The sequence below is a fragment of the Ptychodera flava genome, chromosome 19, assembly GCF_041260155.1.
Source record: "Ptychodera flava strain L36383 chromosome 19, AS_Pfla_20210202, whole genome shotgun sequence".
Classification (NCBI taxonomy): domain Eukaryota; kingdom Metazoa; phylum Hemichordata; class Enteropneusta; family Ptychoderidae; genus Ptychodera; species Ptychodera flava.
This window is the reverse complement of record NC_091946.1, coordinates 32,052,833-32,116,178: the sequence shown is the minus strand read 5'-3', so window position 1 is coordinate 32,116,178 and position 63,346 is coordinate 32,052,833. Positions and strand designations below refer to the sequence as shown.

At 38.6% G+C, this 63,346-nt stretch overlaps 3 protein-coding genes and 1 long non-coding RNA gene across 7 annotated transcripts; 1 reads left to right on the top strand and 3 right to left on the bottom strand.

Annotated features, from left to right (window-relative positions):
• Window positions 1-3,647: 3,647 nt before the first annotated feature.
• On the bottom strand, window positions 3,648-14,853 carry LOC139118157 (trafficking regulator of GLUT4 1-like). Its single transcript, XM_070681451.1, has 4 exons — window positions 13,217-14,853; window positions 12,899-12,969; window positions 4,173-4,325; window positions 3,648-3,872 (listed from the first exon to the last, which is right to left on the bottom strand). The coding sequence occupies exons 1-4, from the start codon at window positions 13,359-13,361 to the stop codon at window positions 3,648-3,650; spliced, it is 594 nt and encodes a 197-aa protein (XP_070537552.1). The 5' UTR covers window positions 13,362-14,853.
• Window positions 14,854-18,295: 3,442 nt separating this feature from the next.
• On the bottom strand, window positions 18,296-48,161 carry LOC139119297 (uncharacterized). Of its 4 annotated transcripts, none has more exons than XM_070683042.1 (6): window positions 48,055-48,161; window positions 47,456-47,694; window positions 47,118-47,197; window positions 31,746-31,898; window positions 19,546-19,698; window positions 18,296-19,235 (listed from the first exon to the last, which is right to left on the bottom strand). In XM_070683042.1, the coding sequence occupies exons 2-6, from the start codon at window positions 47,469-47,471 to the stop codon at window positions 19,071-19,073; spliced, it is 567 nt and encodes a 188-aa protein (XP_070539143.1). In that variant the 5' UTR covers window positions 47,472-47,694; window positions 48,055-48,161; the 3' UTR covers window positions 18,296-19,070. The 4 variants fall into 4 exon arrangements, with proteins under 4 accessions (XP_070539143.1, XP_070539145.1, XP_070539144.1 ...); XM_070683044.1 differs by having other exon boundaries at window positions 47,118-47,194; XM_070683043.1 differs by having other exon boundaries at window positions 47,456-48,161.
• On the top strand, window positions 41,509-43,220 carry LOC139119298 (uncharacterized). The gene is made up of 2 exons (XR_011548896.1): window positions 41,509-41,667; window positions 42,900-43,220. It is a non-coding gene; the product is annotated as an uncharacterized lncRNA (long non-coding RNA).
• A 1,788-nt stretch (window positions 48,162-49,949) lies between the features above and the next one.
• LOC139119296 (proline-rich transmembrane protein 1-like) lies at window positions 49,950-56,607 on the bottom strand. Its single transcript, XM_070683041.1, has 4 exons — window positions 56,449-56,607; window positions 56,144-56,226; window positions 53,913-54,071; window positions 49,950-50,701 (listed from the first exon to the last, which is right to left on the bottom strand). The coding sequence occupies exons 1-4, from the start codon at window positions 56,462-56,464 to the stop codon at window positions 50,561-50,563; spliced, it is 399 nt and encodes a 132-aa protein (XP_070539142.1). The 5' UTR covers window positions 56,465-56,607; the 3' UTR covers window positions 49,950-50,560.
• Between the last annotated feature and the right edge of the window lie 6,739 nt (window positions 56,608-63,346).

Here is a 63,346-nt window from a genome sequence, read left to right as displayed (position 1 = left end):
ATGCATTTAAAAAGGGCAGCTCTACGTCTATATGATTATGGTTTTTAAAGCGCCACCACACGACTGTACGAGACCTGTAACTAGCCAATCAGCGATCGCTATCGTTGTTTACATTTCATTTTTAATTCTTCCCGTACGCATTCAAAGCGGAGGGTGTAAATTTATAACACTTCTTGCAGCTTAGGGACTGGTCAGTTTCTCGGCCTGGGGGGGGGGGCCGGTGGATTATTTTTTGCCGACGTCAAAAAGTGGCTGACCCCCCCTATTCCAAATTTTGAAAACAGGGTGACCCCCCCATTCCAAATTTCAAAAACAGGGTGACCCCCCCCCCCCGGCGCGCGACATAGGTAAAACAAAAGGTGGACATAAATTATATATATATATATATATATATATATAATATATATATATATATATATATATATATATAAATATATATATATATATATATATATATATATATATATATATTTTATATTTTACATATATATTTATATTTTAATAGTCATTCTATGTTTTAATGAAATTGTTACATGTCAGTTGTAAGATAGGAATTTCAAAGTGTCATCTTAAAGTTTGAATACAGTACATTTTGAATGAGCTGTATTTTGAATGAGCTGTGAATGTATTTCACACTTTCTATGCTTAACCAGATGTCCTGAACTGTTGTACAGAAATGGATGTCAATCATTAATATCAAGAGGAAAAAGCAGTGATTCAAAAACTTTGATGGGTGTTAAGACTTGCCAACCATCCAATTAAATCTCCTGAGGAGCCATAGAGAGCTTTTTTAGCCAATTCTGATGTGTACAGTGTCTGAGAGGACCTTTTCTTGTAACATTGAAACCATAGAAGCACAGCTAATAATGACAAAAACTGCCTTTTAACTGTTATTTTGTTCATAAAAAAGCATCTTTCTACAGAAAACCTGTGACACAAAGGAAAATAATTGCATCAATGAGAAGGAAAGATATCTTGTCATTTTTCTATCTCTAAAATAAGTCACTGTATCAAATATATATTGTGAAATATTTGTGCATGTTGCTTTCTCATACTGAATTCTCATAGAGAGAACAGAAAAGTATCAGGAATTTGTCATCCTTTTCATATGAAATGCAGATTTCATAATGGTACACTTTCACTTAGCAAACATCAAGATATCTCTGATTTATTAAAATATGGCGCCCGAAGGGCGCGCTGAAAAATATGAAACATCCTGATATCTCTGATATATATGCCTTGTATATTAAAGTCATGCACCTGAAGGGCATGCTGAAAAATGTCTGATATATTAAAGTAATGAGCTTGAAGAGCACGCTGAAAAATATTGAACATACAGATATCTCTGATGTATGTATGCTTGATATGTTAAAGTTGGGCGTGCTGAAAAATATGACTGATTATTAAAGTTACGCGCCCGAAGGGCGCGCCGAAAAATACAACTGAATGATGAAATTTGTGGCTGACACTAGCATTTTAGGCAATGATGAGCCTGTGTCAAAATTCAAAAACACACTGACCCCCCCTATTGGGTATTTCAAAAACATGGTGACCCCCCCCCTATCACCAAAGTCAAAAACAGGGTGACCCCCCCCAGGCTGAAGAAACTGACCAGTCCCTTAGCTAAAGTATTTACTTTGGGCGAAACATGGTTTACAAATGTACCTCGATCGAACACAATCGTCAAGTCGTCCACAAACTCGTTTACAATGTAAATGACTGGGAAACGTTGATGTGAAGATTGTTCGTCGATCTATGTCGCAGTTGCACACTCTGCACTTTGCCGGCGCCATACGCCATCTCGGATTTCTCTGTTTATGTAACGCGAGCTGTGATTGTTCCGCCTGATTTTCAAGTTCTACCAGATTTCCTTCGCATAGTATATCAGCATGATCACGCACGGCGTAGTTAGTGGAAGACTCCTGTCTGGCTAACGAGCCGTGCGAGCGGACGATGTCATCGAGTGTGTCCTTAGGCACAGGCGCTCGAACCTTGATCTGTGAAAATGGAAATCAATAAACTGATCACAAAAAAACTTTTGAAGTGTCTCCTGTCTTAGAACTGTGTATGTGATTGCCCATAGAGCGAAGCGCGACCAATTTTGTGTTTACGTAAGACGCTTTGCTCTATGGGCAATCACATACATGGTCCCTCAGACAGGAGACACTACAAAAGTTTTTGTGATCAGTTTATTGATTTCCATTTACACAGATCACTGTTCGAGCGCCTGTGCCTAAGGACACACTCGATGATGACTCTCGCACTTCCGTGTTGCCGACAAAGCGAGAAACATTTGGATGCGACCCAGACTTTGAATACGGACACATATGTGAGAGAGAAACAATTGAATGCGACCAGACTTTGAATGCGGACATATGTCAAAGAGAAACAATTGAATGCGACGCAGACTTTGAATGCGGACACATATGTCAAAGAGAAACAATTGAATGCGACGCTAACATTGAATGCTGACACACATATTTCGGAGAGAAACAATTAAATGCGAACATATGTCGGAGAGAAAAAAATGACTGTGACGCAGACATTGAATGCGAACACATATGTTGGAGAGAAACAATTGAATGCGACGCTAACATTGAATGCTGACACATAAGTCGGGGAGAAATTCTAAGCCGGGGAGAAATTACTACATACGAAGAACACGTAGTTTTGGGCCACCGTACAAACACAAAGAAAGTCCGGAGTGCAAGGAGGTAAAATCCTTTATTGCAACTTGTTTATGCAGAAAAGGCGATGTCAGCATTTTACATAACATGTTGAGTCTCTTTCAAAAAGGAAATGCAACAAGTACTTCGAATGACAACTTGTTGATCATTGCACCAAATACCTCTCTGCATTCAATTATTCAAGTAAGAAAAACTTCTCAATTATTCTGTAAATTAATTTGTCCAGTGTTTGGAGATAACCATTTATTGATCAAGAGACAGTCATGATGACTATCTTACCAATATATATATATATATATATATATATATATATATATATATATATATATATATATATATATATATATAATAGAAGAAGTGAATAATTGAACAGTAGCATACTATACAGTAATTATAGTTAAAAATCAATTTCTATCTAAAATTCAAGAAACCGAATTCTGTAGTTTGAACAAACTGAATACACTGTGTGTAAGTGTGTAGAGTAAGACAACGATGTAATGTATAAACAAATAATGGAAAACGGAAAAAAATCAGATAAAGGTAGTGCACACCTCAACAATGATATTCATAATTTTTGCTAAGTGTTTTCTCAAGTAAACTTTCAACCATTGTATTTAAACTCCAAATATGGAAATCTGGGGTCACCGTGCAAATGTTGGTATTAGAGTTACAAATTATCTTAAATGTAACAGTTTTGAAATTCAAAGCGGTGACTATCTCTGTGTTATTTCTACGGGGATAATAAACCGGTAAAAACTGTACTTGCTCCATAAGCTTCAAAATAAGCACTCACGAGGGATAGACCAAAAGGCCAAAGAATTTTGAAAGTTTGAGATTCTGATGTCCCAGAGGCGTGTTGCGTATGTTATATTATCATTCAAAGTAAAATATACTCAGTATTCTTAATGGTAGCCTCGTCATATTCGAGCACAAGCACATCCCTTTTTTGGTTTTGGTCCATCATGGAAAAAATTCAATCGGTTTGAATTCTTCAAAACTTGAGGAGTGTGGAATATGTGGAGTACTTAGGTCATCGTTAGAGAGTACCAGAATAAACGAGAAAAAGAGCAACGCACCGCCGATGATGTACATCCCACACATCAAGGCAGCTTTCGTTAACTTTCGAGCCATCGCTGACGAAGCCTCTGCTTGTTGTCGATTTCCAGCCCTAATAGCGTCACGAGCCTATTGATAAAATGGGTATATTGAAAAAGGGAAATATTTGAATACATTCGATATAGACTTTGCTACCGATATATGCTTGGATAAAATCTTTTACAACTCATATAATACTAGTACATGAATTGGAAGTAGTCTAGTTGCACGTTTAATATACATTATTACTTTGCTCGGGACCGATTTTCTAAAGTTTCTTCCAGGGCCGAAATTTGGTGTTGTCATTTTCGTGGCTCTTAAATCATTTTTTGTTCTGGATCTCATTGATAACGAGATCGAATCAAAATCGAAAACAACTGTTGTTCTTACTTGTGAGGCATTAACGATTGCAGCCAGTCCAAGGGGCCAAAGGCAGAACAGACACGTCAATACCGCAGGAATCATGTAAGTGTTGGGCGGGTTTTCCATCTGCTGAGCGCCATACGTAACTTGACCGTGGACGTCGTTTAGCTCTAGTGTTGTCTATGGGGAAAGAGATAAAGAGAAATCGTTGCGATAACACGAAAATTCAATATGATGCGCCCTCAAGTGAGTGCCGCCGAGTTTAACTATGATGTGTTATCCTACCATGATGATGGGAACTATATTTATCAGGCAAGTAAGTCGACTGAAAATATGACAGTGCAAACGTTCGACATTGATACACTGATCATTGAAAAAGTTGGTCAAACACAGTCAGCTGGACACTTTCCACGTTCAAAGCTGTCATAAACTGCTGCTAGCCTAATTCAAGTGCCAGAGGCGGCGTCCTGCATACCGTGTGCAACTATGATGTGCCACATGCTAAATTTCACGATTCACGTTCTGCAGTTTAAACTGGAAATGATACATTTTCACTCGAATTTACTTTGTCGGTTCATTTATACATAACTGATAAATCACCACTAGGTCTTCAACGGCGCCTTCTATATGCATAAAGTGCTGACCTGCGATATGCGTGTTTACAAATTCTACAAGTAGGGGCCTTGGTTATTGCAGTTAGGGACTGGACAGAAATCTCAGGGGGAGGGGCCAGTGATTCTGATAAACCATAGACTGTAGGGTTGTCTCCCACTCAATGGTCATACGCCAAAATTGATCACCTTCAAAAACACAAGTTGAGATAGACCAGCATTTAATTTAATGCAAAGGGTGTTCGTCATCATTTAGTATCACACTTTGAAACGGGAGGAAATATTTCACATCGTATACAGGGCTGCAGTTCCGAAGGGTCATTATAAAATAGTCCCCTAGGCTTCTGTTCTTTTCAAAATCACCTCACGAAATTCACATCAGCAGTCTAAATGCCAGCCCTTCAATTTTCGGAGAACGGATTGTTGGCTGCCAGCCCTTTGACGTATGTTATGAACTATGACAAGTTAAGGAAGTGATACTGATTATTTTTACTGGTGAATTATTGCGCGAAAATAAGCACATACTACAAATAATTGTCTTGCCACAGTCCCTCTATGGATAGAGGGACTGTGGTCTAGCTTATCCTCGATCAAACACAACGGAAGGGGTTACCTGAAGGGTATTTCCTAAGGGGATAGCCTAATATGTTTCCGTCCCCAGGGGTGGGTAGGTGTTTTGTTGTATTGCTAATAAAGGTTTATTCTACCAAACTTTGGTGTTTTGGTCTTGTACTGCCCTTGACAATCTTGCGTAAACGTTTTATCAGCATGCTGCATCTATTATCTGACCAGTTTGATTGCCTAATTTGCCAAAGCAAGCAAGGTAGTAATTTAGTCTATTATTTGATAAGTTTGAGTGCCTAATTTGCCAAAGTAAGCAAGGGTAAATTACTAATCTGTGGACGCTGTCACCAGATTAACACCGGATTAACTTTGACAAAGTCAACAACGAACGCACCAGCAAGGTATCAGTTATACCGCCTGCATGCGAAAAAAATAATTTGCTTGCCAAAAGCTTTGACCCCTTCATCAAAAAAATAGTTCGAGCATAATCCAAGACTTTTAACAGAAAAAAAAACAATATAAACAGTGCATTTTCTCAATTGTTGTTTCAAGCAGTATAGGATTTGTCTCGTTGTATTTATCGCGCTGAGACCGATGTATCAGCTTGCTTCTGTAATTATAAAAAGAGCAGCTTATCAGGAAAAAATCAGCGAATAACTAAATATCACCCTCACACAAAATACAACGATAAATCAAAATTGGGAAATCATTATGTACTTGCTCAATGAAAGCAAAAAAAAGAGAGTCGTGTACTTCAACATTACAAGACTTCAAGTAGGCATTTCCCAACATTTTCCTCATTAAGTAGAATTTCAATATCCTCTTTCAAATTAAAATGCAAATATCGGGGTCACCATGCGAATTTTGGTACTAAAGAAACAAATTACAAAATATTGAAAAATTTTGAATTTCAAAATTTCCTATGTTGTCTCTAGGGAGAAAATAACATTCCCGATTTTCACACGACAAAGCCTGTGGAAACTGAATTTAACACATAAGCTTCTAAATGAGTCCCCACAAGTGGAAGGCCATAATAAAAATATAATATAAATATTTGAGAGTCCCAATATCCGTCTTCGAGGCGCGCTCTACCGTGACTATAGCCACTCTTCATTAGCTGCCACTCCAGGAAATGGCTGATATGTACGCAACAAATGGCTGCCATGATACATCACCATAGAAGATGATTTAATCACGAATACATTAGACTATTGCTCGAAGAGAGAAAATTTGCCTGCCGTTAGATGAAGATATATATATATATATATATATATATATATATTATATATATATATATGTGTGTGTGTGTGTGTGTGTGTGTGTGTGTGTGTGTGTGTGTGTGTTCGGTTGTCAACATTGCAGAGCTTCCGCAGTGAAATACATGAATGAGCGATAACATCATTTTATATAAATATGAAAGTCGGTGCATTCCAGTTCCACCTCGTAAACTCCCCAACTTCTAAAAATATATTGTGCCACAAAGTAAATCCCACTTTTGTATGAAGTACTTCCTTGATTCCGTCAATCATCTCTTTGGCGGACAAGTAAGCTTACACTGCGGCGTTGGTGTTGAAATTGTCATTACTCGAATGAACAATCGAGCAACCACTGTAGAGTCTCATAGAGTATAGGGTAGAGACTACAGCTGTAAAGGTATAGGCCAATCACGGATGGCCTCACTTTGAAATTGTAACAGGTTGGTTAGAAACAAATGAAGACCCTTTGCAAGGCATCAGAAAATGAAGTATTTTTTTCAGCATTCACAAGCTAGATGTACTTTACTTGTAATTTTTGTGTTACTGTAAACTGGAATGTAAGTTTGAATAAAGTTCCTGGTCGAGGCAAATCTAGCCACAAAAGGATATAGTCCGTGGGCTGGAGGGGCCCACCGTGCACCCCCCCCCCCCCATAAACCTACTACATGGGTATTTTTTTGTTCTTTGGGATCTACTGAACTAGAAAAAAGATGTTAACATTGGATATTTTGGGATGCACTACCTGTCTGCACTGGTTTTTGATTTGTATGTACCGCAAAAAATGGCGAAAAATGGGTAGGGGTAGGGGGTACTATATCCTCCCCTAAATTGAGTAAACCAGCATCAAATAGCACAAACCTTACATTTTTGGAAAGCTCAGATACTGCTCTTTCTGAGGAATACCAACTTTAGCAAAATTGATTTGTGTACATAGAATAGGACGACTTTAAAATGAATTTTTTTGACAATTTTGAAATTTTTTACCCAAAATACCATGTAACAATTGTGATTTACTTTTTATTAAGCAAAATTTTCGCAACTTTTTGTGTTTAAATTATTCATTCCAACATATTAAACAAGAAAAAAAGTGTTAACATCAGATATTTAACTCTACACTACTTCTCTGGAGTCAATTTTGAATTGCATGTATCTGTATGGGATGTGCAAAAGCTAGGGATAGGGGTACAACATTCTTTCCTTGATGAAGTAAACTGGCTTGAAATGCCATATACCTTATAGTTTTAGAAAGCTGAGATACTGGTCTTTCAAAATGCATAGAGTTTTAGTAAAAAATATGACGTCATAGAATTGGATAACTTTAAATCAATTTTTCTGGTAATTCAGTATTTTTAACCGGAAGAAAATACGATAACTATTATTTCCTCCCAATGAAGCAAATCAAACAGATTTATGGATGTTATTTACTAATTGCAATGTGCTGAAGAAGAAAATAAATGTCAAAATTGGGTATTTACAATGCATTTATTGTCTCTACTCACTAAAATTGCAAGTTTTGCTACATTGGTTATAATGAAAGGGCATTTTATTGTTATGCAATGAACTAATGCACGGCCTTAAAAGGAAGACTTTAAAACGCGCACACATAGTCATATTGCCATTTTCTCCTTAAAGTTAATAGATTGTTGATGACTGTCTATTTTTATAATTTACTTTTTAAATATTTTTTTTATAAAATAATTTTGATAAGACGTATTTGGAAAATTGTCTATGCCTCCTTGTCTTACTTATACAGCAAGCATTACTAACAATCTATTAGGCCGTGGGCTAGAGGGGGCGTCTACGTGCACCTTCCCCCCCCCACCCCACAGGATAACAAACCTGTATTTTTCAGAAGCCTTGGGATCCCTAGAATAAGAAATAGGATTTTAACAGACAACATATAGGGACTGAATAGCTGTCATGGTCATGTTTTGAAGAGTACCGCAAAATCACGATTCTGTGACCAACATGGATTTTTGTCAAACCTGTCTTTTTTGTACGTCATCTGCTGAGCTTACTGTTTAACATAACCTAGCTTATGGGGTATCATTAGAAACGTGTTTTATTCTTCTTGAAAATGGTATATAGTAATATGCAATATCTTCTATAGTTTTCATGAAATATGGCCATAATTTACCCCATACCCCAAAGTTTATGTCGCAAATTACTGTCAAAACTAATCTAAATTCTACCAATTATTTACCTAGACATAATACAAAGGGCAATGCTGTGTATTAACTTTGTGTTATTTGCTACAGGTACATGCTAGAAACCTGAAATAAACTTTTGACAGAAAAAATATTGGGATCCTGTAGCTGTAACAGTCATATTTTGAAGGGTCCCGCAAAATCACAGTATTACTGAATCACATTCGTTTTTGTTAAACCTGTCTTCTTGTAAGTCTTCTGCTGAGCTTATTTTGAACATAACGAGGCATATGCGGTATCATTAGAAAGTTAATTTACTTTTCTTTAAAATGATATATTGCAATATGCAATATCTTCTATAGTTTTCATGAAATTAGACCAAAACTTACCCCATACCCCAAAGTTTTATGTCGCAAGTTACAGTCAAAACTAATCTCAAATTCTACCAATTATTTTCCTGGACACTTTACAAAAGGCAATGCTTTGTATAAAATATATTTTATTTGGTACAGGGACATGTCAAAAATATGAGTTAGACTTTTAACAGACAAAATCTTGGGATTGAAGACTGTTACTTGCATGTTTTGAAGGGTACCGTGAAGTCAGAGTATTACCGACTCGCATATGTTTTTGTTAAATGTGTCGTCTTGTAAGTCATCTGCTGAGCTTACTTTTTATCATAGCCTAGCTTATGGGCTGCCACTGAAAGACAATTTATTCGGCTTTAAAATGACATATTGTAATATACAATATCTTCTATATTTTCATGAAATGGGACCAAACCTTACCCCATACCCCAAAGTTTATGTCATAAATTACTATCAAAACTAGCATTTAATTTCGATACATTAAGACAGGTTTAACAAAAACGTATGCGAGTTGGCAATACCGTGATTTTGTGGTACCCTTCACAATATTACTGTTACAGCTACAGCATCACAATATTTTTTCTGTTAAAAGTTCGTTTCAAGATTCTAAAATGCAACCTGTAGCAAATAAACTAAATCTCATACAAATCGTTGCCTTTTGTATTATGTCCTGGTAAATAGTTGGCAGAATTGAGATTACTTTTGGCTGTAATTTGGAACATAAAACTTTGGGGTATGGGGTAAGTTGTTGTCCTATTTAATGAAAACTATAGAAGATATTGCATATTGCAATATAGTATTTTAAAGAAGAGTAAATTAACTGTCTAATGATGCCTAAACTTGCCACGTTATGTTAAAAAGTAAGCTCAGTAGGCGACTTACAAGAAGACAGGTTTAACGAAAATGTGTGCGAGTTGGCAATACTGTGATTTTGCAGTACCATTCAAAATATGATTGTCACAGCTACAGCATCCGGATATTTTTGTGTTACAAGTTTATTTCAAGTTTTTAACATGTACCTGTATCAAATAAAATAAATTTGATACAAAGCATTGCCTTTTGTATAATGTCTAGGTAAATAAGTGGTAGAATTTAAGATTAGTTGTGACAGTAATTTACGACATAAAACTTTGGGGTATGGGGTAAGGTTTGGTCCCATTTCATGAAAACTGTAGAAGATATTGTATATTACAATATGTCATTTTAAAGCCAAATAAATTGTCTTTCCAGTGGCAGCCCATAAGCTAGGTTATGATAAAAAGTAAGGTCAGCAGATGACTTACAAGAAGACAGATTTAACAAAATGAATGCGAGTCGCTAATACTGTGATTTTGCTGTACCATTCAAAACATGCCAGTAATAGTCTTTCAATCCCAATATTTTGTCTGTTAAAAGTCTAACTCATATTTTTGACATGTCCCTGTACCAAATCAAATATATTTTATACAAAGCATGTCTTTTGTAAAGTGTCCAGGAAATAATTGGTAGAATTTGAGATTAGTTTTGACTGTAACTAGCGACATAAAACTTTGGGGTATGGGGTAAGTTTTGGTCTAATTTCATGAAAACTATAGAAGATATTGCATATTGCAATATATCATTTTAAAGAAAAGTAAATTAACTTTCTAATGATACCGAATATGCCTCGTTATGTTCAAATAAGCTCAGCAGAAGACTTACAAGAAGACAGGTTTAACAAAAACGAATGTGATTCAGTAATACTGTGATTTTGCAGAACCCTTCAAAATATGACTGTTACAGATACAGGATCCCAATATTTTTTCTGTCAAAAGTTTATTTCAGGTTTCTAACATGTACCTGTAGCAAATAACACAAAGTTAATACACAGCATTGCCCTTTGTATTATGTCTAGGTAAATAATTGGTAGAATTTAGATTAGTTTTGACAGTAATTTGCGACATGAACTTTGGGGTATGGGGTAAATTATGGCCCTATTTCATGAAAACTATAGAAGATATTGCATATTACTATAAACCATTTTCAAGAAGAATAAACACCGTTTCTAATGATACCCCATAAGCTAGGTTATGTTAAACAGTAAGCTCAGCAGATGACGTACATAAAGACAGGTTTGACAAAAATCCATGTGGGTCACAGAATCGTGATTTTGCGGTACTCTTCAAAACATGACCATGACAGCTATTCAGTCCCTATATGTTGTCCGTTAAAATCCTGTTTCTTATTCCAGGGATCCCAAGGCTTCTGAAAAATACATGTTTGTTATCCTTTGGGGTTGGGGGGGGGGAGGTGCACCTAGACGCCCCTCTAGCGCACGGCCTAATAGATTGTTAGCAATGCTTGCTGTATAAGTAAGACAAGGAGGCATAGACAATTTCCAAATACGTCTTATCAAAATTATTTATAAAAAAAAATATTTAAAAAGTAAATTATAAAAATAGACAGTCATCAACAATCTATATTAACTTTAAGGAGAAAATGGCAATATGACTTTGTGTGCCCGTTTTTAAAGTCTTCTTTTTAAGGCTGTGCATTAGTTCATTGCATAACAATAAAATGCCCATTCACGATATACCAATGTAGCAAAACTTGCAATTTTAGTGAGTAGAGACAATAAAATGCATTGTAAATACCAATTTTGACATTTATTTTCTTCTTCAGCACATTGCAATTAGTAAATAACATCCATAAATCTGTTTGATTTGCTTCATTGGGAGGAAACAATAGTTATCGTATTTTCTTCCGGTTAAAAATACTGAATTACCAGAAAAAATCGATTTAAAGTTATCCAATTCTATGACGTCATATTTTTTTTACTAAAACCTTATGCATTTTAGAAAGACCAGTATCTCAGCTTTCTAAAACTATAAGGTATATGGCATTTCAAGCCAGTTTACTTCATCAAGGAAAGAATGTTGTACCCCTACCCCTAGCTTTTGCACACCCAATACAGATACACGCAATTCAAAATTGACTCCAGAGAAGTAGTGTATAGTTAAATATCTGATGTTAACACTTTTTTTCTTGTTTAATATATTGGAATAAATAATTTAAACACAAAAAGTAGTGAAAATTTTGCTTAATAAAAAGTAAATCACAATTGTTACATGGTATTTTGGGTAAAAAATTTCAAAATTGTCAAAAAAATTCATTTTAAAGTCGTCCTATTCTATGTACAGAAATCAATTTTGCTAAAGCTGGTATTCCTCAAAAAGAACAGCATCTGAGCTTTCCAAAAATGTAAGGTTTGTGCTATTTCATGCTGGTTTACTCAATTTAGGGGAGGATATAGTACCCCCTACCCCAACCCATTTTTCGCAATTTTTTGCGGTACATACAAATCAAAAACCAGTGCAGACAGGTAGTGCATCCCAAAATATCCAATGTTAACATCTTTTTTCTAGTTCAGTAGATCCCAAAGAACAAAAAAATACCCATGTAGTAGGTTTATGGGGGGGTGCACGGTGGGCCCCTCCAGCCCACGGATTAATATGGCCTCATCTGGTCTCAGCAACACGATTGGAACTAATTTGGGATAATTGGATGGTGAAGTAATGCCGATTTAATCTACAAATGTAATCTCATCTGCTGTTCTCTTTACATTGTACAATTGTATTTATAAGTAATTTGTATTATTGCAACATTCAACTAGTTGGCACCTAACACTTTTGAGAAATTTAAAAAATATGAAAATCCAATTATCCCAAATTAGTTCCAATCGTGTTCAGCCTAATTATCAACATTTTACCGGATTTAATAAGAGACACAGCCAGCTTCTCAAGACATTAATGAGAAAAACTCACAGACTGCTAGCTCAAAACTCATTACCTGAGTAGTGGGTGTCACGCTGCAGGGTGACGATTCTTCTGCCGCAGGCAGACCACCTCCTAACAAAGGCTCTGTTGGTGACAAAAACACAAAAAACTGGTTTCTACCTACAACATAATCAGGCAAGCGTTTACGTGGATGCAGTTGACACGTTCAATAATCGCATTGTTAGATGAGAAGTTGAAAGCAGTTATCCTAGTTCTAGGATGCGTTTGACGAAGTTAATTTTGCTCCGGAAAATGAGTAGACAAGAAAAGAGAGAAAAATATATCTGCCACCTCATTAGCCATGATCGATTTAAATCTCAGGCTTGCCTACCTTTGTCTTGAGACATGTTGAAGTCAAGCGGATCTGAATCAAATACGTCTGCCATCTTCGGCTGTGTGCATGTGTTTCCCTTTTCTATGTGTAATGGCTCTGCCAGTTTTGTGTTTCCTGACAAAATCAGGTGACGTCCGGTCATTTGTTAGCGTATGATAACAAAGCAGAAGTTCTTCACTGGGAAATGTTGGCCGTCTGTCCTATACTCCGACCCCTTCCCCGTTATGTATTTCCTCTGGCGACCTATCCAAGGGATGGTATAAAACCTGCCGACTGTCCCCTTCTCCACAATTAAAAACTTTCTATTGCCCTGTCTATGCAACAAATTTTGCCTTCTCCCTTTAAGTCGGTAAAGCCCATGAGCAACGAATAATACGACTCAAAACAAACAACAGAGCATTATACAACCTTATAAGAGAAACTTACGACACAAAACATGTTGACGAGAACATACATCTATATTTCAATATGGTAAACATAATACGAGCACTACCTTGAACACACACATTTGAACAAAATTAGCATTCCCAGTGAAGGAACAAACTTCAAGTGGGACAACGTAGGAATACAGACAATGTGAAGATGAATTTGAGGCGACTGATGAAGAAAGCATGGCAAGTTTTCGAAAAAGAGCGTTAAAGGGTCGTAGTATCGTGTCTTGAGGAAAGAAACTGGAACTGACGACAAGTGTTGACGTAGAACTGGAACTTATTTATTGAATACGGAGCTATGGCCAGGCTATACGGCCCAGCCGCTGTTACATGAATCTCAAGGCCCGACTTCACAGTGTTACCTGAGTCCTTTGAGTTAGTGTGTCCATTTATACAATATCTAGGCTATGTCGGATACCGACGCCATAAAGAATACAATAAGACAATACTTTGATTTACCGAAATTAGAAAAGATACAAAAGCACAAATTATCACTTGCCCTTGCTACAATTCTATTGTTTCAAACCCACGCTATGAATAAATTAAAATTGATAACATTGGCTCAATATTATGATTGGTTGAAATACAATAGAACACGGTGGTAGTGCGCAGAGTCTCCATGAGAAAAATAAGTCGGTGGGTGAATTTTAAATGTGCAAACGAGTGAGACCATGCTGTCGATACCGTGCTGGTATTTCGTGGCGCCAGTATTGTTAGAGTCAAAATCGAGAGGAATTGCGCAGGATTTATCGCGTCCATGGGCGCTATGTATCGAGAGCGCGAAATATTAATTTTCTTTGTGCCAATCTGGAAGATCATGACAGTTGTGTTATACAGTCTCTCCACTCTGGAGTAGAGACTGCACTGGCACGCAGATTCCAGCAGTGTCTTGCCGTGGTCAATCAATTCAATACACAAGACAGCGAAACGTAAAGTACGTTTTCAAAATACACAAAACACACTAAACACAAACAATTAAGATATGAACAATGTATGGAGTTACTTTCCTTTATTACCTAGATAAATATTTAGGGGCTAATTCTTCCGATTGTGATAACAATATAGATTTATTTCATTGATGGTTGACAAGTAATACACTTATGGGGTGATTTTTTAATACATTATATGGTTATTATTTAATACAATTATGGTTTGTGTTTTTATTACTTGTATGGGTGATTATGGTTGACGTTACATTTATGGAGATTATTACATTTACGGAGGTTAACATGGATCTGTTAAAGCAGCTCTGTATGCCGTGCAGTCAAAACACGATCCATTAATTTGATGCGTTTATTATAACAAATGGACTGGTATCTTGCACCATATTGACGACTATCAATATTAGAGAATATGGGCGTGATCTACTGAGATCACCTGAAGTCGCCTTTGAGTGACACAAACAGTGTAGGTGATCAGGCAATCTATGTGCGCAATACTGTGTCGAAAATGTATTGGGTCGACAAACATCGTGTACGATAGGGTCGACCGTTGTACAAATTTACGCTTATAAGCTATAGCAGCAATATTCCATGCTGGTTGGGTAGGAATACAAGGTGGTAGAACGCACAATGTATGCAGTCTCCTATTCGAGCGGGGCTGATGTCATGACTTAGATCTGCTTAATGTATACACATTAGAAGACAAACCCTGGAACGGATTTGCTGAAAAAAAATGCTTTTTTAATATTTTGTTTGGGACAGGAACTTTTCATCACGTTTTCTGAAAGAAATAGCTTTGTTCGTTTTGAAGACTTCCGTCGTTTTAGCAGAATTTTTCTTAACTTGCGTTTGGATAGAGTTTCATTAACTTTGCTACAGGAAGAGTGTTCGTCAGTTGTGCAAGAACAGATTTGTTGAATGTGCACGCTCTTTCGGAGAATCGAAGTTTACAGTCAAATGTAGCTTACTAGGCTTTCTTCATAAAGCATGCACTTAACAAGGGCAGCCGCGACTACGTCGCCAATACAGCAGAAATCATGCAAGTGTATGGCGGGTCTTCTACCTGCTGTTCCAGTCTAGGTTGGATGTAAGATCAACACCTAGAACATCTAGAGCCCCCACAAGTGCCGCAAGTGATAGAGCAGAAAAGAATTGTAGAAATGTGAGTCCGAATCTCTGTCCTCGAGTCGCATTCTACCCTACGATAAAAACATATAGAGTCGAAAAGCCGCCAATTTTTATTGTTCATTTGGCATGAAAATTACATAAAAATAAAACACAAGTCAGTGGATTTATTTATTTATTTATTGATTGATTGATAGATTTATTGATTGATAGATTTATTGATTGATTAATTGATTTGTTTATTTATTTATTTGTTTATTTATTTATTTATTCAAATCAAGGATAACCTATTTACAAACACCTACCAATCGTACTCTAATATTCCACGGGTCCAGCAACATTCATAAAAATATTCTACGAATCACACTTAACGAAAACTAAAATGGTACACTTTTTACCTGGACAGTACTATCCTCAGAAATAAAGGTGGTCAAAACCGGACTTTGAAGTTATAACTTGTTTAATTTTAAAAACGTCTTATACAAAACTTCTAACGCAAGGCCCGATTTTCACCGATTTTGACGACTTGTAGATTGTAAGAACAGTGCTTTAGAAGGTGAGAGTGTAGCTCTATATACTTTCCCCTAGCTACCATCATCATCATCATCATCACCATCACCATCATCATCATCGTCGTCATCATCATCATCATCATCATCATCATCATCATCATCATTAGACTATATTGATTTCATTCTCTAAAACATCCTGTCGTTTTACGTAACACTTCTCTTTTCCACATTAAAACCGCCAAACTCACCCAGTAGATGTCTTAAGGTATCCAATGCCCCCTTGGTGAGCCTATCTTCCATTTCCCAGCTCCTCTGGTTACCAATTTTGTAACCTTGGGTTCGTAACTATACCTACATGTCACCGGTTTACAACTGCATCTATAGATAACTTGTAGTGTTGTGTATAAGTAGTAACAAGTAACAGCACACTTACCTAACCTTGCTGACTTCAGTTACACGGCGAAGATGTTGTTGTACAGTATTTAAGTCTCAGATTGTTGGAGACATTTTTTCCAAATCGTTATGGGATCGTTGTTTCTCATTCACCAGTGACAGTTTTTTTTTTCAAAAGTCCTCCTTTCCGCCCCATAATTAAATGGTTCTCCTCTAAAATAACTCTTTCCATCATTCTAAAACATTGGGTGCCGACAAACCGCAATATTGCAGAAGCTAGAGGTGATCATCACATATAAATATAGGATTACGGTTTTTTTGAATGAAAAGTAGTTAGTTAGGGTAATCATGGATTAACCTAGACTTGGTTCAAGTCTGTGATTTGTGAATGTTTGAGTGGAGTGAACGCAATGATTTGTATTCTGCTTTCATGTGAAATGCGCGCGTGAGTGGACGCGATGAGTAGGGTGAACGCGATGAGGGGAGTGAACGCTATACAGCGGAGTTTCACCCGGAATCACAGACTTGACTTTCTTGCACGATCTGCGTTGCAATAAATTATTCATGAGATGACGTTTTCTTTACTCATATATTATTCATAAGATGACATCACTAAATTTTACACATTGGGAGGAGTTACCAATTGACCCAAACGAGACGTGCATAAAACTCACATGGCGTTGTTGACAAAATGTCGAGTGCAGTCACTCCCACAAAAGTCAGCACGACCTCTGTTGTATCACCGAAAACGCGTGAAAATATCTGTGTTGTTTGTGGGGCCCATGTTGCAAAATGCGAAAATCGTCGCCGGTTATTCAAGGATGGAAAAAGACACCGTCCTTACAGTTGTAGCCTGTTCTCTTACGTGCCCAAAGCGATGGAAATCAAAACAATGTGGGGCGACTTCGTATGTCAGTGATTTTCCGCTGCCGGTTGGTGCGCAGACGAACACATCTTTTCCCTCAATGTAACTCTCAACAAGCTTTCTTTGGTAATCTCGCATGATTAGCGATGGTCGACCGATCAGTTGTAAAACGTAGTTGATGTACGAACTTGATGCCATTATTCGCCCAGATATAAAACGTACTCGATGTCTAGCTTTGCACTGAGATGACAACAAACCTTTGAATGCATGCAGAGCATGCGTTCTTCTTATTGGCCAGAATAACGGCGGGGCTGTCAATCATTTTGTATTTGCTCTACGTCACTGTGTACACAGTCCGTCTCACCGCCTGTACTTGCAAGAAGTCCAAGTCGGTGAATCCGGCAGAAACTAACTCACTACTGCGCAGACTCAAACTCGACGCATTCAATAGCTGGGAAAACCTGGCGTGAGCTGCCAAATTCCGGATAGGTTTGTACGAAATAGGAGAGACACAAGAGAAACTATTATAAATGATTTTATTTTTTTTAATTCACCGACTTGAACCAAGTCTAGGATTAACCATAATTATCACACAAGAGATTACGGAAGCTACATTTAGATTTCGAGCCCGTACAGATGAAACCTCAGCTTCTTATCGATTTCAAGTCCTGGAGGCCTTACGAATACGATTCCTTAATGCAGGAAGTAACCAATGTTACTACGCTTACACGCAGTTATTACATTTGTACCTTAAACAATAAGACGAAGATATAATTATGAATCATACCGTGCATGCACATTACACGACATTTCAAAACATCTAATGAAAGATAGACTACACGCAGTCATTTAGTCAGGAAACTTATCAAATGTAGTAAATACAGTATGTTCGAGTGACAAATGGCAGCCATCTCTGTATTTTCTCTATTGGGATAATAAAATTCCCGAGTTTTACAAAGCTAAGCCGTTCAAACTTGATTTCCACCATAAGCTTCAAAATAAACCTAACAAATCGTAGGCCAAAAGGCCAAGGGAAAATTGTAAAAGCAGTTCCGGAGGCGCGTTGTATCTTCAGGTAGTATACGCCTCGAAAGTGAAAGAGTTAAACTTTTGCTCAAACTTCCAAAATTAAACTTTCAACCATGCTCTTTCAAAAAACATAAAAATAAAAATTGGGGGTCACTGTGCAAAGCTTTGAACTATCGAAACAAATTACCTAACATTTTGCGATATTTGAAATTCAAAATGGCCGCCATTCTTGTGTTAACTCTATGGGGGAAATTTTCGATATCTCAAAAACTATGACAGTTAAAGTTTTCTTTATCTTAAAGCTTTAAAATGAGCCCCCAAGAGGTACAGCAGAAATGAATTTTAGAAATGTTAGAGTCCGAATCTCTACTCCCAAGGCGCGTTCTAAAACAACATTGTTTCTTTAAAATTCAAGAAAAATATACTTAGTTTTCTAATGAATAGCCTCGTCATATTCGAGCACATACACATCCCGTTGGCGTGGGCCAGCAGCTTTAGGTCCATCTTGAAAAAATCTAGCTTGATTATTTCGCAGCTTGAATGCGGAACATCTCCTCAATAATCGGGTACACCATCATCGGCTTTCGGGAGAACGAAGAAAACGATTAACATGACGTTGATGGCAATGCCACAGAGTACGGAAGCTATCGTGAATATTCGAGCCGACGCAGATGAGGCCTCTGCTTGTTGTCGATTTCCAGCCTTAATAGCGCTCTCAGCCTATTGATAAAATAGGTATATTGAAATGAAATATTTGAATACATTCAATATGAATATTTTGCTTCCGATATTTGCTTGGATACATTCTTTTACAACTCATATATAAAACCAGTACAGTATTGAAAGTCGCCTGGTTGAACGTTTAATGTACATTATAGCTTTGCTCATGTCAGGTTTTTTAAAGTTACTTCTGGAGCCAGTCTTTGTTTTTGTGTTGATATTTTTGTTTGTATAACATCATTCTTGTTTCTGGATCTTCATGATAAAAGCGATCGAATCAAATGTATTTAAAAACAGGTGTTGTTCTTACTTCTGATGCCTTAAGGATTGCGGCTAATCCAAGGGGCCAACAGCAACACACACAAGCCAATACTGCAGGAATCATCCAAGTGTACGGCGGGTTTTCCATCTGCTGTACTCCATACCTAAATTGAACGTGAACGTCGTTTGGCTGTGGCGCGGTCTGTGGGAAGACAAAAAGAAGAGAAGAGAAGATTGTATCGATTGAGACAAACATGAATGTTGAATATGGTGCGCCCTCAGGCGAGTGTTGACTATGATGTGTTGTCCTACCATGATGATGTTGATGATGAATAACTCAGTTTATTAGGCGGGTTAATCGACTGAAAATATGACAGGGCCAACTTTTGACATCGATACACTGTCGGTCAAAAAACTTAAAGCCGGGGAGGACTTTCGAGCAGTTCCACGTTCGAAGCCGTCAAAAACTGATGGTTCAACCAAACTTTGACTACTGACTGGCCTATACATTTCTTAAAAGGTGGCCCGGAAGCCCGCTATAAATTATCTGTGATGGCGACGTTCATTATAAAAAGAGAAGTTGACGAGGTGACATGCAGAGACGCGTTCCCGAAAATGTGGCTTTCCTATCGCAAAGTCAATCCAACGCACGTAAACAACCGTTGGACATTTCATAATCTCTCTTATCTCCATCAAATGATTGTGCAAACCGCAGCAGCAAGTCAGTGGTTTATGAATTTCTAATCTGTATTCCTGTTGATTTTACGTGTAAATAAAAGAAATCATTGTCAATGGATCCATAGAGGAAGAAAAAGAGATCGTAAAATTGAGGTAAAAGCCATACGGTCAAGCTCATCAGTTCAGACCAAACATACCACCTTGTAGTCCAAGTACATTATTCATGTCAAAATATAAAAAAAAAAACTTTCATATTTTATATACGAGTACTCTCTATTTGGACGACGTGGTGGTCCTAGAAACGACCGTTTGGCATATCCCGGAATGACTGTTTTGTGGCGCGCGCGCGTGTGTGTGTGCAATATTTTGCACGATGTGGGCTCAGGCCCTCCGATGGCTGGCCGAATTCGGGTACAGCTTACGGACAGGAAATGTCTTGCCGTTCGGTCTTCTCTAGCGAAAGGTTTAAATTTATGAAGGGAACCTCCTACAGACAGTTAGGTTATTGCGTCGGTCGAGTTAGGAGAGGCATGATTACTCTGTGAGGCAGAGTATTACCATGGGAGAGAGCACTGGCGATGAAAATACTTCGATCAATCCACAAAGACGGAGAGAAAGGTCGGTAAATTTCAACCGACAGGGGAGACGAAAATATTTCGATTTCAGACTGCGTTGACAGTATCGGTCACTGTATCTTCAACTTCGGCGTCGGTCACATTTGTTGCTCTAATATGCCCTGACTTATTTTCAAACATTTGACAAAGAATGAGAACCATGGTGATTTCTAAAATGTTGTACACGATATATCACAATGCCAGATGTACTTGATTTAATCACTTTTTCACATCCTAAAACGATTGGAATTCCTCCCTGTTTACAATGATCGAGTATGAGTAAGAAATGACGACGGCGGTCTATCACAGCCTGTTGATCTCAAAGTCATAGTATTTGCTTTGAGGAGGGATTTTAGTCAGGGCAATAATTTTTCTACGTTGACAGTCGGCAATACTTATAAAAGATTGTAGGTTTGACAAATCGGCTGTTTTTCTCAAATACTTCATTGAGGATTATGAATCACACATTTCTGTTTGTAATACGGTAATGTTGAATTTTCATTGATTTGTTTGTCATGTTTAATGGATCGATACTGCTTGCCTCCGACAATCAGCCGCTTCCCTGCCCTTCGCTTACCTCGGCACCTGTCCTATCTGTCTTGCATCAAGTCCTTCGGCTTGTCAGCGGAGAACTTGTATTCCAGTGTGATGCGGACACTGATCAAAAATTAATTTCTTGCTAATTTGTAAAGCGTGTTTCCCGGTTAGTTACAACCGGTCCGAACAAAAGTGATGTGCAGTAGATATACATGTCATGGCTGATTCAGGGATCATCTGTGTTCGGTCTTGCCTATTTAGCCGTACGAATGGAATTTGAACAGATGAAAGATGTGGTCGTGGTCGTGAGATGAAATTACAGTACTGCACTATTTGTGAATCTTTTTCTCGTCAGTCATTCATTGTATGTTCGATTTCTTGTAATCTTTGCTTGCGTTCAGCTGTCTTTGATTTTGATAAATCTCTGCCACTGCACAAAGAGTGCCGCAAGAGTGACCGTACTGAAACACGGTGAAAGACAAGAGTGACTACTGCCATCTCTGGTCACCACCAATGTAATGTGCTCACTTTTGGTCTGAAGTACCATTCAACTTTGCCGATACAAATTATTACACGATACACGGAGAAATCACCCATTCATTAACATTCACAAACAATCGCATACGGTATCAACAGTACCCGTTTCACAATGATGTCACCAAAGCTACAAGTAGACTGACCACGTGCCTTTTAAGTACGATAATGACGTACAGCAGTATGCGTAGTTCGTCAAGTGAAGGCGTCCAAACATGGCGGCTGGTTCAAATCGCGCGGACACCGAGACAAACATTGAACCATGCCGTAAAGAACAAGAGGGTAGTTTTAGATACCCTTGGAGCTATGTATGGTCACTATTTTGGTCGTCTCGAAAACGGCATGTAGGCTGCATGCCCCTTTGATGTAGGCTATGAACTGTCACTTGTGACAGATTAAGGAAACGATGCTGATGGTTGCCGGCGAATTGTGAAGACAAGCACGTAATACAAATACTTGTCATGCTCATAGATCATACAGAACGGAAGGTGTTATCTCAAGCTTTCAAATATATCCGTCTCATATTTTTCATTATGGGACGTTATCATAATAATTTATATGATTATAATATCGTGATCGACTCGAGCTGTAATTTGTCAGAAACTCAACTTCAAATTGCCTTGCCTGCCATGTGAGCCTGTCCTCCATATCGACACGCCTATGTTATGGCCAACGAACTCACTAGTACCGTGCATGCATCTGTTAGAGCAGCTGCAGCTCAGTATGCCGTGAAGTCTTACCGGAAATCATGCGTTTCAGACTCCGGCGATTTTATAATAACTGGACTTGTAGTATTTTGAATATGTAATTGGATGTATTCTGCTTTGAGTTCTTGCACGAGCCTGCGAGCATGCGCAGTACAGTTCAATAAAACAGTTCCTAGCCCGGGAACATTCAGTTTACCAGAGCATCGTGTCTGTCTAGTAGTTCTTGGATGAACCAATCTTTAGTAATATTACAATATATTACATTGGCGACGAGGATTGGGACTTTCTACGTGTAGTGAGTAACACGAGGAAATTCCAGGACGTTACACTAGATTTTTCGTTGGAGAAAGACTTGGTAAATTTTCCCAACGACGGCACGAGTGGGCTGCAACTGGTTACATTGCGTAGAAATGGCGGGAGCGACTGGTCTCATTGGTAAACTCGGCGAATTTTTGCCAGAGAGAGAGACATTTAGTTCGTATGTCGAACGGATGGAAATGTTTTTTGTTGCCAATGGTATCGTGGAAAAGCCAGGTGAGGGTCACGATGACAATAATGAGACTGTTAGAGATAGAAAACGAGCAATCTTCCTAACAGAAATCGGACCGGAAGTGTATTCCACGTTGAAGAATTTACTGTCGCCGTCAAAGCCAAAAGACAAATCACTTGATGAAATTGTGCGAGCTCTTGAGACCCATTATAACCCAGCACCACTGGAGATAGCTGAGAGTTTTCATTTTGGTACACGCAACCAGAGAGAGGGTGAGTCGATAAGCGACTATATTGTTGCCTTGAAAAAACTTTCGCTGCATTGCAACTATGGCGATTTTCTGAACCGAGCACTGAGAGACAGATTCGTCTGTGGGTTAATCGATGAGAGGATTCAAAACAAGCTGTTGAACACAGTTGACCTTACGTTTACCCGTGCTTGCCAAATTGCAACGGCGATGGAGATGGCAGAAAGGAAAACTAGGGAATTTCGTCCTGCCAGCAGTAATGTACGTGGCAACCCAGACAAAGACAGCGGTACCGTCAGCAAGCTGGAAACTTCAAGGGTCAATAACTCTAAGACTAATGAACAAATAGTGTGTTATAGATGTGGAGGCAATCATGCTCCACATACATGTAAATTTAAAACGTCCAAGTGTTACAAATGTGAGAAAATTGGTCACATTGCATCTGTGTGTCGTAGCCGTGCAAATACAAATGGGAATATGTAAAATCCCACATACATGAGAAAAGCAAACCAAAAGGGAAAGTACAAAATTGTACGGGTAACAGTGATGATGAGAACAATGCTGGTTTATATTCATTGTACTCTATGAACACAGGTAAACCTACAAGAGAGAAGGTTACACTGTGGAACTGTGTGTAAACAAGATACCATGTCTAATGCAGATAGATACAGCTGCTGATTTCTCGATCATGAGCAAAATGTGTACAATGAGAAATTTAGACATGTGCCTCTTTCACCCTCAAGGGTGGAACTGAAAACTTATACGGGTGAAATGCTCGACATTGTTGGTGAGATGAGCTGTAATGTGGCTACCAGGGTCAAAAGATGACATTACCCATGATAGTAGCAAATCATGACAATAAACCTACACTTTTGGGTAGAAATTGGTTACAAAAAGTCAAGCTAAATTGGGGTGAAATTTTCAGTGTCACTGCAAGAAATACTATGACTTACACCAACCAAAATGCAAATGACAACTTGACGAGCTTTTGGCCAAACATAAATCATTGTTCGATGACAGTTATGAAGGCATGAAGGGGTTTGAAGCGCACATTACCATTCGTGATGATGCCAAACCAGTTTTCATCAAGCCACGTCGAGTTCCATATGCACTCAAAGATCAAGTTGAAAAAGAGTTAGACAAACTTGAGAGACATGGTGTAATTGTCAAAACAGAGAGATCTGAGTGGGCCAGTCCAATTGTGGTTGTCCCAAAAGCAGACAAGTCTGTGAGAATATGTGGAGACTATAAAGTAACTATTAACCAAGCTGTCGAGGATGAGCAATATCCACTTCCAACTGCACAAGACTTGTATACTGAATTTACTGGTTCTAAAGTTTTTACAAAACTTGATATGTCTCATGCGTATGCACAGTTAAGTGTTGATAAAGAAAGTCAAGAGTATTTGACTATAAATACTCATAAAGGATTGTATAAATATACAAAATTGCCTTATGGTGTTAAGTCTGCGCCAAAATTGTTTCAGGCCAAAATGGATCAAATTTTGCAGGGTATTCCCAAGTGTGTTTGTAAACAGGATGATATACTGATTGGTGGAAGTAACTGGAAAGAAAATCTAAATATCCTTGATCAGGTTCTAGAGAGGTTACATCATCATAACATTCATCTCAAGCTTGATAAATGCAAATTTCTGCAATCAGAGGTTGTATACCTTGGACTTAGGATAAATGCTGAGGGGCTACATCCTGTTGATGAAAAGGTTGATGCCATCAAAAGGCACCAGTTTCAAGCAATGTTCAGGAACTAAGGTCTTTCCTTGGTATGGTTCAGTATTATCATTCGTTTCTGCCAACTATATTAGCACCACTTCATGAGTTGTTAAAAAAGGTGTTCAGTGGGAATGGACACAAGAATGCCAACGAGCATACAATGCTTGTGAGACTGCCCTTACCAGTGATGCATTGTTAGTACATTATGATACAAAGCGTGAGCTTAGACTGGCATGCGATGCTAGTAGCTATGGCGTAGGAGCTGTCATTAGCCATGTCATGGATAACGGTCAAGAGAGACCGATTGCGTATGCGTCCCGTACGTTAAACAAAAGTGAGAAAAATTATGCACAAATTGAACGTGAGGCATTGTCGATTGTGTTTGGAGTGAGAAAGTTTCACCAATTCTTATATGGTCGAAAATTTACATTAATTACTGACCACAAGCCATTGTTGGCAATATTGGGTCCAAAATCAGCCATACCAACATTGGCAGCAGCTCGTATGCAAAGATGGGCATTAATATTGTCTGCATATGATTATGAGATACGTACAGTATAGAAAGTCTGAAGATCATTCTAATTGTGATGCAGTTACCACATGAGAATTCTGATCTAGCAAGTGAGAGCAAGATATACCACATAAATGTTGTAGATGAAAATTTCCCAATAACAGCTACTGATATAGTGAAAGCTACCAGTACAGACCCAGTTCTGAGTAGAGTGTATCAGTTTGTACAGACCGGATGGTCAGACAGCGGTATTGAGGAAAGTCTCAAGCCATATCATACACGTAGATTTGAGTTGTCTATTGAGCAAGGCTGCATTTTATGGGGAAGCAGAGTTATAATTCCTTCGGTTTTCAGACAGAAAATGTTGAAGGAATTGCACTGGGAGCATCCAGGTGTGTGTGGTACCAAAGCTATAGCACGTACTTGTGTATGGTGGCCCAACATGGATAAGCAAATAGAGGAAATGGTAAATGAATGCACTGTTTGTCAGAGTGTGAGAAATTCCCCATCTAGTGCTCCTTTAATACCATGGAAGTGGCCAACACGACCATTTCAGCGTGTACATATTGATTTTTGTCAGAAGGGTACAGATTTCTTTCTAATACTAGTTGATAGTCATTCAAAGTGGATTGAGGCAAAGCATATGACCTCCACTACGAGTCAACGTACAATTGATGAATTACGCCTGATTTTTGCTGACCATGGTTTGCCTGAGGAAGTCGTTTCTGACAACGGCCCACAATTTACTTCCGCTGAGTTTAAGAGGTTCATGGAGTTAAATGGTATTAAACATACTTTGGTTCCTCCTTATCATCCTCAGTCAAATGGTGCAGCTGAAAGATCAGTGAAAACAGTCAAAAATGCATTGCTCAAACAGGTTTTTCAAGGTATCAAGTGTATGTCTATAAAACACAGATTGGCAAATTTTTTGTTGAGATATCGTACAACACCACATAGTGTTACGGGTGTATCACCAGCTGAGTTAATGATGAAAAGACAATTGCGAACAAGGTTGAGTTTGGTAAAGCCAGATCTTGCCAAATTTGTCGAACATAAACAAGAGAAACAGAAATTCTATCATGATAAGTCTACAAAAGATAGGGTTTTTGAGTTGTATGATAGAGTAAGAGTACGTAACAAAAGACCAAATTCCTATTTGGAAAAGTGGATTCCTGGTACTATTGTAAAAGTATGTGGTCCAAGGAGTTACATTGTGCAAATTGGCCATTCAAAGAGATATGTTCATATTGATCATTTGATCAAAGCACATGATGATGTGTCAGATGTTGTTGAACCAGAAATTGTAATACCTGAGTTCATTGACCAAGAGGTAACACAAACAAAGACAAGTGTTACTTCTTCAGGTGCTGATAAGTCAAAGCAGACAGAAAGCATTATTCAGAGTTACAAACCAGATCAAGTCAGTCCAAGTGTTGTAAAGTCTCCATTTCAATGTGTACCTGTTAGGAGATCTCAAAGGGTGAGAAAGCCCGTCATCAGACTTGATCTGTGAGGTTTTGTATTACACTACTGAACAGCCAAATGTTTGAGGGAAAGCAGTGTAGTATTTTGAATATGTAATTGGATGTATTCTGCTTTGAGTTCTTGCACGAGCCTGCGAGCATGCGCAGTACAGTTCAATAAAACAGTTCCTAGCCCGGGAACATTCAGTTTACCAGAGCATCGTGTCTGTCTAGTAGTTCTTGGATGAACCAATCTTTAGTAATATATCCCAATATATTACAGGACTGATGTGCGACACCATATGGACGACTGCCAAGAACAGCCCACCCCCGGTGATCTTGCTTTGAGTAACGCAAGCAGTGGAGGTTATTAGGCAAAAACACCGAGGACGATAGGGTCGATAGATTCAGATTTACACCTATAAGCTATAAAAGCAATATTTTCATGCGCGTTGGGGTAGGGATACGAGGTGCCAGAGTATACAATATAGCGCAGTTTCTCAGTTCTATTGGAGCGGGGTTGATAGATCTGCAAGACGTGCACGTCCGTAGAAACCATCTCTGGCAAAGAGACGTATTTCATCGAATTCAAACGAATGAATAGAACCAGCGTGGGCTGCACCATATACTTGTGCTCCAAATCGTGTACAAGAGTTTTTAATGGTGAGATGGAGTCATGGTTAACAAGGTCAATGAACTCTCCATGAAAACCCGTGTAAAACAGACGAAATGACAACCTTGCTTTTGGGTGATATACAGTTCCTAAGTTGTAAAGATTGAATACCTTCACTTTCTTCGCAACAACTGACGGCCCTTCACCTGAAGTAACTGCATGAAAGTTAACAGTGTTGATTGGTGAACAATTTTCTGGTGAAAATTTAACGTACATGTATGTCTGTCCCAGCCGAGAGGAAGAGACAAGACAACTGTTTGAGTTAAATCGCAGACTAGGGATACATAGTCCTGTAAATACATCTATAGTCAGAGTCGAAAAGCCGCCCATTTTTATTGTTGATTTGGCATGAAATTTACATAACAATAAAACACAAGTCAGTGGACCGAGGTTTGTTTTATTTATTTATTTATTTATTTATTTATTTATTTATTTATTTATTTACATCAAAGGATAGCCTCTTCACAAACACCTATCAATCTGACTTTAATCTTCCATGGGTCCAGCAACATTCATAAAAATACTCCACGAATCACAATAAAACTAAATAAGTAAAATGGTACAGTATTTATCTAGACAATACTTTTCTCAGAAAAATAAAAATGATCGAAACCACATTCTAAAGCTATAACTTGTTTAATTTTACAAAACGTCTTACACAAAACTTCAAACGTAAGGCCCGATTTTTACCGATTTTGACGACTTGTAGACTGTAAGACCTGTGCTTGAGAAGGTGAGAGTATAGCTCTATATATAGTACTGAAATACTTTCCCCTAGCTATCATCATCATTATCATCATATCATCATCATCATCATCATCATCACCATCAGTACTCATTACACTATATTGATTTCATCGGTTCTCTAAAACATCCTGTCGTTTTACTTAACACCTTTTTTCCCACGTTTAAACCGCCAAACTCACCCAGTAGATGCCGTAACGTATCCAATGCCCCCTTGGTGAGCCTACTCTTCCATTTCGCAGCTCCTCCGGTTACCAATTTTGTAATCTTGGGTTCATAACTATACCTACATGTCACCGGTTTACAACTGCATCTATACATAACTTGTACTGCTATGTATAAGTAGTAATAAGTAAAAGCACAATCCTTCAACTTAGCTGACTTCAGTTACTCCGCGACGATGTTGTTCTATTTAAGTCTCAGACTGTTGGGAACATTTTATCCCAAATTGTTAAGGGATCGTTGTTTCACATTCACCAGTGACAATTTTTTTCCAATAATCGTCCTTCCCCATCCTAAAATTAAATAACTCTTCCCATCATTGTATATCATTAGGTGCCTCAAACGGCAATATTGCAGAAGCTAGCGAGGTGATCATCATATATAAATATAGGATTACGTTTTATTTCAATGAATAGAACTTAGTTACGTAGAGTAACAATAATAATCACACAAGAGATTACGGAAGCTACATTTAGATTTCGAGCCCATACAGACGAAACCTTAGCTTCTTTTAGATTTCAAGTTCTGGAGGCCTCACGAATACGACTCCTTTATGCAGGAAGTCGTAATCAATGTTACTAGGTTTACACGCAGCTATTACATTTGTACCTTAAACAATCAGACGAAGATATAGTTATGAATCATACAGTGCATGCGCATTTCACGACATTTCAAAATATCTAATGAAAGTTAGAGTACCCTCAGTCATTAAGTCAGGAAACTTATCAAATGTAGTAACAGTATGTTCGAGTGACAAATTTTCACCTGATATTGTAATTTTTAAAAGACACAATTTTTGAGCTGATGCGTGCGCATTTTCGGTGACCACGTGCATTCATTAAATCTTCATAACACACAGACTTTTTTTGAAGTTCAGTTACTGAATCGGGAGACGTAGATAATTAAAACACGTGCATGACAATCAAATGCTGTTAGGGAGTAAAGCTGTATTAGCGATTATCCTTCACAACTTCATAAAGCTTCTTCGGAGCGTATGCGCATAATCTGCCACGGTTACGCTAATCAAACAATGTTCATGCAGGGTACTACCAGTCGGCCCGGAATCATGAATTTGATATGAAATGGTTTTTTAATCTTTTGACAGCCTAAACATCAAAAAACAAGGGGGAAGTCACGGAAATTAAAAGGAAATTCGATTTAGTGGAGCGGCGTACGATTTAGTGACGTACGATGAATGCGAGCGGCGTAGGTCATGATGAGAGTTATACACTCATTTTAATGAAAATTTAGCTACATGTATTATTACATTCAAAGTTAAAAAGTTTCCAGACTGTTCTTAAATCGAATAGACTACCATATTCTTGATAAATGCGAGTGAACGACTGATGCTCCTTGATGCCGTTTATGTGACCGCCAACCTTTCAGCGACAGCTCGGATCGTAACCTTTTAAGTCCGATACAAGGAGTTACCATCCTTTATTGCAACTTGAACGTGTTCACATAACATGTTGAGTCTTTTTTCAGGGCAGGAAGTGAAACAAGTACTTCGAACTATAGTTTCTTACAACATTCAATTATTCAAGTAATACAACTGTTCACATACTGTATAAATTAATTTGTTAGTGGTTGAAAAAACTCTTCGACAGATTTAACCAAAAAACATTTATGACAGTTTCCAAACAATTGGAATGCATTCACATTAAAATGGATTTCTATCGAAAATCTAAGTCTTGCAGTTTGGAATACCGGTGTGTAAGAGAGGAAAATAAGACAATGATCTAATGTTTAAACAAAAAAACAAAAAACAGAAAACAACAGCTTAAGGTAGTGCGCGCCTAAAGGCTTAAACTTTTCCTCAAGATTTCCTCAAGCAAACTTTCAACCATTCTCTTTAAAAATCAAGAATGAGGATTTGGGATCATCGTGAAAACTTTAGTATTAGAGAGTAGATTACCCAAAAGTAAACGATTTTGACATTCAAAATGCCGCCATCTCTATGTTTTCTCTGTTGGGATAATAAAATTTACAAAGCTAATCCATTAAAACTTGATTTCCACCATAAGCTTCAAAATGAGCCCTAACAAAAGGTAGGCCAAAAGGCCAGGGGAATATTGTAAAAGCACTTCCTGGGGTGCGTTGTATCTTCAGGTAGTATACGCCTGGAAAGTGAAAGAGTTAAACTTTTGCTCAAACTTCCAAAATGAAACTTTCAACCATGCTCTTTCAAAAACAATAAAAATTAAAATCGGGGGTCATCGTGCAAAGCTCTAAACTACCGAAACAAATTACCAAACATTTTGCGATATTTGAAATTCAAAATGGCCGCCATTCTTGTGTTAACTCTATGGGGGAAATTTTTGGTGTCTGAAAAACCATGAGAGTTAAAGTTTTCTTTATCCTAGGACTTTGAAATGAGCCCCACAAGAGGTACAGCAGAAAAGAATTGTAGAAATGTGAGTCTGAATCTCTGTCCCCGAGGCGCGTTCTACCTTAAGATAACAACATTGTTTCTTTCAAATTCAAGAAAAATATATTTAGTTTTCTGAATGAATAGCCTCGTCATTCGAGCACATGCACATCCCGTTGGCATGGGCCAGCAGCTTTGGGTCCATCTTGAAAAAATCTAGCTTGATTATTTCGCAGCTTGAATGCGGAACATCTTCTCAATAATCGGGTACATCATAATTGGATTTCAGGAAAACGAAGTAAACGATTAAAGTAGCGACGATGATGACGATGCCACAGATTACGGAAGCTATTGTTAAATTTCGAGCCGACGCAGATGAGGCCTCTGCTTGTTGTCGATTTCCAGCCTTAATAGCGTTCTCAGCCTATTGATAAAATGGGTATATTGAAAAGGACATATTTATATACATTCCATTGAAAAATTTTGCTTCCGATATTTGCTTGGATAGATTCTTTTACAACTCATATGATACCAGTACAGCATTAATAGTGTCTATTGCACGTTTAATGTACATTATCTCTTTGTTCATTTCATATTTTCTAACGTTACTTCTTGGACCAGTCTTTGTTTTTGTGTTGATATTTTTATTAGTCTTACATCATTCTTGCTTCTGGATCTTCATGATAAAAGTGATCGAATCAAAAGTGATTGAAAACAGGTGTTGTTCTTACTTCTGATGCCTTAAGGATTGCGGCCAGTCCAAGGGGCCAACAACAACACAGACACGCCATTACTGCAGGAATCATGCAAGTGTTCGGCGGGTTTTCCATCTGCTGAGCGCCATACCTATATTGAACGTGAACGTCGTTTGGCTCTGGTGCTGTCTGTGGGGAGACAAAAAGAAGAGAAGAGAAGGAGATGGGATCATTTGAGACAAACACGGAAATTGCATGTGGCGCGCACTCGGGCGAGTACCGACCAGTTGACTATGATGTGTTGTCCTACCATTATGATTATCATGATGAATAACTCAGTTTACCCGGCAAGTAAATCGATTGAAAATATGACAAGGGCAACTTTCGACATCGATAGACTGATCATCGGCCTTTGAAATGTTGGTAAAAAACTGTAAGTCAGAGAGGGGTTTCGAGCAGTTCCACGTTCGAAGCCGTCAAAAACCGATGGTTCAACCAAACTTTGACTCCTAGCTGGCCTAGATACATTTCCTTAAAGGCGGCCCAGAAGCTCGCGATAAATAGAGATATACTGCGATGGCGACGTTCAATATGAAAAGGAAAGTTGACGGGGTTACACTCAGAGACACGTTCCCGAAAATGTGGCTTTTCGATCATAGAGTCAGTCCTACGGACGTGTCACCCAGTTGGACATTCGGTAATCTCTATACCTCCATCAAATGATTGTGCAAACCGGAGCACCAAGTCAGTGGTTTATGCATCGCTAATCTATATTCCTGTTGATTGTTCGTGTAAATAGAATAAATCATTGTCAATGGATCCATAGAGGAAGAAAAAGATATCGTAAAATTGGGGAAAAGCCATCTGCCGAGTTCATCAGTTCAGACCAAACGTTCAAAGCAAATTTACAGCACCAAGGTACGTCTCTATCTTCATGGCTACATGTTCATCACCACACATTTATACTTTACCCAACTTGTAGTCCAAGTACATTCATGTTAATAAATATATTAAAAAACTTTCATATATGGTATACACAAGTATTCTCTTTTTGGACGACGTGGTGGTCTTAGAAACGACCCTTTGGCATATCCTGAGAATTACTTTTTGTGGCGTGTGTGTGTGTGTGTGTGCAATATTTTGCACGATATGGGTTCAGGCCCACCAATGGCTTGACCGAATTTGGATACAGCTCAAGGACAGGAAATGTCATGCCGATCTAGCGAAGGGTTTAAATTTATGAAGGGAACCTCCTACAGACAGTTAGGTTTTTGTGTCGGTCGAGTCAGGAGAGGCACCGTTACTCCGTGAGGCAGAGTATTACCATTGGAGACCAGCACTGAGGATAAAACCACTTCAATCAATCCACAAAGACGGCGAGAAAGGTTGGTAAATATTGCGCTGACAGTGTCAGTCTCTGCATCTTTAACTTTGGCACCGGTCACATTTGTTGCTCTGATATGCCCTGACTTATTTTCAAACATTTGACAAAGAAAGACAATCATGGTGATTTCTAAAATGTTGTACACGATATATCACAATGCCAAATGTACTTTGATTTAATTATTTTTTCACATCCTAAAACAATTGGAACTCCGCCCAGTTCACAATGATCAAGTATGAGTAAGAATGACCACGGCGGTCCATCATGGCCTGTTGATTCTCACAGTCATAGTATTTGCTTTAATGTACTTGTAATATAAGCTGTTAAGGAGGGATTTAGTCAGGGCTGACAAATCGGCTGTTTTTTCTCAAATACTTCATTAAGGATTATGAATCACACATTTCTGTTTGCAATACGGTAATGTTGAATTTTCATTGATTTGCTTATCATGTTTAATGGATCGACTACTGCTTGCCTCCGACAATCTGCCACATCTTTACCCTTCGCTTACCTCGAACACGATTGGAACTGAAAGGAAAAAAGAAAGCCGTACTAAGGTAGTTCGCGTAAGGTAGTTTAGAATTTCCTTTTATCTCTACGGGTGAAAACAATTCCCAATTCTCACACAACTAAGCCAGTGAAAATTATAATTAAACCTGTAAGCTTCAAAACGAGCACCCACAGGTAGGCCAGAAGAATCATGTAAAAGTCCGAATATTTGACTCCGAGGAGCATTCTACCCTTACTAGCCATTCTACTACATTCATTGTCACGTTTTGCATTGGCTGTTTATGAAACAAACGGCTAGTCATGGTACATAACTATAAAATGTGATTAAAAGAACAGTACACCAGACTGTAAAACGAAGAGAGAAAAATTGCTTGCCCCTAGAGGAAGAAGAATCGAATAATTGGACAATATAATATTTTAGGGAAATGACAAAAGAAAGAGATCCTTCGGGAGCCTGAATATTTTGACATAAACCGGGCCGTTCTGTCTTTATCCAACAATAAATATTTACTTTACCATAGCGAGTCATGGGCTTTCCGGGACGACTGCATGGCTTGAGGTGACAATGGCTTGCTGTTTCAAGGACTCGGAAACAATTTCTCTTCATTACTCCATCGCCTAGCTCTATTTACAAAACCCCATCTCTCTTTCTATAGATTGTCAACATTGCAGAGCTTCCGCAGTGAAATACAGGAATTCCTTCATTATTCCTTCATTATTTGTATGTAGGAAAATCGGTGCTATCCAGTTTCATCCCCGTAGAACTCACAAGCCTTTAAAAACTAATTTTGCCTCAAAGTAAAGTGCTAATATTGTATAATTTTTTCACAATTTTTATAATTCCACCGATTATCTCTTTGACAAGTGCACTTACACTGTAGCGTTGGTGTTAAAACTGCCCACTGCCGCGAACAAACAATCTAATAACCACTGTAGAGTCTCACAGAGCGAAAGGGAGAGAAATTTGCAAAGGTACAGGAAAGTCATGGATGGCCTCACTGTGAAGTTGTGATGGATTGGCGAGAAACTAATCAAGACGACGCGGAAGGCAGAAGAGAAGTTTTTACATCGTTTACAAGCAAAGTGTACTGTACATGCACTTTCCGTGTTACTGTGAACTTGAATGTAATTGTCATTAAAGTTTCTTGTCGAGGTGAATCTAGCCACAAAGGTTATGATCTCATGGTCTCAGCCTAATTATCGACATTTATCGGATTTCATATAAGACACATCGAGCTTCTCAAATCATTGAATGAGGAAAACTCACAGACTGTGAGCTCCAAGCTCATTACCTGGGTATCGGATGTCAGAGGTCTGTAAGGTGGCGGTTGTTGTTTCACGGGCAGACCACCTTCTAACAAAGAGTCTGTTGGTGAGAAAACACAGAAAACTGGTTTCTACCTGCTAAATAATAAGATCAGGTAAGCGTTTGCGTGATGCGATTGACGCGTTTAATCATCGTATTGTTAGATACAATAAGGAAGTTGAACACGGTTTTCCCGGTTCCAGGATGCGTTGAACGAAGTAAAATTCCGCTGCTCCGGAAAATGAAGACATAAGGAATGAGAGAAGACTATTCCCAGCACCTTAGTAGCCATGAGCGATGTAAATATTAGCTGGCCTACCTTTGTTTTGAGACATTTTAAATCAAACGGTTCGGGAGCTAAACCAAGTACGTCCGGCTTCATCGACTGCGCACATGTGTTTCCCCTTTCCTGTGTACTGCCAGTATAGTAGTGTTTATTGATAAAAACGTATGACGTGATTCGGGTCAAATGCAGATGGGATCACGTGACATCTGGTCATTTATTTCGGTTTGATTAAAAAGCAGAAGTACTTCATCGCGAAACCTCAGCCATCTGTCTTCTACTCCCCCTCTCCCGTCTAAGGGAATAGAAAAGCTGCAGACCGTCCCCTCCCTTCTTCATGTATAAAGAACTTTCTATTGCCCTGTCCATGCAACACATTTCTGTCTTCACTCTTCACGTTGCTAAACCCCGCAAGCAACCGAATCCTACGCTTTGTCTACTTTGTCTTGTGACTGCTAATACAGCTGACGGAGGTTATACACGGAAGTGCATTAGAACCAAAAATACAGCCAGTGGTGAAATAAATGAAGAAGTCACAATCCAGGTCAGCATGACTATTATGTAAAAACTATTAAAATCGTCAATCTATATTTTGTCCTTGCTACCGACCAGTTTCTTTGATAAATTTGCCTTCCTGTTTGCACCTTCTTTGACCCATATCTTTAGGCCTACAAGCTAAGCAAACCAAAGCAATATTTATTTTGGACGCCCCAACGAAGGAACATTTCCAAGTAACATAGCTATGATCCCGCCGAGGAGTCGCTAAAACCACAGACAAATAGACACTGTGTTTTCTATTTGTCTTTGCTAAAGCTAATACTGCGCCAACGAACTCACTAGTACCGTGCGTGGATCTGTTAGAGCAGCTCGGTATGTCGTGAAGTCTAACCGGGAATTATGCGTTTCAGACTCCGGTGCTTTATAATGGATGACACCATATGGACGACTGCCAAGAACAGCCCCCCCCCCCCTCTACCCCCGGTGAGCTTGCTTTGAGTAACGAAAGCAGTGCAGGTTATCAGGCACTGTGTCAAAAATGTGACTGGGTTTAGAAACACCGAGAACGATAGGGTCGATGGCTTCAGATTTACACCTATAAGCTATAAAGGCAATATATACGAGGTGCCAGAGTGTAGTGTAGTGTATAGAGCAGTTTCTTTGTTCTATTCGAGCGGGGCTGATTTGAAAATCGTGACATAGATCAACAAGATGTGCACGTACTAGAAAACAAAAACTGGAACCATTCATCGGCTTTGCAGAAAGACCATGGTTTTTTTAATATTTCGTTGGAGACAAGAACTAAGTGTTCTGAAAGAAAGAGTTTTGTCAGTTTTGAATACTTCGGTTGTCTTGGCCGAAAGAGAATTTTTCATTACTAGTGTTTGGATAGTTTCATGAACTTTGCTTTAAACAGGAACTTTCGCTACAAGAGCCGGATTATCATAAATCTATGCAAATGTAAAAAAGCCTCGCTACTGCCGTGTTTGGTGCCAGAATCACATGATTTTGCAATTGTTCAGGCGTTCATTGTCATTGAAGCTTACATATGATGTATGTGATTATATAGCGATTAAACTTGAATAGAAAATAATACTGAAAAATTGTTCCTTTTTTGTCGGAGAACGCATATGTTTCAAAGTGTGTTCCCTCCACGACCATTTGACCCCTCTTTGCATATGTCACGAAAGTGCCGATCATGGTTATTCAAATTTATCATACGACCAAAGCAATGCTATGAAAATTCAAAAACTCCCGCCCGGTGTATGTGAATGGCTGCGTCGTCAGCAATCTCTATTGTGCGCCAACGGTCCTGTAAGTTCCCGTTTAAAATAACTGTTCATCAGCTTTGTAATAAGGAAAGTTGTTAGATGTGTAGTCTTTCTCAGATAATCTACGTGTACAGTGAAATGTAGTGTAGGTTTTCTTCGGAAAGCATGCACCTAACAAGGGGAGCACCGTGTCCGTAGAGACCATCTCTGGCAAGGAGACGTCTTTCACCCATTGATTCCCTACAAAACGAATTTATAGAATCAACGTATATAGGATGCACCACATGTTCTCCAAATCGTGTACAAGAGTTTGTAATGGTGAGATGGAGTCATGATTAACATGGTCAATGAACTCTTCATCAAAACCCGTGTAAAAACAGATGAATGACAACCTTGCTCTGGAGTGATACAGCTCCTAGGTTGTAGATGCAATACCATCACTTTCTTCGCAACAACTGACGGCCCTTTACCTGAATTATCTGCATGAAAGATAACAATGTTGATTGGTGAACAATTTTCTTGTGAAAATTTAACATACATTTATGTCTATCCCGGCCGAGAGGAAGAGACAAGGCAACTGTTTGAGTTAAATCGCAGACTGGGGATACATACTCCCACAAATTCATCTATAGTCAGATTAGAAAAGCCGCCCATTTTTATTGTTCATTTGGCATGAAATTTACATAACAATAAAACACAAGTCAGTGGACTGAAGGTTGATTGATTGATTGATCGATTGATTGACTGATTGATTCACATCAAAGAATAACCTATTTACAAACACCTACCAATAGGACTGTAATCTTCCATGGGTCAAGCAACATTCATAAAAATACTCTACGAATCACACTAAACTAAAAGTAAAATCGTACGGTATTTACCTAGACAATACTTTTCTCAGAAAGAAAAATGATCCCGGACTAGTAAAGTTATAACTTGTTCAATTTTACAAAACGTCTTAGACTGTGACAAAACTTCTGACGCAAGGCCTGATTTTCACCGATTTTCACGACTTGTAGACAGTGAGAACTGTAGTTGAGAAGGTGAGAGTATCGCTCTATATACAGTCCTGAAATACTTTCCCCTAGCTATAATCATCATCATCATCATCATCATCATCATCATCAGTACTCTTTACACTATATGGATTTCATTGGTTCTCTAAAACATACTATCGTTAAATGTAACACTTCTCTTTTCCACATTAAAACCGCCAAACTCAGCAGTAGATGCCGTAACGTATCCAATGCCCCTTTGATGAGCCTACTCTTCCATTTCGCAGCTCCTCCGGTTACCAATTTTGTACTCTTGGGCTCGTAACTATACCTACATGTCACCGGTTTACAACTGCATCTATACATAACTTGTAGTGTTATGTATAAGTAGTAATAAGTAAAAGTACTCTTCCTAAACTTTGCTGACTTCAGTTACACCGCGACGATGTTGTTGTATTTAAGTCTCGGACTGTTGGGAATATTTTATCCCAAATCGTTATGGGATAGTTGTCTCTCATTCACCAGTGACATTTTTTTCAATAATCGTCCTTCCCGTCCCCAAAATAAATTGTTCTTATATATAATCCCATGGTATTTTTCTCTGTTTCACGTCATCGTATACGAGTGTTTTTTCGCGGAGCAGTACAACTTCGAGCCGAAGGCGAGAAGTTGTGCGGCTCCGCGAAAAACACGAGTATACGATGACGTCAAACAGAGAAAAATACCATGGGATTATATATTTATCACATGAACAGTCTTCTTATTTTTCTTTTGACGTAGATGGATCAAATTATCGTAACAAATTGCATGAATTTCGTCGCGATTTGTGTTTTACTTACGCGGATTACTTTCATTTAAAGAGTAAAGCGGCCCGTCACCCAGGAGATACTTTCATTCATAAATCCCATCAAGCTGAAATTTGCTACATGAAATAGTATCTCCACCAACCAGACATACGGATTCGGTCACGTGAACCTGTCAATCATTGTCTCGCGCTGTACCGATGCCAAGGCAAGTCGGCCATCGGTACGGTCGACATAACTTTCATCGTGCTAGCGACGGATAGCCACAGTATTCAGAGTTATTAAGAATATTTACAAATAGATTTATGAAGTAAATGCAACGACACGATCGAAACAGTAATTCTCATTCTCAGAGATTCCGTGGCTTTTCAAAATATCACACAAGTTTACGACCGTGGCGAGCGCGAAAGATTCCGTTCGATGACACACAGAGTGTACCTCATTGCATGTACTTTATGCCCACAAGCTGCCGTCACCGGTCTCTGCCATGCCGGTGTCAACTCGTTAATCCCGATCTCGGTCGTCAATGTTTTCGTCTTAAGGATTTTGATGTTTGCAGTGACATATATCTCACCCGTAGATACATCCTAATTTTACTTGACGGAAACTCTGTTTTGAGTGTTGTCTGAGTCAACTTTCGAGGTACATCGGATTCCACAGCGCTGCAATGCATAAGCTTATAGCCTACAGCTCAACAGTTGATGTCTTCGCTAGCGCTACAACCTTACGCCGCTACAGGTTTGATTCCGAGCAAGAATTTACGGAATTTTTTGTATGATGAAGGAAATTTATCGTTGTTAGTCGAATGACTTTATGCTTGTGCCTGTATGTCGCTTTCCCGAAGATTATACTGTACTCCTTTATTCAGTTGAACTTCCGTTGAGGTGAAGATTTTAGGTTTATCGCCAACCGGGATCGCCAGGTACGACGTCCACATTGAGCCTTACGAGGCGACTCGACTGGATCGGCGGTATCCCCATTCGATTCTCGGGAACAGCTATAGTTTTAGCGACTCGAAATTTCGCTGGACATGCCTTCTATGTTTCCATGTGTGAATTTATCGGGTCACCTTTTTTGAAAAAGTGTCTTGAGAGCATGGCACATGGCATCGATCACGACAAATCGGTCTATGTTCACGTCGCGACCCGCATGAAGGGTACCATGCAAGAAAAAAGTTCCGGTTGATGACGTACAACAGGGGTAATTCGGATTTCTTATCCGTCCTGTTCTACGTCACACAGGTGGGAATTCGGGCCAGTTCATGTGATAATCCCCTTAATTAACTCTTTCCATTATTGTATATCACTGAGTTCCTCTAACTGCAATATTACAGAAGCTAGTGAGGTGATCATCATCTTTAAATTGGGGATTACGTTTTATTTGAATGAATAGACCTTAGTTACATAGAGGGCAATAAAAATCTACATCATGACCATAATAATCACACATGTGATTGTGGAAGCTACTCGTAGATTTCGAGCCGATACGGGCGAAACCTCAGCTTCTCATCGATTTCAAGTCCTGGAGGCCTCACGAATAAATAAATAGAACTCAGTTACATAAAGGGCAATAAAATCTACATCATGGAGTAACCATAATGATCACACAAGAAAATACGGAAGCTACAGTTAGATTTCGAGCCAATACAGACGAAACCTCAGCTTCTTTTAGATATACAGTCCTGACAGCCGCACAGACCAACAGATGAAATGCGTACATTTAAAAGTTATATTTAAAATATTTAAACATATTCCATATAGTTTGTGCTACCGCAATTTGCTTGGATAATTCCTTTACAACTTCTATGATATTTAAAGTCATCAAGTTTCCCGTTAATGTATGTAATAATTTTAAATGTAATTCAGCTTACTCATTCCAGATTTTCTACAGTTACTTAAGGTGGTATGTACCTCGAAAGTGAAAGACTTAAACTTTTGCTCTAACTTTCCTCAAGAAATCTTTCAATCATTCTCTTTCAAAATCAAGAATAAAAATAGGGGGTCACCATGCAAATTTTGGTACTAGAGAAACAAATTACCCAAGATTTACCGATATTAGAAATTCAAAATGGCCTCCGTCCCTGCTTTAACTCTATGGAGAAAAATAAAAATTTTCGAATTTCGAAAAACTATGCAGATGAAAAGTTTTCTTTCACCAAGAGCTTAAAAATGAACCCCCACATGCTTTAAAATGAACCCCCACATGTGGTATATCAGAAGAGAATTGTAAAAGTTTGAGAGTCCGAATGTCTGTCCCCGGGATGCGTTCTACCTTAAGGTCAGTTGTTGTTTTATTTTGTTTTACATTTTTTACGTTTTACAATTTTCTTTTGGTGATCTCCATAATAATATGTATTGAATAAAATTTTATTGAAAACAACTGTTGGTTTTAAGTAGAGCGACTTGACGACTGCGACCAGTCCAAGAGGCCGACAGTAGAAAAGACACGCCAGTATGAGTTTTTTGCTCACGTGTTCACACACGTGAGCATATGGTTTAGCCATGTCTGTCTGTGTGTGTGTGTCCGTATCCCCATTATCTCAAAAACGGCTGAACGTATTTCAGTCAAATTTGGTAGACATCTTCAGAATTCAAATGGCTAGAACTGAAAAGGTTTTGGTGGGCGTGGCTTGCATATTAATGAAGTTATCACAGTTTTAATTTTTCTGATACATGGTAGTCTATTGCTCACGTGTTCAGGGGTCGAGATGTCCGGTACCGTGTTGCCGGTATCTGTGGTTTAAGGGCGCTATCCCCACGTTACACTCTGGCTAGAGTAAAGCCGTAGTACTCATCGTCAGAAATATCGTCGAAGGCCGGCTATTGCTGGCAATCCGAAGCAAGGTAACGGCACTAAGCTGCTTCATAAACCTTAGTGCATCTAGAGGACCGTCACAGGAAAAAGTCAGGTAAGTGTTTCACTCTTTTGTATGGTAACAAGTCGCGATGATACGTGTTACTGTTAGTGTTAGTGAAAAAACAAGGTGCCCGATAAGGTGTACGGTATGCGTATCCTTACGACGTCGGAAGATTTTGCGTAAAAAGATTAGACTTTGTATTTGTGAAAATAGACAAGATTTCATCTAGCTAAAGGTAAATTTGTTCATTATGGAAGCGATCAACAATTTTGAATCTCGAGAACGGTGTCCTTGATGAGTCGTAAATATGAACAAGTGGTGAGGACACGTGTTAGTGGAAAAACAAGATGGCCGACGTGGCCAAGGTGTACTAGTATGCGTATCCGTGCGACGTCAGAAGTTTATTGCGTCAAAAGGTTAGACTTTGAATTTGTGAAAATAGACATGATTTCATCGAGATAAAGATAAATTTGTTCATTATGGTAGTGATCAAAAATTTTGAATCTCGAGAACGATGTGCTTGAGGAGTCGTAAATATGGAAAAAAAAATCAATAGAAATATGGCCGACTATGGTCATTCAAGACACAGTACACACTTTTTCAAGGAACCAAACATTGTATAGAGGGGAAGTGTAGTTGTTGTATATAAGGGTTGTTTTCAAAATATTGAAATTGAGCAGATAAATCATAAACGTTTACCTGGAAAATGCCCAGGGTAGGTCCGTTTATTTGCATATTTTATGGTATATGTCTTCCTATTTTTTGTCAAAGAATTTTAGAATTCGATAGACTGATATATTATACAGTTCATGATGGGCTACATACATGACTCAAATTTGTTGCAGTTATTTGAAAAGTCCTGATCAAATGGGAGCAGTACTTTGGCAGTATTTTTGATAGGGTGACATTTTGTTGGCATGAACTTTCTACTGGGTATTTTTTGAACTTTAAATTTAGGGACGGACCATTAGACTTTAGGAGGGGGGTGGTCACGACTGGATTCTGAATTTTTTTTTTTTATGTCTGATAATTTTAAATTTTTTTTTCAAATGAAAATAGACTTGCAAATTTTTTTTTTGAATTTTGCAGAATTTTTTATTATCGGTTACGTTCTGAATATTTTTTTTTATTTTGGAGAGAAGTCTGAAATTTTTTTTTTCAAATTTTCTGCTCTGAAAATTTTTTTTTCCGGTTCTGACCACCCCCCCTTCCCAAAGTCTAATGGTCCGTCCCTTAGCCCATGCTGCCACTCAAATCATATATTGATTTTATTTCTTATACAGATTACATCTACAAGCCGAAGTCGTGCACCACTACTGCTCAAGAGGTTGATTTTGCTGTAATAAGGCTTGTATTTGGCCGCTAGAAGGCTCATATATGCACATTTGGCCGCTGGAAGGCTCATATTTGCATATTTGGCCGTTGGAAGGCTCACATTTGGCCGTTGGAAGGCTCATATTTGGCCGCTAGAAGGCTCATATTTGCACATTTGGCCGTTGGAAGGCTCACAGAACGCTCAGACATTTGGCCGTTGGAAGGCTCACTTTTCACTATTATAACAATCACACCATCATAAGAATCAAATAAATATTTAAAAATTGGAAGATTTGAGTACTTGGTTTAATTTTAGAGTGACTGCCACAAGATATATATACACAACATACAGAGATATATTTATTTATTCTTGGTGTTTTATCTAATAATCCATCCATCCTAGAGAAATACAAGGCTCATCTGTTCAATTTCAAGTATCCCTTTACAAATTTAACCATGGCGGATAGCTGGTACACTGCTGTCTCTGTATGCTGCCTTCGCTATCTGATATCAAAAGATTTGTGCTGAACGATAGCAAAAGTAACGGTTACTTGCCGATCATTTCGCTTCAGAACTTACACAAACTTGGCTAGACACAACCATTCTACAATATTCAAGTAAAACTCTAAATTTATTTTGTAGATCCAAAGCGCCCTCGGTGGTAGACATTGCTTTTTTACCAATCGCAAGCCTGTTCACTAGAGACAAGCAAAAAAAAATACTTAAAAAAAAGAAAATCACTATGTATATGTCAATACTATATCACAGTGTCATAACGTACTATATCTGACAGAAATATAAAAATGTAATACAGCTAATATCTTATAATCTACAAAATACCAAGACTAACTTTACATTGACTTTCAAAACTTTTATTGCTATCTCAGTTTAACAAGGAAGTCATCTTCTACATGGCCATTTCACCTATATTGAAAGTTCCCTGAACATTGAGTACTATAAACTTTCCATTTTCCGGTTTTCTGTAATAGAACAAAATTTCGATCCAGAACATAAATTTTCATGTTTCTATATGAGATAAATACAAAGTGAACAGATTGTCGAACTTTCATGAGACTGAATTCTTGGCAGAAATTTGACGAAAAAGCCAAAAATTGTCATTTTTCATTATTAAAAAATTCATAACTTTTGATTGAATGAATCAAGCTCCTTCAACCTTTTATTTTTCACCTTCGTACCATACCACTTTACTGTCAAAAGTAGAAAAAATGCCTTGGCCACCCAACTATAAACAAAATCGGTTCCAACACTTTTATCTAATGTTCTTGTCATTCTGTCAACCAATCACAGTAATGCACGTGAGCATATTCAGTTCATATCTGGTTATCGGCTGATTGCCACACCGATACAGAAGTGAACGACGTCTGTTTTGGTGTGGGACAAACTGTGGCGAAACAGAAAAAAGTGCGATTTGGTGCTCCCTCAAGCAAGTACCGACCTGTTTACAACGTATTATGATTTTGTTGCCTGGTTGTGCTGACACACTTTTCTTAGCCACCATAACGATGGCAAAATAAGCAGATTGAAATATTGCGTGATCCACTTTCGAGGATTAAAGGTGTGTGTAATATTCCAAAGGTGGATGGTTTCCTAGTTGTTACCGAAGTAACATCAACAAACAGTTAATATGGGCACAGAAAAATAGTATGGACAAACTGGAAACGCGGCATACCTTTTGTTCCATGGTCGTCTCTGTAGACTATTGGCTTTTCATATTAAAATGAGCTTCAAAGGTGATAATTTTTTTGGAGGTTTTGTTTGTGGTTGATATTTGCACGAGATTATGCGAAAAATACGACGAGATGGCATCGTACTGCCAGTCGCGTAGCAACCATAGCTACATTGTTAGCTCTCAGGCCAGAAACACTGCTTCACGCTAATCAAACATAACACGCCAGCAGTTTCATAAACATGTCCTTCCTTGACGCACGTTTAAAAGGTGGTATGACTGACCGTAAACCATTGAGTAAAACCAGACAGTATCGATAAAAGACTTTCAAATTTGGTTCAAACACACTCATTATATATTCATAAAAATATGAGAGGAATTTTTAAAACGGTAAAACGCACTTTCCTGAAGCTCAAAACACTCCCGTTTTCGCAAGCACGTCAATGCCGCTTAGCACCACACAACAACAACAACACAAACTTTGCCGAACATACTTTCGCTTGACAGTCGGCGAAAATCCGAAAATTACCGAAGGATGCATGATCGGCACTCTTCGGAAAAGAGAGGCGACAGCAACCTGAGGCGAGGCGAACATGGATGGGTTACGTAACCGCTTCACGCCTCAAACAACACCCGTTGCGACTCTGTCCATGTTTCTCTGTGATATTGGTTTCACTACAGACTACAACCAGAAGTAAGAATTCTGTATAATCACATTGGTCATATTGTTTCATATGTTAGTTCGAATTTTTGAGCCCAATTCTTGATAGAGATATGAAGTTAAATCTGTATAACATAGTACTGGCTCTTTTATCGATAACAGCGACCATAAAATCATGTTGCTGAAAATTGATGTGCCTCCAGCAATTGCTCCAAAGTTGCTGAGTCGTAATATGTCAGGGACACATATTGCCACAGACATTTTTCTTTGCCTGTGATACTGCATAACATATCAAGCCAAGCTCGTTCAGATATGTTTGAAAGTGGTTTATCGGCCCAGTGGTGGGCATTTTTTACTCGGCAAGCAACCTAGAAAAATCCCACGGTGAGGGCAGGGAATATACGTTCAACATGTGGATGTTTGCCGACGGCACAATCTTGGAAATTAAGTAAGGAGGAGTGAAGCATGCGAGACCTTTACGAGAGAGCAGTACAGCTCTCATTGAAAAAATACGTTGGCAAGTGAATCAGTTCTTGTGACAGTTTTCTCGAGAATGGCCTGTTGTCTGCCCCTGACGTACGCCGTAGACTGGTAACTAGTGACAGGTTTACGGAAACGAAGATAATGTTGGTACGTGAAAACAAGCACGCACTGTACAAATATTGCGGCTCAACGAGGAAACTATACGGAAATAATTATTTTAGGATATTTTCCGGGTTTATCCTGGTCAATTTTTTTATTTGAGACGCTAAATACAATCCCTCTATGCGCTCAATCAAGAACTCAATCAATGAACTCACTCTATGGCGCTTTATAGTTCGAACCTGTTACGTTGTTGTTTGGGTTTTCCGTGTTCCCCGATGTTTAAAAGAATACAGTTTGCCTATCCGCTCCTCGCTGCCATTGAGGGGGAAAATGCCCGCCCGCTTCCGACAAATCGCTTGCCAAAAAGTAGAGGGCATCCCTTTATCATAGAGTTGAAACCGAGCTTAGCGTAATGACGCTTCGTGATTGTAGTGTCTTACCAGCCTGGTCGTCTCGTTGTCTTTAGCTGACAGATTAGGTACTTGCTCAGTGTAACGAACGACAAGAGATTCATAGTAATCAGCAATTTTGTATTCACTTTCTTTGTCTTTTATGCAACAATTGGCAGGAATTGTCGAAAAAAGGAAAGGATGCTACCTGAGCCTTTAAATTTTGCCAGGAGACTGATTTTTTCAATCTTTCATCTCGGGATAAATATTTATTTTACATCGTTATACCTGTTTAGTTTTGGCCGTTTAAACATTTGCTTGTCTCCCGATGCAAAACTCAACGTGTCATTTTATTGGTTGTAAATATCAACAACTTTCGCGCCGAATATGCAGAAATTCCATCATTGTTCTTGGCTATAAGATATCAATATTACATAAGTCAGGAAAGTAGGCAAATTCGACTTTGCTTCCAACCTCAAAAACTACCGAGCCTGGGAGTATCTTTTGCCAAAAGGTTGAGTCTTAATTGTGTACAGTTTAGTTTCCTTGTTTCCATCAATCATCCCATTTGTCATTTACGTGTTAAAAATGGCATTGTCCCAAACAGACAATTCAATCGGACAAATCATAATGTACCTTCTCACAGAAAGTCATGACGACAGTCGCATCCGATTATATAAGAGACTTAAGTTTTTGAACTCATTAAACTAGGAAAATTCAAAGACTACTGGCTCCTGCCCTGCTGGCTTCTAGCTCAACTTAGACTAGTTGGCTGTGTTGACATGGCCTACGAGGGTCACATAAACACAGACTACCTTCCCACAGGGCTACAATTATTGCAACAAGCTTGCTCCAAATTTCTTACCTGTAAAACGGGTGTGGTCGAAGCAGAGTAGGCTGGCGGGCGTTCATGTATAAGCTGGTCGCCGTTTAACAAAGGCTCTGCTAAGAAGAAAAAAATAAAAACAGAAAAATAGATTCTGGTAGCTACATTATAAGGAAAGCGTCTCGTTAATGGAACTCACGAGTCGATTAACTACCGTAGTTTTGGAGGACATGGGGAAGTTGAACTTCCTGCAGTAGAAGTTCCACAAAGGGTTATAAGAAGTAAATGTTGCTCCATAAAATAAAAAAAGGGAAAGAGGAAAGAGAATTTTGCGCTATCTTAGCAGCTATGAGCGAACAAATCTTAGGCTCACCTACCCTTTTCGAGAGACATGTTGAAATCAAGTGGTTCGAGAGCTAAACTATACACGTCCTGCTTCTTCGTCAGTGCGCACCTTTATTCCTCTTTCGTGCGAAGCAGCTTAGTCTGGTTTCCCGCCCCTTTCTACGGAAAGGGTTAGGTATGCGCCATTCTATTCACACGGCACTGGTTGGACGACATTATGGAACATGTTGATTGGCTAAGGGGAGCACCTGCGTCCGCTGCAGTGTTAGGCCTATATGTTGTTTCAAATTTCAAAAGCAAACAAAAAACTAACTCGATTCTGTCATTCGGATGATGTACGCTCTGTCACAAATAAATCACCTCGCATGACGTTTTGCATAATGAAACAGATTGATTTTTTAAGACTTGTGTAATGTTCATGTAACTGCCCACCCTGCTTTGTTGCTTAGTTACTGTCAAGGGTGCTGTCATTTCGAACATTCCAGCCTGACATCACTGGCCACGCGCATCCGCCATTTTGCACATACCCAGTACGCGTACACATTTTGCAACCAGATGACATGACTCCCTAATGCGCGTACTCCCCCTATCCCATTTTGCCCAAAGTCTGGGCAAAATGGCTGGTGCATACCTGACCCTTTTCGTTAGCACAGCGCAGCCAGCAGTAGAAAGGGGGCAGGGAACCTAGACTCTCTCACAGCCCCTCGTCCGCTACGCAGCTCTGTCCTCAACCATATGGTGATGCGCCCTCAATGGTCTTTCTAGCAAGCAAGGCTCACCGGGTTATAGCGTAGCGGAACTTGGGTTTCCCCGTGAATTTCCCATCCCCGGCGTTATTCATTAAAAAGTGAAAATTCCTCAACGTTATCCTCTTCAACTCAAAGCTCGGTACCTCAAGAAAACTCGAAATCCTACTCTGTGTCTGTCAGAATTTTGTTTCGTCCACTGTAACCTAAGCTCCTGATGGAGGGGAACACGGAAGTAGTGTCCATCATTATGGTAATAAAATAAACAAAAAATTGTGTCAGGACATATACAGTGAGCGTGACCCCATGAAATCGTGATGAATGTTTGTGTCAATAATCCACGCAAGCGTGAATCTTGCATAAAACATTAACCAGTATGCCTACACTTCACTTGACTACCGAGCATTTTTGATAAAATCTACCGCTTGCTTGGCATTCAAACTGATTCAACCGAGATCTTTACAAGTAAGGCAATGTAGTGTTAGGGTAGACCTCCCTGGGTAACGGATGTCGAGCTTGTCGAGGATAACCCAAGCCTTAGCGCCATACTACGAGAGTTATTGTATCGTCGTGCACGGATTAGTTAGGAAGTTTGGGATGAAATTGAATGAAAAATTGTGTGAATCTGACCCCGATACTGTCTCTGGACTTGTGTCCGACGTCATACTGACGACCAGACTGTCTGTAACAGATCGTATAACTTTTTAACCTTCGGTGATCTTATCCCGAAGCCGGCTTTGACCCAAGGGGTGCAGGTTGTCAGGCAAGACCTCGAGCCAATGCTGACGTATGTGTCAAGTAAGGTGTTAGCTGAACAAACATCCAGTAAAATATGATCGAATATTTCAAATTCGCTACAATGGAGTGGTTATATCTCATACGGGTTCTTGTAGGAACCAGACAAAATTGTTTGACAAAATTGAGGGCGAGATCGATAGTCACAGCCTTGTTCACTGGCAGTAGTCATGATCCGAGCCATGTACAGGAAACAGCATGGGTAAGTTCGTGACGTATATCTGTACTTTGCCACTTCCCCGTAAAATAAAACAAAAGTTTACTCTTCTCTTAGAAATCACTGAGCATTGATTAAAAAGTCACTCCATTTCCATGAATCTTCGCACATAGGAAACTAAATTCACGTGCCTGATAAAATGCATCGTCATCATGTTTGATTTAAAGATAAAGGTTTGTGCCAACAGGAAACTATTCATGAAGAAAAGCGGTGAGTAAGCATTCATTTTTCTTTCATCTGCTTAATTCAGGGCCCTGTATTATATTACCTAGCACGGTTACCATCATATTTATCTAGTGAATCCTTTTAAATTTAGTAAAACTTTGAAGAAATGTAAAAACCTCAACAAGGCAATGACAGTTAATTACTTTCCATTTCCAGCGATTTTAAGGTACATGTAGTAAGCGCTTCGAAAGTGAAATACTTACACTTTTGCTCAAACTTTCCTTAAAGAATCTTTCAACCATTTTCTGTCAAAATCAAGAACACAAATCGAGGATCACCGAGCAAATTTTAGTACTAGAGAAACATCTATGTGCGTTAACTCTATGGATAATATTTTTTTGCGATTTTCGAAAAACTACATATGTAAGACTTAAAATTTTTCTTACACCAAGAGCTTTAAAATGAGCCCTCACAAGTTGTAGATCAGATAAGAATTGTAAAAGTTTTAGAGTTCGAATATCTGTCCCCGAGGCGTACTCTACCTTAAATCCAAAACTCTATACTCCGTCTCATTAAATAAGAAAGTAGTTTATAGACTTGGTGGAAAGTTGAAAATATTGTTTTATTTTATTGTAAAACTTAAAAGCTTGTTGAGGATACAGTTCATTCGACATGAAAATGGGTTGCTAAACTGTAGCCTATGAGTTGCTTAACTGCAGCCTATTGAAGAGGGTAAATGCGTATTAAATATACATTTGGGTTACATACGATGTCATGCATATCTATCTTTTGACAAATGTAATGTGTCGATAAAGAAAAATAACAAAAGATCTTATACGCCTGTAGCATTCAAAAGCGCGTAGGACTCGCACTAAAACTTGCAAATAAGTAGTCACTTTGGCAAGTAGCTGTCGTAATGTGAAGTCGAGGCGAGGTGAGAATTTGCAACTATTTTAGTGTTCATATTAATTAAATGAAAAATTCACAATTTGTTCAATCAATCAATAACTGATTGGTCGCGGATTAGCTTCGATTTCACTGCTCTCCTAAAAATTTCTTATAAGTAAGGACAACACAAGGACGTGTCACGGCTCTTCGATAGTTCCCACTGTGCAAGTACCCGGATGATGGAAGGCGCGGCGGTACTCGATTGGCCCTTCAATGATATATATAGTTCACGAAAAATGGAGGATAAATCGTCCGTTCGGCGACGCTCAGTCGGCAACGACATTTATGATGATCGACAAAAGTATGATAATGATGCCACACACAACGGCAGCTACGGTGAAATTCTTGGCCATTCTAGAAGCGTTTTCAGCTCTCGGTCGATCTCCAACCACAACAGCATTCCGTACCTACAGGTAAAAAATGTAAAATGAAATGACTTTTCATATGTCATTGCATTTATATATAGTTGCATTTTTTGCCCATATCTTTTTTCTATTTATATTTATGGTTGTTATTACATTTGTATTCAGAACATGACGTCATTTCAAAGGCAGTAACTGGTAGAATCTAGTAGAATGTTCTGAACGACACGTCCTGAATGCAACCGACGCCTGAAAAAATATTCCACCAAAATTATTATCATGAAATGTGGGCGCTATCGTCCATAGTGATAGCGCCCTCTCTGTTGAAGCTAAAGAGTATACATAGCAGAAATTCAAAAATGCTGGGTGTTTGACCATATGCCTTATACGTCTGAAAGCCACTCACGGGTAAAGAAAAAATCTAATTCATAGTAGCATTCACACTGAAAACTTTCGGTTTCGTGTAGGAACAAGTGTCTGAGAATGTAAACTCAGTGGAATTAGGCTAGTGACTTAAAGTACATGAATGTCAAAAGCACAGAGCTACAAGTAAAGCGGAAGTCGTCAAATCCATGTAAAAAAATAAAAAGTGAACGAGCGAGAATCTCTTCCTAGTTCAGATTTGCCACTAAAATCAGCATGATTCATGCAAAACCTTTCCTAGTGCCTTAAAGCCGCCGTTCTCAATCCCAGGATCGCGCATTAGTGGGTACTCCACCCTGTCAACATAGTATCGTTTTCATTGTTTTGCGTCAAACACCGCTATATTAGTAGATTCACAAACATAAATTCACGTCGAACGTCGATGAGCACGTCGGAGAACGTACATTTTGGCATGAGATGAGGTGTTTTCACCATACTTGGTGCGTTCGAGTTACAGATTTCACCTATTCCAGCACTGTGTCGCTTGGCGCCGGATGCGGACAGTGTCCTCGACCATCTTCCCCCCATACTGTCTATGCCTCGATCCACAAAATTACAAGTCAATATACTGGTATGCAAAAAACACGATCTGCATCGTTCGAATCTCTCAAATTCTTAGAAGTAATGTTTTATTAAATTTGGAAACATCGGTGTCGAAATAATATAAAATGAGTATTTCCTGAAGATTGAACCATGATCCCGACGTACTCAACCAGCCCAACGTAAAACTTTTATGAGGCCAAGATGGCGGTCAGAAATCAGAAAACAAGTCCAGATCATCGTGTATTACATTATTTGCCAATTTGTGTTGCGAGATTTCGTTTGAATTGTAACCAAAAAATACAAAAATCAGATGCATTTCGAAAACTCGGACAGGAAATCTCGTAAATTTCTCAGACGTAATGAACTTTGATCGATATGCAGCGGAACCGCATGGCGTCGGTTATCGATAAGATGGCACTTGCTCACGAGGCTACGTACACTCGAAGTGACGGCGGAACGAAACAGAGGAAGTCAAATCGTCCCTTTTTTAGCTCCATGGTCACATAAACATTTCGTTTATTAGTAGACTCACAGAGGTACAAACGACACTCCAAAATGGGAAACTATACACGGATACCGTACCGCTTCACACCTCTGTGCCGGGGTATTGAACATTTCTTGATTTGTCATTCTGAGTTTAGCATTATTAGTTGGCAATGACAACGCGTCTTTCTGACCCCGACTCTGTCTGAAGTTTTGGGATATCCTTGACCGGACACACGCTTGGCGTGATGAGCGATTTTTGGCCCGAAAACAGCATCTGATGCAGGCCGATGACGTACTCGTCAAAAGAAGAAGACTGATATGCCATTTTGCGTGACTTTTGTTGTCCGATCGTTATATCCAAATTTGCCCGGCGTACCATACACATTTGCCATTGTTGAGTGAACGGTAGAAGCCACAAAACCAAACCAAACGGCCCTTTTCAGGGCCATCAAACTTTCCAGTAAGAGAGAACCCGATAATACTTTTTCTTTTTCACGGCACGTCTTGTGGAGGGACCGTGATGTAATCGACTTGAATGTCGTCTGATCACTTTTTTTATCCCCAGCAATGCGGCGGGTAGGTACAAAAGTTGGAGAACTATGAATAAACTATTGCGCACGTCTTTTGATACTGGAAATCTTGACACATATTTTATTTATTTCAGTCACCATTAGCAGATAAGGCGAATGCTAATCGACATTAGGTACACATCCAGCTGACTCGTGTCTGACTTTGCACAAGGTTTGATTGACAGTGGTATTCAAATCCCAATCGGCGTCCCCTGGGTCGACGTTCTCACTGGCCACGCACAATTACTCACTAAAATTGTCCCGAAAACTTATCGGTTTAGAAAATATGGAGTCGTTATGTATTGATCAGGTATTTACCCTGCTGTAGAGCATTCCCATTTCATAAATTTTCATAAAAAACACGCAAAAAACCGCAATCTGTGGAGCTCTCAGTTCAAGCTACTCGCACGGCGTCTCTTTGCATAATGAGCGTCCTCTCATGTAATCCGGTATTTATAACCAATGGGCGTCTTTAAACATATGGTTCGGCGATATAAAAATAGACAAAGCCGGTTAAATTTATTGCGCGCAAGTACAACACAGCAATTTCATTATTCCAGAATATTTTATGTCGTAAAAGGTGTTGTAGGTACTTTTATGTTTGTTTTTATTGTTTTTATATTATTTTTCTTTTGTTTTACTTGTTTTCATGCGATGTCGTTTTTTTCCGTGATTCAGCCTTTCAAAATAAACATCTATGCAACCTTTGAACTTTGTGGTTTATTTCTTGCATGGATTTCTTACGTCTGAAATGTTTCTCTGTGGCTTTTTTTTGAATGAAATCGAAAATGATTGTTAAAGTAGAATGAACCTCGGGGACAGATAGTCAAAGTCTCGAACTTTTATGATATTCTTTTGACCTACGACGTGTGAGGCCTCATTTTGAAGTTTATGGGAGGGGCAAATACAATTTTTATTAGCTTAGTTTTGTGCGCTGTGTTAAATCGATAGATATAACACAGCAATAGCGGCCATTTTGAATTCCTAACATCGGTAAATATTAGATAATTTTGTTTCTTTAGTACCACGGTGACCCCGTTTTTTCTTCCTGATTTTGAAAGAGAACGGTTGAAAGTTTACTTAAGGAAAATTTGAGCAAAATTTTAAGTCTTTCAATTTCGAGGCACGAACTAGATTGACCTTTTAAACAAGTATGTTCTGTTCTTATAGAACCCTGTTGTTGTGTTCACAGTGATCAATATTACCAACAAAGTAAAACGTAACGCTGATCTTACATCAAGAGCTTTGACGATAGCAACCAATCCTAACGGCCAACAACAGAAAATACAGGCCAGTATGGAAGGAATCAAGAAGTCAGGTGGTGGGTCGTGCATCGGCATTACATGATGTTGATGGACGTGAATGACCTGTGCTTGACCTGCCACTGGCTGGGTCTAGAAAAAAAGAAAGCGTAAGTTGTATGATAACTGTACAACTCAACGATGTAAATTATACCTTTATATACGTTTTGTTATCAATCTCTATCAATCCACCTATTTATATATACAGAACTCTGATAATCGCAGGATGCATGAAGTAACAGGTATTATTTACTTTTTATTTGAAGTAATTTGTTATTTGACTGTGTTACTATTTCCCATAGGGACATCAGTATACTTATATATATATATATATATATATATATATATATATATATATATATATATATATATATATATATATGTGTGTGTGTTCGTGTTGGTAATTACAATGCCCGGTTCTAAAAGCAGAGCGGTATAAATAATTACAATACAATTTACTTCAAGTATAAAGTAATAACATATGTGACTTAAGTTTCATGTATACTACAATCTTCAGACAGAAAGTCTACCCGTCTGAAGATTGCAGGATGCATGAATGAAACTTGAGTACAGATATAACAGACATTATTACTTCATATTTTATGTAATTGAGGAACGTTGAATGTGAAATGCGATGGTTATTTTACAAGCTGTATTTGTTTTCATTTACCGTAGATAACTACTACAATTGTCACGTCCTATAATATTATTGCTCTGCAGAAATACATGGAGTATATAGAGATAGATATCAGGGAAATATTGTTTATTAATCGCAAATGTGACGAAGACGACCAGAAGACAACTCTGCGATACGTCATAGCATTGATGCTGATCTATTTTTCTTTTTCTTTCTTTTTGCCGTGCAATAGGGCGGAGGATAGAATTTTTTTCCAACTTTCTCCACTGTATTCCTGCAAGTACATGTATGCAGTTTTCACTGTGTAATGAATTTGTTGCAGTGTACTTCTAACTAATATTTATAAATTCCACTGCATGTATTTGTTTCCCTGCAAGATACCCGTAAATATAGTTAAGGCCATAATTGAGGACGTGGACACCTCATGAGCGACACTTTACCCTTCTCTTGTCAGAAGAATATCTCAATCGGATAAACAGGCGTATTTTGCTACGGCAGCAGAAATACCATTTATTCTACAAAGCCGGTACTAGTTTAGATCAAAATTGCCAAAATTTGTATGACCTCTGAAGACATCCTGACCGCAGCCACAAAGTGAAGGACTTTGGATAATTCACTGTGATCGAGATTGGTAGCTATGGCAACCTGATTATGATTATATATGTACCCTGTTTGCGAAACGTTTCTCCGCTTGTTTGCTCAAGTGCGTTTATCACTATACTGTATACAAATGGGTCATTTTTGTGTCGGTCACGTGAGCTGTGTGATAAACAGCACAGTGATATGCAATTTAAATGTGACGCAACCATGGAACGATTTTACGTTGCCTACAGGTTGCAGCAGAGTGGGAATGCCAGAACCGAGAATGCTGGAACCGAGTACAAAAAATTCTGATGACGTTTATAGAAAATCCTGTTTGAGCGAGTTTTCAGTTGAAAGCAGCAGACTACACTGGATTCTCTTTTACAATGTCGCAGGAAGTTTAGAATGGAAAGCAGACAATACCATAAATGTTGCTTTTGGAAGTACTTTCGATAGCGTTTTCGCTGAAAATGTTTTCAACCAGGGAAGTTGCAAATAATTGCGATATCCATCACATGGCACTTACATTCCTTCCGATTTAAATATTCCAGGACTGATATAAATGTTAGTCTATATTTGCATAATGCTGTCTACAAAATTATCATGTTATCTTGTCCCTAAATGCCAGCTTGTGTTTATAAATAATTCCCTTATTCTGATTTATAGGGTGGATTAAATTCGTCACAATGGGAAAGACAGCTGTCCCACCGTTCTTTTCAAAAAATTACCCCCTGCTGTTGACGTTTCCTTTCATCACAACAAACACAATTATTTGAATATTTTAATACTCGAAAAATATTTTTTGATGATTGTGTTTCGCAGTGGAAAGGTGGATCATTCAATGTGTTGTGCAACCTTATTCGAAATGATGTAATGTGTTCTGATTAATTAAATAGGGAACGTCATAGCGGAAAAGGAAAGTCCTTCCACTCGACATTAACAATACCTTTACTGGGTCCTGTGGTGTCGGCGTCGCCTCGTAGGGCGGCGGTGCATAGGCTGGTTGTCTTTCGCCGTCTACCAAAGATGCTGTGGGGAGACGATTAAAAATATACATCTCTAAGTTCAATGAAATCAATTCTTTGCAAGTTTCACCATACTGTGCAGGGATCAAATATTGCGCAAAGCGGAAACTCAATGATATATAGTTTTCCCATCATGATAAACGTACGAGGACAACATTTGAATTGTACTTTTCAATATGGTATATAATTTTAAGCAGTGTTTTCGTCAGTTTCAAGAATAGCATACCTTTCTCCTCGGACATTTTAACAGATATAATTCAGCGCAACCACGACGAATACGATGCGTTTTCAACGCGGAGCGGAGCGGACACTCTCACCAGATGCCAAAGTCTCCGTATACCAGGTCACAACGGGCTGCGTGCAACGTCATCATGGTGGAATTTCCCATGTGACTTTCGTTGTGTGAAACCGGATGACATGTCAGCTGACTATGCCTAACGCACTGTCTTCAGTTTAGAGTTGCCTATGACCTCGCTGAACTGTTTATACCATTAAAAGGAGTCTATTCAACGAAACTTTGACCCCGCCCTGGCCCCTTAAGTGAATTACTCATACTTTGACGTAAATTCTGCATGACTAAATCAAATCTTGTTTCCGTGTTTTTGATTTCACATGAAATCCCCTTCATTCGAGAAAGCCTGTGTAAGCAATGCTCTCGTCTGGTAATGGTCCATACGTCAGCATGAGCATGACCATTGGTACGTTTAAACCGTTGCCAACGGGAATGTTCTCACGGTCATAAACAACACACCAGCGCTTGGGGCCACGCGTTATGATGAAAGACCAAACTCATCGCGTTTCTCGGAAGTTTAGCTATATTCCACTACAGTATAGTGCGCAAATTCGCACTGTCTCAGTCTGTTCTCGGTTCGTGTTCAGGGGAAGTTAAAATCTTCGTTTCCATGTTGTTATTTTCGCACTTCAAATTTCCAACTTAAACTTTCGTTGAGGGAAGGGAGTGTATTCGAGGTCACATGCAATAATTATCGCACGTCACGCGCGTTCTGACGATCCTCGGTCCCTTTTATGTTGTGCCCCTGCTATACATTTTATTACGCTGCGCCGGTACCTGGACGCTGTAAACCGCAGAATATTCAGAATGCATCCGAATTAATAATTTTGCAAGAGTATTTACTGCTATACAGCCATATGACTATAAATTTCTGTACACACAGAAGCTTGTTCGCTAATTCATATAGTTCGTAGTGCAGATTCATAGTCGTGTCAAGCGGTATCAGCACAGCAACAGTTGTCGAAAATGTTATGTTTTTTGTTCTGATAAGCTAATTTCCCTGACCGGAAAATACTCACAGGGATAGCGATCCAAATGATGGTGGTTTCATCTTGCGTAACAATTACCGTATCGTAAAAAGTGATGAATTCACGCAGAAATTGGTCCAGCATTGATATAGCATGTATAGTACGCTCAAATATTTATGCATATAATGTTTTGCTAGCATAATAGAGCCCGGTCCCCCCACGGACCGTGGATTGAGCTAAGTTACGCTGCAGACTAACCTGCAATCCAAAGAAGACACTGCTGCATGTCATGTAGTCGGCAGCACCGACTCTATTCCACGCATGACAATGCAATCATACATAATTACAATGGTAAAATGGTGTGTTTAGAAAAAAATTGTGACGTGGCGGATGAATTCAATGTACCCTTCACTGTGATCGCATTTCACTAGTTTTCTGTCTACCATCAGCTGTCTCTCTGACATGCGATCAACTGCTGACATTTGAAAGTGCAGTGTGTTCACTATAAAACGTACATTTTGTATCAATGCAACAGCAGTATTATCGTGCTAATATCATGTGCGTCTGAATCTCCTCATTGGAGGGCAATTATCTGAGTAATGATCTTTAGAATAAAAGCTTCATGGTGATTCGTACATCGAATCGTACATTCGAATAAAAAGACGTTACTCTATTTCGGTTTAACAACTTATTTGCACACTAAAAATGCTGGTAGGCTATACCGTGATGCTTTTTATAAATGTCCCTGTCACTCGTAATATTTTAAGTATTGCCCTACTAAACTGACATCACTCAATCCTGCTGATCAAAAAGGAAACTAAAAACATTGCCTTATTGTAGAAATATTTCTGCAGAAAATATTACACTCAGGTTTTGCAGTTCAGATCCCAATTCCAAACTGTTTGCATGTCGGACGAGGATGGAACGAGGATGAGTTCAACACTTGCCAGCTGCAAACATGCATTACAATGTACTTTAGAACGAGGGCGTATTCCGTTCGGAGCACCCACGATGCCAGTTCGTTTCTCTCTAGCGCTGTGAGTTGCAATGAATGATATTCATGTCAGTGTCTGTTGAATCTCGAATGATGTCGATCTTCTCGTTTTGCGTTGTTTGAATTTGACAGTAGAAAATACAGAAAGTGCCACGTGGAGTAACCGAGGAATTGATTAGATGTAAAGCATACGTGAACCAACGAATTGTTTATTGTTAAGGATTACTTAGACTTTGGTATGATATTAAATTTAAAGGGTCAAATGCTATATATTTTGGTTGATACTTTCATTACTTTTTAAAAACAGCATTATCTGTAAGCTGTAAACTCCGTCTTAAAAACGGAACAAAAATACTGGAAAATACTATCCAAAACTAGTAGAGCTGTAATATCATGTCTGTACATGAGAATGTCAGGCAATACTCGTGTATTTTGCGTGCGTGTGTGCGTATGTGTGTGTACTTGATAGTTCATAGCTTTTCTGGCGTTCAAAATGTCATTCTCATTAAATCCAATCAAAACTAAGTGCGTCGCCGTAAAGCAGTGTACACGGTGTAATGTTACCGAGAATACCTAAGAGCATGGAGAGACTCGCATTTTCAGGTTTTGCGTTGTCATTTTTTAAACCTCTTCTTTGTTTTTACTGGGTTTTTTTTTTCATTTCAATTGTACAGGTGTGGTTTTGATGAGCGCGATTGAAATATAACCAACTTTGATCGCGCTGAAGCAGTTAAGTGTACACTCCACCGTTTGAAAACAGAATGCAACCAGTCAACAGATGTTACGTTGTTTGTCACAAACTCGTAACAATGCACACTGAGCGCACTGTAATGGCACCAGCGTAATTACCCTGGTATATAAAAATCACTTATTGCGTAGCGAAAGCGAAACGACAGGCCTGTCGGTCATTTACATAGGTAGCGAATATGCGTGTCTGGTGCCCTGCCATATTTCTACCGCTGGCTGCGCTCTATTTTCGTGAGCAGCGCAGCCATCTTCGATTTGTTAACAGTTATATCGAAACACTAAGGCCGCGTTCAAAACAAAATGGTGAAGGGGGGGCCTGGACGAATCGCGATTGAAATCTTATTTTTTCAGACCCCCCCTTCAATACCCTCAAAAATTTGCAAGTGCCCCCTCAATACCCTCAAACATTTTCAAGTCCCCCCCAAAAAAATTACCATATAGCCGGATATGTATTAGGAATGCACGAAGAATAAAAATAAACATGTAATGTGTCGTTCTGCATGCAGATGTTCGACACTACCTCTTATCAGCAGGTTGTAGAGCCATATACCTAGGGCAAGTTCTTAAATTGATTCATTTTTAAATGCATCAGTGGACATTTTGGATTTCTCAGTCTAAACCGACTTGAGTTTATCCAACTCTGGCCAGTTCAATGGCACCAGCTGAAAAGCACACAAAATGACAATCATGAGAGAGTATGAAAATTGTGTATTCCTAGCTACGTTTAACCAAATTGTGAAAAAATGAGCACAGTGACCTACCAATTTTTTTTTTCAAAAGTACAAGACATATACAACTTAGATGCCACTTATAAAATGTTTTACAAAATTGACAATACTGGAAGGTTAAAATATTCCATGAAATTAATAATGGCAAAATGTTTGATACAAAATAAAAGATTCCATTTAGTCACACATTTTTCCATTTAAATTAGAGTCTTTACTGTTCAAAGTTTTACTTTTGTGTTATTGGTACAATGAGATGTGAAAATTTCATTCACTGCATGAACTTGAAATGAATGGTTTTATACATTGATTTTAAGTGATTTTAGAAAAACTGACTTTTCATCGTACATTTGTATAAGATCAATTATGGTGACCCCATCTTTTTTCTCTAATATTTGATTGTTCTCATATGCCAGAATTCAAAAATCCATGGTAACTGTTAGTCCCCTAGTCTTCTATGTGTTGCTCTCTGGCTGGATCTTGTGTACAAGTAGATGTATGTTTCACTGTCAATTGAGTGTCCTATGACCAAACTCTTCTTAAACTACATCAGAGTCAGAGCTACATGTATCACTGTCACTGCAGTATGCAGTAGCAGGGCAGTAGTTGTATTAACTTTTTATTTTGACAATATTTTTGTTCAGTTTATACAATAGTGTTCTTGTTCTATTCCCTACAGAATTTTGAGCTATCCAGTATTCAGCTTGCCAACACAGCCTACGTGTACCGTGCATTTGCATCATTCAATTATCACCAATATTTAGACAAACGGGCTTTGTTTACAAACTGAATATTGTGTTTTTCAGCATGCTGTAGAGAGACACCAAGAAACTGTGTTTGATACATTGCATTGTTGCCATCGACAATTATCTTCCTCGGGGAATCGCCATGCGAGAGGGTATCGGGATACAGAAACAGCGTAGAGACTCCAAATCTTCAAAGATAACACCGTTTATTTCTTATAAATGGATGCTACATATTGCCAGATAGGTCCTTCTCTCAAGATGTTGTCCCTTCGTCTGAGCTGGTGTACGTAAAGACACCGTGATATACAATTCAATGCATACAACCCTTATTTACATACAAATAAAATGCAATCTTTCCCTGACGTATTTGGTGCCAAGGTACCTACATGTATCAATCGCCAAGACCATAAACACCAGAACAATATGTACTTGTTAGATTTCTCACATAAGGTATAATCATCGCACATAATTAACAAAGTCTGAACCTGTCTGAACCTGATAATTAACCTTTATGCAGAATTGACGTCAGAGTCAATGAACTCTGTAACATTCCCCTTCTTTCTATGAATGCGTCCCGCATGAATTTTCAATTAGAAATAAACGGTAAAATGAAAAGCATACAACCACTAATAAAATAAAGAATAGAAGAAAAATTACATACCTCAAGAAAGCGTTTTAAAATAATTCTACACAACAGTTAATATACTTCGTCATAAATATACATGAATAATGAGTAATAAGGGCCCGTTCTAACTACAATTTACAAAGAATATTTTCATAATTTCTTACAAACCCAAAGTGGAAGGGTTATATCCCTTCATTCTGAAAAGTAAATCTTTCCTTTGTTTCATCTTTTTTTCTTTGTATCACTACGTATTACAGAACCATCATTAATCTCTCTCTTTTTCGAAACTTGCATTTCTATTTCATATCTTGTACAACTTCAGTCACACAAAATTCATCATTATAGGAGGCAGAGTGGGTTTTATCGCCGATTTTTCAATTCAAATTCCAGAGAATGACGGCTTAAACTATTCCCGTCCTTTTCACCTCGTGTAGCTCCCATTAGGGGGCGTATTAAATTTAAATAGTCTCAGTTACGTCTTTCTTTTGGTTTCTTTAAGTGGAAGGACTAAATCTCGATAATTTCAGAAGATAAATACAACACTATAAATTCATATTTTCGTGAATTTGATCACATTCAGGGGCAAACGAATCGAGTCACGCCACTCACAAAGTTCTAACATACTTAGGCCGGCCTTGCATACACACCAATCATTCATCTCAGACTAACCGGTGACCACACATTCGTTTCACCTTTATATGTGACCAATTAGCAAATTCGTAAAAAAGACAACAATGCCTTGCCTGTAACTTTCACAGGGTGCTCTCGTAAATACTCTCGTGCGGCATCATTCAAATTATTTTCATCTTCCCATGTATTATGTTTGTGTGAATAGTCCTTCCACTTGACTAAATATTGTAATTTGCCGTTTCTATATCGACCGTAGTTCTCAATGGTACATCAGATTGTAACTTAACACTATTTGCAGTAAAATCAATGACAGCTCTATAACGCTTCAAAAAATCAAGTCCCAAAATTAAATCATGAGTGAGAATATCAACTAAGTTAACATTCAACATTACACGCTTATTTCCAACATAAGCAGGTATCTTCATAAACCCAACAACATTCAATTTTCCCTTCCCCGCTGTTTGTACACAACTATATTTTGATTTCAAAATGGATATTTCCGTAACTCAGGAATTAAATCTAATAATCGCATGGGAGCCACTGTAATACTAGCCCCTGTATCAATCAAAGAATTTACCTTTCTGTTACAGATAGACACAGGAATTAAATTTTCTTCAAAAGTATTATCTTTCCCAGAGGAACAATCTGTATGGGAAATTTTACGAGTTTCACCTTCAGTAAATGACATCCCACAAAGAGCTGGCTTAGTAATTTGCCCTGGTGAAACCCTACAAACTTCTTAACACATTGACGGGCTATATGCCCTTGTTTCCCACAATTATAACATATTCTACTATCGAAATAGTCTCTCGAATTTCTAAAATATTTCGAAATATTATGTAAAATACCTTGACGGCGATTAGACCGTATTGCTTTGCTGTCAGCCTTCTTCTTCCGTATTTCTGTACTTTCCGTCGTCTCTTGCCTGTCTGCTGTGAGTCATTTTGACGCGATTGTTCGTGCAAGTTCGATTCAATGTCCGACATTTCTTTCACAAGTTCTTTCAATTGTCCGATTCTTTCTTTGATCTCCTCCGTTAACTCTGCTGACTCCTCCTCTGGCTCCTGTTGCAATTTGTTGACAACTTCGGCCGTCTTTGCGTGTTCATAGGCGCTTGTAAAATCGGTGGGATTCATTCCTGCGACGAATGCTTGTAGTGGAGGTTTCAATCCATTCATAAAGTACGATAAAATTTCCTTGTCGGTTTTCCTGGCTTTCTCTGCCTTCAGCTGTAACAGTGATGCGTATTGGTCGACTGTCTGGTTAGACTGCTGTTTCAATTTGAAAAGCATTTTATCGTACAACCATGTTGGACCACACTTATCAAATCGCTCAAGGAAAGTCTCTCCTAAGATTTCTATGTCAGCCCGTCGATCGCCAGGTAAATTCCGAAACCA

Bases quoted from the DNA above. Each gene is read 5' to 3' on its own strand.
- LOC139118157 (XM_070681451.1), bottom strand. From the start codon at position 13,361: ATGACCGGACGTCACCTGATTTTGTCAGGAAACACAAAACTGGCAGAG. The intron at 12,970-13,216 runs GTAGGCAAGCCT...TGTCACCAACAG, and splicing joins CAACATGTCTCAAGACAAAG to AGCCTTTGTTAGGAGGTGGT. The intron at 3,873-4,172 runs GTAAGAACAACA...TTTTATCAATAG, and splicing joins CAATCGTTAATGCCTCACAA to GCTCGTGACGCTATTAGGGC.
- LOC139119297 (XM_070683043.1), bottom strand. The intron at 31,899-47,117 runs GTAAGAAATTTG...GTCTCCCCACAG, and splicing joins CGACCACACCCGTTTTACAG to ACAGCACCAGAGCCAAACGA. The intron at 19,236-19,545 runs GTAAGAACAACA...TTTTATCAATAG, and splicing joins CAATCCTTAAGGCATCAGAA to GCTGAGAGCGCTATTAAGGC.
- LOC139119296 (XM_070683041.1), bottom strand. The intron at 54,072-56,143 runs GTATTGTTAATG...CTTTTTTTCTAG, and splicing joins CACCACAGGACCCAGTAAAG to ACCCAGCCAGTGGCAGGTCA. The intron at 50,702-53,912 runs GTAAGATCAGCG...TTTTACCTGTAG, and splicing joins CTATCGTCAAAGCTCTTGAT to GTACGGAATGCTGTTGTGGT.